General features: G+C 41.2%; 3 protein-coding genes across 5 annotated transcripts in view; 1 reads left to right on the top strand and 2 right to left on the bottom strand.

Annotated features, from left to right (window-relative positions):
• LOC120236035 (golgin subfamily A member 6-like protein 22) overlaps positions 1–21,420 on the bottom strand; it is a 36,096-nt gene extending 14,676 nt beyond the window's left edge. Inside the window, exons 1-5 of the mRNA XM_039238626.1 lie at positions 20,430–21,420; positions 14,267–14,342; positions 7,909–8,102; positions 4,887–4,976; positions 2,883–3,036 (exon numbers count right to left, since the gene is read on the bottom strand). Of these exons, the coding sequence (XP_039094557.1) occupies positions 2,883–3,036; positions 4,887–4,976; positions 7,909–8,102; positions 14,267–14,342; positions 20,430–20,795 (880 nt within the window). The 5' untranslated portion in view covers positions 20,796–21,420. The remainder of the gene's footprint in view (positions 1–2,882; positions 3,037–4,886; positions 4,977–7,908; positions 8,103–14,266; positions 14,343–20,429) is intronic.
• A 2,302-nt stretch (positions 21,421–23,722) lies between these two features.
• Positions 23,723–27,129, bottom strand: PPCS (phosphopantothenoylcysteine synthetase). Of its 3 annotated transcripts, none has more exons than XM_039238731.1 (3): positions 26,537–27,129; positions 26,264–26,367; positions 23,723–24,565 (listed from the first exon to the last, which is right to left on the bottom strand). In XM_039238731.1, exons 1-3 carry the CDS (start codon positions 27,042–27,044, stop codon positions 24,242–24,244), a joined length of 936 nt encoding a protein of 311 aa, XP_039094662.1. In that variant the 5' UTR covers positions 27,045–27,129; the 3' UTR covers positions 23,723–24,241. The 3 variants fall into 3 exon arrangements, with proteins under 3 accessions (XP_039094662.1, XP_039094663.1, XP_039094665.1); XM_039238732.1 differs by having other exon boundaries at positions 26,515–26,778; XM_039238734.1 differs by lacking the exons at positions 26,264–26,367; positions 26,537–27,129 and adding an exon at positions 26,045–26,248.
• Positions 27,130–27,506: 377 nt separating this feature from the next.
• ZMYND12 (zinc finger MYND-type containing 12) lies at positions 27,507–50,991 on the top strand. The gene is made up of 8 exons (XM_039238724.1): positions 27,507–27,719; positions 38,176–38,317; positions 39,552–39,723; positions 44,469–44,638; positions 46,960–47,082; positions 47,315–47,426; positions 48,784–48,929; positions 50,550–50,991. The coding sequence occupies exons 1-8, from the start codon at positions 27,610–27,612 to the stop codon at positions 50,673–50,675; spliced, it is 1,101 nt and encodes a 366-aa protein (XP_039094655.1). The 5' UTR covers positions 27,507–27,609; the 3' UTR covers positions 50,676–50,991.
• Positions 50,992–51,460: the final 469 nt, after the last annotated feature.

The raw sequence follows: 51,460 nt of genomic DNA, 5'->3' as shown, positions 1-51,460 counted from the left end.
TTTTTTTTTTTTTAATGTTTTATTTATTTCTAGGAGAGAGAGAGGGAGACAGCATGAGCAGGGGAGGGTCAGAGAGAGAGGGAGTCACAGACTGAAATAGGCTCCAGGCTCCGAGCTGGCAGTCAGCACAGAGCCCAACGCAGGGCCCGAACCCATGAACCGCGAGATCATGACCTAAGCGAAAGTCGGACGCTTAACCAACTAAGCCACCCAGGCGCCCCATAAATACATTCTGACTTTTAAACCGATGACTCAAGAAGTTATACCTAGGGCACACATTGGCACTGCATATATTTTATTTTAATTTATTTGAGACTACATATGTTTTTAAAGGACTTGCTAATTCAGCTTCCCAATGGTCCCCCAGTATATTTACTGGGGCAACAGCTTTCAGTTAATAGTTTAGGATCTACCAGACCAACCAACTGCTGATGGAACAGGGTGCCCTGTGATTGAGTTCTGTTGTGTCCAAATGTGACTAAAAGGAATGAGTGTCCTGCTTTTCTTTTCTCCTTATGTATTGCAAGCAGCAAAGACTGCTTCTCATCATGCTCATATAGCTGGATTTCTTTTCAAAAAAAAAATTTTTTTAAATTAGGTTCTAACTTGCATACAGTAAAACTCACCCTTGTAGGTATATGGCCGGTGAATTTTGACAAATACGTATAATGGTGTATACCCTATTAGGATACAGAAAAATTCCATATTCCAAAACTTTCTTTGTGTTCATTGTTTAAAACACATTCTTTTTTTTTAAATCAACATACAAATATTAGTTTAATTTTTATACTCTAACACCAAATTATCTGAAAAGAGTATCAAGAAATTATCTCATTTACAATAGCTTCAAAAAGAATAAATTGCTTAAGGAGTAAACCTAAAAAAGGAGGTAAAAGACCTGTACAACACAAACTTTAAAACACTGAGGAAGGAAATGTTTAAAAGACACAAGCAAATAGAGAGATAACTGGTGTTCATGGATTGGACGAATTAACATTGTTAAAATGTCCATACTACCCAAAGCAATCCACTGACTCAGTGAAATCCCAATCACTTTCCCAAAGATACTTTAAAACACATTCTTAACAAAATCTCAACCCTCCTGATATTGTTTTTAAACCCATGATCAATTTGGCAGAATAATTACTGTTTTATACATTTAACCCTCTAAAGATATGATCCTAACAAAACCTACATATTGCATTTGAAAATCAGCCTAATTCCTTAACCATTAAATTATAAATGTAGGAAGGGGAGAGTTTTAAAAGTTTAAACTTTATACTAAAATAAATTATTGATAAAGCAAAGATTAAAATATAAGAAGTGAAACTGTAAAAGCACAATAAAACATCATAGAGATGAACAGTTTCAATACTATTATAGTGATACAGAAAAGACTTTATGCATGAAAACCCAGAAGCCATACAGAGTAACTCTGCTAAACTTGACTTGATACATATTAGCATTTCTATATGGCAAAAACTCCAATGTAACATTTATCACCAATACAAGTCTCATATCCAGAATATATAATTAACCAACAAATTTTTTATTAAGTAATCTCAAGGCCTAATGTGGGGCTTGAACCGAGATCAAGAGTTGCATGCTCTACCAACTGAGTGACCCAACCAGGTATCCCAAGGATATATAAAGAATTTTTACAAATTAGGGGTGTCTGCATGGCTCAGTCAGTGGAGCATCCAACTCTTGATTTTGGCTCAGGTCACAATCTCACGGTTCCTGAGATAGAGCCTGCTTGGGATCTTGCTCTCTTTTTCTCTGCCCTCCCCTCCACTTGATCTTGATCTCTCTCTCCCCCGCCTCTCTAGCCATCCCCCATTTGCACTCTCTTTCTCTCAGATATAAGTAAACTTAAAAAAAAAAGAAAAAAATGAAATTTTACAAATTAATAAAAGATACCACCCAATATAAAAATACACATGAGACTTGAGCAGGTACTTCACAAAATAGGATATTCAAATGAGCAACAACAATAACAACAAATTATGAGAAGGTTTTCAACTTCATTAGCAATTAGGGAAATGCAAATTAAAGCCATAACTAAATACCACTACACACTTACCAGAAAAGGCAAAGTTAGTAAGACTAACAATATCAAGTACTCACAGTCTCATATACAACTGAGGAGAGCTTAAATTAATACAACTATTTGGAAGACAGTATGGCAGTTATCTACCAAAGTAGAATTTACACATAACCCTTTAATCCAATAAATAGGAATGTCACAAACAGAAATGTGTTGGTAAGTCCAAGAATATTCATAGCAGCATTATTCGTAATAGGTCACAACTGGAAGCAATGCAAATATCCATCAACAGTAGAATGGCTGGATAAAGTAAACTGTAGTATGTTTATTCAGTGGAATATTACACGACCAGCGTAAGTGAACAAACTATGGCTACATGCAACAATATGACGGAATCTCACAAACAAGATTGAACAAGTAAAACAAACTCAGTTTAAGAATGCATACTGCCTGCAATCAAGACTCAGAAATAATGTTAAAAGTTACTTCTGGGTAAGATGTAGACCTAGAGGGAAGAAACAAAGGGGGCTTTGGGAATTTGTAGCACAGTATGGTGTGAACTTGGGACTTAAGCGTTTTGGTAGGTATGTTGCACTTAATGCTTCAGTAAAAATTTCTGGACACTGTACAAAAAGAGGCTGTTTATCAAACTTAGATTTTTTTTCTTTAATGTACTCAAGTTCTATCCTGAGAAAACATCAATTATAATACATATAATATGTAATACTATATACAGCATAATATATAATACATAATAATCTATAATACATAATATATAATATATAATATATAATTAAAACATAGTCAGAAATGTTCCTCTGTAACCACAGCTTACCTAATTTACTCTGTTCTTTCTCTTTTGCCAGTAGTTCATCAGTGAGCCTTCGGATCTCTTCCTGGGCCATCCCTAACCTCTCTGCTACAGGCTCTGCATTTGTCTCTAGGCAGTTTTGTGATGTTTCATCTTTTTCCAGGTCTTCATTATGGGACTGAAATAAAACTATTGTTAGTTATAAAACAAAAATTAAATGTACTCTTATAACACTGCACTATCACTACAAGCACTTGAAAGCTAATAAAGAGAAGCAGCAAACAGTATTTCATTTATATGTATTTCTTTCATTAAGTTAAACCATATAAAATTGGTGATATTAGATCTTTTCCCCATAAACGTACAACTTCATATAGTTCAACCTAATCTAAGAGATTATCATTTAAATTATATAATCTATATAGAATTATATATACTTAAATATATCATTCAAATGATTAAATTATAAAAAATAGAAATTTTATCATAAAAGTATCATCTGGCAAAAAGAGAGAAAATCATCCTTAGGTATATAGTCCATTACATACAGTTTACAAAAAGCTTTCATGTAAAGTATTTCATTTCATTTCAAGATAAGCACACACTCGAATCATGTTTACAGCTCCTTTTCTGGAATTATTTTCAAAACATTTTAAAAACTAAGAATTTCAGTCTCAATTATATCTTGCATTTTATTTTTAAGTTTATTTTTATTTATTTTAAGGGAGAAATAGAAAGCAAGCAGGGGAGAGCAGAGAGAGAGGGAGACAGAGTCTCAAGTAGTTTTCATGCTGTCAGCACAGAGCACGATGCAGGGCTCGAACTCACAAACCATGAGATCATGACCTGAGCCAAAATCAAGAGTTTGACACTTAACCAACTGAGGCACCCAGGCACCCTGTAATTATTTTCAAAGCATTTTAAAAGCTAAGAAATTCAGTCTCAATTATATCTTGCTTTTGATCCCCAAAACATGTATTAATTTATATAATCATTATACACATTTTTCTAAAAGATAAGAAGACAACCAAAATACTATCTACATAACGAAACCACTTCTAGTGTATTGGTATATATCCTTGCAATACTTTTTATTTATAGACATTTTTTACATAGTCATAATCCCAATCTATGTACATGTTTCTGTCTGTCTTTTTCATTTAACATTATATGAGAAACATTATCCTACATAACTGCATCAATTTTGTGATGATATTTTTTAAAGACTATATAATATTCCAGAGTGGGTACAACATGATTTATATAATCATTTAAGCATCTGAGAGCTTCCAATTTTTGCTTTTTAAAACAACACTACAGGGTTGGCTTTAGCTCAAGAGGTTACTTCGAATGTGGTTGTCTAAAACAACACTACGAGGCACGCCTGAATGGCTCATTTGGTTGAGCAATGGACTCTTGATTTCAGCTGGGGTGATGATCTCAGGGTAGCACTGAGAGTAGAGTCTGCTTAAGATTCTTTCTCTCCCTTTCCCTCTGCCCCTCTCCTGCTCATGTGTGTGCCTGTGCATGCTCTCTTTCTCTCTCTCTCTCTCAAAAAAGGAAAAAAAAACCTGCTACAACATACACGTTCATCCATATATATTTATCTTGGGTTACTTCCTGTAGTTAAATTCCCAGCAAATACTTTCTTCACTGGATTTAGTGCTTAATAACATTTCCTCAGATCAAAATATTTAATTCCATGAATAGAATTGATTCTACTTAAAATAATGTGCTATAATTACCCAAAAAAGGGCTCCAAACATATTTGGGAAGAAGTATGTATTATCCCAAAGTGATTTTTCAAATGATATAACACATGTTGTTTAAATTTTGATACATTCAATAAAAATCAGTATTAATGTCTTTTTTCCCAAATTTTTGTGATATGTTTATAAAACTTTATACAAAATTTTATAATTCTCACAGCATGAATCTATACATTTTAATATATTCAAACAAAATATCTAGTAAAAGCTAATATATAATTAGCTACTATTATTAAGTAAAGAATTATCTTTTTTTTACCTCTCTCAGATTTTTTTCAGATTGCTGCACATGTTCCTGATATTTCTCCTGTTCTCTCTGTAGAGGCTGGTGGATTTGTTCAAATTTCTCCTACGTAAATAACAAGAGATAAATGAAACTTACATCAATCAGTCTCATAAATAAAAATCTCATTTAAATTTTTTTTAAAAAGCAAAATATAGGAGCAGAGTCCAATCCACTTTATGAGGCTAGACCATGCATTCTCCATGAGACAATACTGTCCCCAAGGGAGTGAAAATTGATCCTGAGGGGGCCAAAAATATCTTGCTCCTTTTATTACAAAGTGAGATGTGCCTTATAATCTTCTTACTCATAAACATAGATATAGAAATCTTAAACAAAATTTTATCAAGTCTAAGCTAGTAATATCTAGAAAGGAGAACATATCATGAACAAGTTGGATTTTCTCCAGGAATGTAAAATAGGTTTAACATTAGAAACATAAATCAACAAAATTCTCACATTAACAGATTAAAGTTCTAAATTAATTCATCACCTCAGTGGCTATAAAAAATCATTTAAGATATTCACCACTGGTTCCTAATAAAAACCCTTTGCAAATTAGGAATAAGAGTATAAATAATAAATAAACAGTACCGTTTGAAACAAAATCTTTAGCAAACATCATACTTAATAGTGAATCACTGAATGCTTTCTCTGATATCAATAACAAGACAATAATACTAGATAATACTAGTAATAATATGAATTTCAAGAAAATATTAAAGAATCTAGCCAGTATAAGGCAAGAAAAAGAAAAGGAATAAGGACTGAAAAAGAAGAAACAGAAGTATCATTATTCTTAGATAATATGCTTGTACAGGTAGAAAATATTTTAAATCTTTAATTGTTAAAATGAACTAGAGGGGAGCCTGGCTGGCTCAGTCGGTGGAGCATGTGACTCTTGATCTCAGGGTTGTGAGTTCAAGCCCCACGTTGGGTGTAGAGCCTTTGTAAGAAAATAAATAAATAAGGGGCACCTGGATGGCTCAGTCAGTTAAGTGTCCAACTCTTGATTTCAGCTCAGGTCATCTTCTCTCAGTTCGTGAGTTCGAGCCCCATGTTGGGCTCTGGGCTGGTGGCACAGAGCCTTCTTGGGATTCTCTCTTTCCCACTCTCTCTCTGCCCCTCCCCTGCTCAGTCTCTCTGTCTTTCTCCCTCAAAATAAATAACATTTTAAAAAATAAATAAAAATAAAGAGATAAAGTATTTTATAAATAAATAAGTAAATGAATAGAAATTTTAGCAATCCTAGGTATAGGTCAATATGTAAAATAATTATACTTCTAAGTACCAGCAATAGATAATTAGAAAATTAAATTCTTTTTTAAAAAGATAGCATTTACTATTAATAGTATCCAAAAATATGAAGTACCTAGGAATAAATGTAACAAAAAGAGTACAAGACTTTGTGGGGAAAATCATAAAGGTTTACTGATATACTTTTATTTTATTTTATTTTATTTTTATTTTTTTATTTTTTATTTTTTTTTTTTACAAATAGTTTATTTTCAAATTAGTTTCTACATAACACTCAGTGCTCATCCCCACTGATATACTTTTAAAGATACATGGAGATATATTCCATGATCACAGATCACATTAATATTTTAAGATAGTAAATTCTTCTTAAACTGATTTATAGATTCAATACAACCAAAAACCAAAATCCCAGATTTTGTAATAACATGAATCAGATTGTTACTTTCCTCTTAAAACTATTTAGTGACTCTCCAGACCTTCTATAACAAAATGCATCATCTATGCAGTCAAAATGTTTTTATGCCTCGGGGTGCCTGGCTGACTCAGTGGGTGTAGCTTGCGATTCTTCATCTTGGGGTTGTGAGTTTGAGCCCTGCGTTGGATGTAGAGATCATGTAAAAATAAAATCTTTTAAAAAACGTTTTTATGCCTGTAGTATAGTCCAGGAACATTGCTGGGTGCTGCGTCCAAACTCTAGCTTAGCATATGAGTCTCACCATGATGTGGTTCCTTAAAATATATCCAGCCACATCTCTCAGCATTCACTCACGTGAACCAGTACTGTTTTCTCTGCCAACAATGCCTTTCCCAGCTTCTTCATCTAGCTAACACCTACTCAGCTTTCAAAGTGCTACTCAATATCTCCTCTGGAAGGCTTTTCTGGTCCCCTGACACAACACATCTGACTCAGCCCTTCCTCTGATGTTCCCTAGCTTTTTGTGCCTTTATCATGGGACTTTCCACACTGAACTATAACCACTGTGTTTTTTTTTTTTCTTTCCTCCATTAGCTCGTAAGTTCCTTGGAAGTCCAAATCATGTCTGACTTGACTTTGTTTCTACATCCACTGGCACAGAGCCTGGCATATGGAACACTCTCAGTAAATAATGATAATGCTAATTAATCCTCTGGGTTCTTTTCAGATGGCATAAATCTTTTACTTTTTACTATATATTTCTGTGGAGAAAAAAAAAACCTACAATAATGCTAACTAATGTCTAAGATACCATTCTAGAGCCTTATATATGTTATTTCATTTTTATGATCACCTTGTGGAGTAGTTGAGTTGATCTCAGATTTTATAGATGAGAAAATCAAGGTTCACAAAAGGTAACTCACTTAGCAAGGTCTTACTGCAAACAAGTGGCAGGGGAAATCCATCCAAATCTAAAACCTATATTCTTTTTTTGTTTTAAAGTTTATTTATTTTGAGAGAGAGTGCACGTGAGTAGGGGAGGGGCAGGGAGGAGAGGAGAAAGAATCCCAAGCAGGCTCTGCGATACCATCTCTGAGCCCAAAGTGGGGCTCAGTCTCAGGGGGAGGCATGAGACCATGACCTGTGCCAAAATCAAGAGTTGGACGCTTAACTGACTGAACCACCCAGGAACCCCTAAAATATATATTCTTAAGCATTATTAAAACTGGCTGCCTGACAATTTAATGAATGAATGATCGAAAAAACCAAATACTAAAAGACTGGCCTGCCTCTTACTCAATTACCTAGTTAATTTCAGAATACCTGGGGAAGTTCTTTCAGTAGGTTACTGGTCATACACCTTTGTGACTCTGGCTTTGGGCCCCGGGCTTCCAGTTTCCGCAAGAGTGTACCTCTTTCTACCAGTAAGTATGCAATCTGTTCACTGGGGCTGCTCAGAGCTATTTCAGATGAGCCCTCTTGATACAACATTTCTTCAGCCTCTTTTATTTGCACTTCTGTTAGGAAGAAATAACAAAAACAAAACTGTTAAAAGAAATGAAGGCAAATAATTGCTGTTTTATGATATTAAATGTGTTCTTAATTACACAGCAAATTAATTTTAAAAATCAGCTATACTGTTACTACGACTCTCTTCCTATCTGTTTAGGGTGTTTGCAAACTTTCAGAAATAAAAATTAAATTAAAAAAATAGTGGGAAAAGGTTCTCAAAAATGGTAGATATTGTTACTATTGGATAACTTTAAAATTCGCTGTTGTTTTATTGAGTGCTTACTATGTGGCAGGTATCGTACTAAACATTTAAGATAAATTTATCTCATCTAATCCTGGCAACAACCCACTGAGGTAGGAAACGTGAATATCCCATTTATGAGACAAGGATGCAGGCACCGACAAGCCAATTAACTTGCATAACATTACTCAACAAGTCCTCCCAAAATTCTTGGTGATTTCGACATTTAGATAGATTATTCTAGTGCCCTGGCTTCTCAGTCTGTTTACCAACTAACTTCCAAAGAAAAAGTCCTTTACCCCCATCTCATTCTCTACTCCCATAGTAATTCTCTAGACCTTGTCAATAGCAGCAACTCTCTAGTCTCAATTTCAAGCATTCCATTCTCCAATCACCCTTTCCTATGTACTTCTAGTAGCTAGATGTCAACAAGTTTTTGGCCATATGGCAACTATAATCCACTGACTTGAAACACTTTTCAATGTTCCTTACCCCATCCTGGTTCTCACTTACTTTCTTACCTAGCTTAGATTCATCCAATCAATTCGTCATTATAACTTCCCCCTTGAAGCATTCACAACTCCTATGCCCCTCTTTCTTTCCATTATATTTGGGTGACAGAGCTCCAGCCTGTTTAAGTCCAACCCCTCAGCTCTACTGCACCTCATTCCAGAAGCTGAATGTGCTGGAGAAAACTTCACAGGCAGTGCTGATTGGTTTCACTTTAAATTCACATCTACTCACATGAAGTAGGTCCTTACTGTCCAGCAATCCTCCCACAATTCCCTGGAATTCTCTCTCATTTTCTCATATTTTCTAGAGCTCTAGACCATTATTTCATTCCTCTCTCTCCTCAAGTCTCCAACAGCTCCTTCCCTGCCCTCACTCTCAGCTGAATACCCTGCTTCTTATTTCACTGAGAAAAAAGCACACTCCAAAGACAGCTTTTACAATCTTATAAAGACTCCAAAATCTTCTAAATCTTATGAATCTCTTGTGCAGTTTAACAAACTATCCTTGCTCCTAAGGCCAGACTCTCCCCTTGTGCACTGGATCCCATTTCCACTTCCCTCAAAGACAACAAGCTTGCAGTTGACTCCTCTCTTGTCCCATCATGCTTTTTTCCCAACTTGGCATTGCAATTATCTTAAAGACATGCTATCTATCTCCCACTAAAAACATCAACGGAAACAACAAGAAATCTTCCATCCATCTCATATCCCCCTCCAGCTGCTACACCATTTCCTCACTCTCCTGTACAGCACAGCTTCAAGAAGGGGTCAGACATTGCCATGTCCCCTCTTGCTCTCCTACCACTCTTTCCTGAGTTCACTCCAAGCAGGCTTTCACATCCACCACTCACAGAAGCAGCTCTCGTCAGAGTCCCTGATGACCTCCACGTGACCAAATCCAAGAGTGAATGATCTGTCTTCGTTCCACATAGCCTATCGGTGACAGCTGACCCATTGTTCACATCTTTTTCTTTTTTTTGTTTTATTTATTTCTAAGAGAGAGAGAGACAGCGTGAGCAGGGGAGGGCCAGAGAGAGAGGGAGGTACAGAAGCTCAAACAGTCTCCAGGCTCTGAGCTAGCTGTCAGCACAGAGCCCGACATGGGGCTGGAACCCACGAACCGTGAGATCATGACCTGAGCTGCAGTCGGACGCCCAACCAACTGAGCCACCCAGGTGCCCTTTACATCTTTTTCTTAAAACACTTTCGTTATTTCTCTCTGAGACCCCACACTCTGCTGGTTCTCCTCCCACCTTGCAGGCCACTCCTTCTCAGACTCCTTGGCTAATTTCTCACCTTTCTAGTTTCTAAAAATAGGAATGCCCTAGGGCCCAGCCCTGAATTTTCTTTTACTCACTCCTCAGGTAATCCCTACAGTCCCAAGGCTTTAGATGTTGGCTATATACTGATGAATCACCATATTCATAGCTGCAGCTTGCAGTGCCTCCCAAACATACACAGTTGTCTACTTGACATTCCCACTTGGATGTCTAATACATGCATCAAAATGTACATGTCCAAAAGCAAGCTCTTTACGGTCTTCTGCAACCCATCTGAGTAGTTGGAACTCTAATATTCCAACTGCCCAGGCCAGAAAGCTTTGGGTCACCAGTCATTTCTCCCCTGTTTTCCCCACCCACCATTACGTCATTATCAAGTCATATTAGCTCTACCTTCAAAAGATAACCTTCAATTATATAAGCTTTTCTGGAGTGATTACGTTTTATGTTCCTAAAACAAACTTGTATTTTGCAAAGTGCTCGCTAAAAATAATGAGCTTCTTGAAGAAACCAGATTGGTACAGACCATTCCAAATCTTTGTCATTGTGTAACTGGAGTGCTATAAAAAACACTAACAATCCTTATAATTATACTGGTACATTTTAAAAGTTACATCAAATTCCTAAGAAATACAGAAATACTATAGTAAATATAGGACTTCATTTTCTTTTAAAAAATCAAGCTTGCTGTATGTAAAGGCAAGATAAAAGAGTTGAGTCTGTGGAGTTATGGAAAAAAAGGCAAAATGCACAAAGATTAGGGATATCTTTTACAATAAGTACGTTCAAGGAGAAAGATGTGGCTAAACTGAATCCAGAAGAAAGTGGGACAAATAAGTTTCATGTATAAACTCCAAGGCTTGCTGGTAAGTCCAAATCATTAACACACTGGGGAAGATTGTATATGAACTTCTGTATTAAAATGACATAATTCCACTATTTACCAATCCTTCAAAAGCCAATTTATGTTGGCAGCAGGACATACAGTATCTTCCATGTCTCACAGAATGGCAGATTAGAGCCCTGAACAAGACTCCTGCTGAGAATAACTAAAAATGCCAGAAGAAAACTTGAAACTCTTAAAATGCAACCACCCTACAAACAAAAATAGAACACAAACTATTCAGCCAGAAGAAGGAAACTCAGTAGATTCCATGGAAAACAAGAAAGGAAAATAAAGGAAACAAGAGTGTAGTACATATGAAACATGTCCTGTGATTAACTCAACTTTTCCATCTGAGATTCAAAATAAAGAAAAAACTTCCATCAGCCAGGCCTCATGAAAGGAAGTTCTAGAACGAAAAAAAAAAAAAAAACCCAATGGAATATCTGAGCTGCAAGAAAAAATGCTGAGCACAGAAAATAATAAATGTGTGGTAAATATAATCACTGACCACATCTAATAATAATATCTAATTTGTGAGGCTAAACAAAATAGAATATTCTAAAGGGTTCCTATCTGTATCCTCTCCTAAAGCTTTGTAGTACTTAAATATTTCCTGAGTCCATAATATGCTAGGTGCTTTACAAGGCCGGTGTTGTGGTGAAATAGAAACCATCAAGACCGGGGCATGATCTCTGCCCCAGAGGAACTGACCCGGGTCACTGTGACACAGTGTAGTAACTGCTCTAATAGACACTGAAGGAAATGACTGTCCTGTACCCTCTCACACACATATCAGGATGTTTCACAACAGGTAATTTAAAAAGACCAGACAGCAAATGCACTCAGATCATTATAAGTACTCTTCTTGGAGTAGAGGATATATAGTAATTTTGCCCCTTCCTGCTCCTTTCATACATTTTCTAATTTTCTATAATTGACACATATTACTTTTAGAATTAGAAAAAAAAATTAACTTTACATTTTTACAAAAGGAAAAATTACCCTGTTTCAGTGGGAGCGCTTTGACCTCATGTCTAAGCTGTTGGTTTTCCTTTTCACAACCGTGAGAAAATGCTTCTCTTTCCTCAGTTAAGCTATCGACATGGTTGGCATACTTTTCCATCTAAAAAGAAAATAACACATTTTCTTACTCTTAGTTCATGGATCATATAGTAACCCGTTCCAGGTCTATGGAGGGAAAGAGTCATGAAGAGGTCACCATACTATCATGTCTCTAATCTAAGAAATAGGCTGAAAACTCAGCTTTCCTTAAGTGTGGGTCTCCTTCCCGAAACTTCCTTCCAGCTGTTTTATGTTATCAGCCACTGTTTCCCATAGATATGACGACATATCACCACAAATTTCTGGAACAGTCACAATCTCAAAATTTTTTTCCATTAACATATCAGGTTTTGAATCAAGTGTCCTTATCTATGGTTTAGGAAATATAGTCATGATGCCCAAAAACAGAGAAAAGTCTCCACAATCACTGTTTATACTCCTATGCTAATGATGATGATTAAGGAGTCTGAAATGTTAACAGAAGATTGTATTGAAATAAATTATTGAGTATTCCAAAGAAGTAGCCTCTGGTTAATATGGCAGCTTCACAAAAGGTATTTTTATGTGGCTCATAATAATAGATTAAAAGCTAACTTGATGCTCCAGGTACTGTGTTAAGGACATCAAATATTTACTTTTCACCACAATGTTGGAGACTGTTACTGTCCCCCTTCGTAGGGGACGAAGCAGGCGGCTGGAGGCCCACGGGCTTGCTGTGTCCTGCAGGGCTGAATAAGGGGAGGAGATAGACTTCACACTCAGCAGGCCAGACCCAGAGACGAAGCTCTTACCTACTGTGCCAAATTGCTTAGAGATAGACTATCAGAGTAACTGAATTTCATTTTACTGAATTGTAAGGCCAACTCCTCACAATACAAACAAACAAACGCTGAGTGGTATATTAGGGGTACACAGCACTGCTACCCAACTTTATAACTTCTTGCGGATCTTCAATGTCTTTCTCTTCAAAATGGCAGGAACAATAATACTTATTTCTAATAATAACACCTATAATTTACTGAATACTTGCTAGGTGTCATGTGCATGTGTGTGAAATGTTTTATGTGCCTTAACCTGTGTAAAGCTCACAAATCTCTTTGAAGAAGCTATTATCATCCCCATCTCACAGATGAGGAATTTCAAGTTCAAAGAAGTGAAGTTACACAGAAAGTAAAGTTACACACGGTTACACAGAAAGACAGTACTACTGGCAATGTTTCACCCCCACGTGCCTAATGTTAGAGTTCATGGTCTATTATGCTGTCCGGCTTTTGTTCTAAAGGAGCTGCATTCTTCTTTAAGGGTTTGGAAATAAATTGTCCTCTAAGAGTTAAATTTAAAAATCAGTAAGCTGCATACCTGAGCTCAGATGTTGAAACACAGCAGAGTGATTTCCAAACAATCTGAATTTCTTAACTTGTTTAAAGAAAGAATACTTCAGAAAGTAGGTTGATCAGTATTGGAAACATCAAAAAGAGTGATAAGAAAGACAAAAGATGTCATTATCTACACATCTAAGGGTGGGGACCCTGGTTCTAGTCTATAACAGGTCCAGAATTAAGGGCAGGTATAGATAGACCTCTTGTGGAAATCAGGCTCTGTTAGCCAGTGCTATAAAAATTTAGAATCATTTGTTCAGCAAGTAAATATGTGGTTTGGCTTCCCATGCAGTGTACCTGTAGCGAAAGAATTCATCAGCCCCAGGACATGTGTGTCTGGTTCCTGCGGCGATTATATTTCTTACTGTCAATCGGTAACCTGGTATCTATTTTTATCGGTAACCTGGTATCTATTTTTCCATAAACTTATTTGTGAGTGTGGTTAATTCAAGATCACCTTTGAGAAACAGATCCTCTCGCAGAGCACGGACGAATCTGGTTTCTAAGCCTATAAGCAAGAAAATCGGGCTAGAGGGTGGGTTATTGAAACAAAGATCATGAAAGCCACCTTGAGCAGAACTCAATGTGACCTAGATGTTCAACCATGCATCTCTGGGTAACATCCTGTACAGGTACTCTACTGGAAACCAATGCAGACTGCTGGCATAGTTCATGAAAAAAATATACACTTGTGAGTGCTTTGCAAACTACACAGTACTATTCAAATGTTGGTTTTTAATGTGTCAGTTTAATGAAGGACAATGAACAAAACCACAGGTATCTTAAAACTTTATGTTATTGGCTCTTACTTCTTTCACTGCTTCCATGTTGCTTCACTGTAAGCTCTTCTAAATTTCTGGTATCAGTGCTCAGCCTGTCTTCATTCTGGAAGAAGCAAAATAGAGTGGTTCTTCTGTAGTAACGTGGGATCCAATCCCTTCTTTGTCGAGATGGTGAAGTACCTATTCTAACTGAATTTGCAGCTTGATAGAAGAGATAAGCATATGTGTATGCATGTACACAAACAACACACACAAACATGCAACTGAGCATGCAATAAATATGATATGTACATACACCCAGAGTTAGGCTCTGTACAAAGTATAGTTTAGCTCTGTTAATTAATGGGTATGTTACCCAGTTATGATGAACACTTACATGAAATAGCTAACAACACATAGAAAATTAAAGTTTCAAACAGCTTTAGAGTATCTTCTAAAATAAGAAATGATGACATGATATATATATATATATATATATGCATATATATATATACATACAATGCAAATGTGTGTTTTAAAAAATACATGCTTTTCTGTACACCCAGTTCTGAAATTTACAATTTAGTAATCTGAAAATCGCCCAAAGGCCCCTTGCAAAGTTATAAATCCCAAAGAAGCCTTTTCGCCTTCAGTTGAATTTGAGAGCTACAGGGACTCCTCTGGAAGCTAGACAGCACACTGATCCTGTACTATCAAGGAATGACTGTGCTCACAGAACATGGCTTATCATTTCTGGTGACTTCTAAATCATTCAGCTCTCTTCCAAAACTTCTCCATATAAGCCTGCCATCCATATTATCTTTAGCTTTTTCAGTTAAAAGTAGTCATGCTACAAAACAGTTTACCCTATAATGGTGGGTGAAAGATAGATTGCTGATTGCTGGAGTTGTTTGTATTTGTGTTACTAGAACCTCTAGCTGTGAACAGGACTAGCTGTTATAATCAAGCACAACTTTTAACCAAGTTAATTTGACCCAAATTGCAGTGATATGCATTATTATTATTGTATAGCTGTCTACAGAAATTATACTCAGTTGTGCTTTTTATAACAGCAAAATCATATTTTATTTTTCTCCTTTCTGGCTAATTTTTTCAGAGTCCTATCATTTTCACATCAACAGTTTTAGTGGACGATATATAGAATTCTAATTATCATCTGAATCTCACACAGGAAGAGAAAAGGACCCAGGTCTGAATGTTTGTACCCCATGTGTCCTCCTCACAGACTGGCAGCTAAAGATCTTGTGCTCTTCCCCATCCTACTCTCATCGTCTGGTCCCCACTCACATCTCATATTCTCCTCCCTTTTTAAGGCTAAATATCCTGATGCATGTGTACATGCATGTGCATGCACACGTGTGTGTGTGTGTGTGTATCATGTTTTGTTTATTCATTTATCTGTAATGGACATTTGGGCTATTTCCACCTTTCAACTGGTATGAAGTAACAGTTTTGTGAACACGGGTGTACAGATATCTGTTTAAGTCCCTGCTTTCAATTGTTTTGGGTATACACCTAGATGTAGAATTGCTGTCACATAATTCTGTTTAGCTTTTTGAGGAGCTCCTGTACTGTTTTCCAAAGCAGCTGCACCATTTTATGTTCCCACCAAACAACACAGAAGGGTTCCAATTTCCCCACATCTTTGACAACATTTGTTATATTTGTTTTATATATACAGTGCTATATATCATAGCCATACTAATGGGTGTGAGGTGGTTGCACTCTTAAACTATACTTAATTCTACAATGACAGTGAGACTTTGGTCCCTGGACCATTACATCTCTCAAACTACCAGATACTTTTGATTTCCCCCCTCAAGTCTGGACCCAATAGTTGATCTTCAATCTCTCATCAATGTCCCCACTTCTCTTGCTCCTTGTCCCACCTTCCCTGAAAATCCTAGCCCTGGAAAAGTTCGACCATTTGCCTTTTCTACATCTATTTTAGTTTGCTGAGAGCTGGTAGAGAAAAATAAAATGAGCAACCTGGCTAGAGCCACTACAAATTCACGGTCTGCAGCCTGAGACAAGCTTCTCTACTGTGAGATCATTCAATGCATTCTTTACCAGATTCTGCTGCCATTTCACCCAGCAGTTATTCAGAACTTTCATCTCTCCCATCAAACTCCAAGTCTTACCTCTCCTCTCTTATGACCTTGTCTCCCACAGCACTAGCAAAAACTAAGGTCATCATATAACTTTGTCAGCTTCTTTCCCTACAGCAAAGTGGGTTTGTGTGCCATCTCTAAGAAGTGCCCTGAAAGTGCCCCCTTCCTCACTCCCTCCTCCATCCCACTGGCTGGAATGCACAAGAGATAGCTGAAGCCTGAGCAGCCATCCTGGACACCAGGGGGTAGAAGCCACGTGCCACAGATAATACACTATCATGAGAAGAGATATCTGTGAATCTCTGACAATTTCAAGATGTCTGGACTCCTTTCTTCCTGACTCTTATTTGGCAGAAATAAATTTCTATCTTTCTCAAGCCATTTATACTTTGAGCTTTCTGACCCTCACGGCCAGCCAATCCCAATTCCTACAGGAAGGTTACATGAAGAATAAGATACAAGGGCAGATGCTGGAAAATAAATATAACTAGGTAGGAGCTGGATATGGAACTGTGCACCCCATCCGGAACTAGACGAGAGCTAGTCTAGCCTGACCCATGAGGTCTTTCAGCTGAATCTGCCCCCATTTGCCAGCTTTTCTATGTGGATGGACTTTTGCTGTCTGTGCATCAGCTAGGCTAGCAACAGCCATTCACACGTGAAGCCTTTCTAACTTTTCAGATTAAGTAATTTCTGTTCTTTATCTTTTAGTTCAAATTCATGAAAGAGGGATGATTATTATCTGCTCACCCAATGAGCTGTGCCCCCCCTCTCCAAAGTTAGTTGTATACTCCTCATTCAGTCCATTGTGACTGGAATGGGTTGGAAGTAGGGGGGTATAAATATGGCCACCAAGGTCTACTCTTTAAAAAAATTTTTAAAATATTCGTTTTTTTCTGAGAGAGAGAGAGAGCGAGCGAGAGAGAGAGAGAGCAGGGGAGGGGCAGAGAGGGAGACACAGAATCTGAAGCAGGCTCTAAGCTCTGAGCTGTCAGCACAGGGCTGACACAGGACTTGAACTCACGGACCACTCAGTGTACGACCTGAGCTGAAGTTGGACGCTTAACCAACTCAGCCATCCAGGTGCCCCCAACCAAAGTCTACTCTTTAAGCAAGGTTTGAGGGAGAAGTGCAAACTCCAAAGAAGAGGGTGTAGGCTAGGAAGGCAATCTAAAATGAGTCTAGTATTTAAGACCAACACATATCCAATTGTCTGATGAACAACCCAGTTTGAACAATCCACTCATCTTTCCTTTCCACCTGCTCCTCCTTCTGTGTTCTATGGCTAATAAAATCACCATCGATACAGTTTCCTAAGCCAGCAACCTGGGAGTCATCTGTGGCCCTACCTTCTTATTTGTCCCACTGTCATTAACAACCAGTCCCTGAATGTGTAGATTCTCTTTCTTATCTAAGGGTCCCCCACCTTAGTTTAGGCTCTCCTCAATTATTGTCCAGTTTAGTATAATTGCATCCTTAGCTGATGTCCCTGCTGCCAGGCTGCCCCCATCCAAAGCCCTCAGACTAACCGTTCTGAATACAAATCACTTGCTGCTTATCATTCCCATTGCTCTCTCGGGAAGAGTTCAACTCCTTAGCTTGGCACCAGAGATTCTTCACAACCTGGTTCCTGCCTGTCTCTATACTATAGCCTTGTCTTCAGCCACACCTTGACATTAGCCTTCCATGCAGTATACTCACTGATCCCCATCATGCTGCTTATATTTCCATGACTTTGAACACTTGGGTCCCTCTGCCTGTTCTGCTATGTCATCCCAGAATGCACATTTTTCCAGGGGATTTGCTGGGACTCAATGAATCAGTAACTTTAAAAATCTAAAAAAGCAGACCTTAAAGTAATAGAAATCCATTATTTGAATTATAAATGCTCTGACATCTAAACTGTGTCTAAAATTACCCACATATCAAAGCACACACAACTATTCTCAACATAGTAGATACTGAATAAATGCTCACTGAGTATCTTAAAAAGTTTTGGGGGCCCCCAAAAAACATCCAGATGTAAACAATGAGTTGGTAAAGCTGTCAAAGCAAACTGAGACAGAGAAAAAGGATTTTTCGATGGAAAAAGGGCAGGGAGAATGGGTGTAGAGTCAGTGCTTCTTGTTCTTATTTCCCCTACCGGTGCCCTCAAACTACAGTGAAGGGGCCAGGACCATAGCTTGTGCTAGAGCACATCTTTTGGCTCTGAGTGAAGGATGAGTTTGGGATCTCATGGTCTTAGAGTGACATTAGGAAACAAACATAAGTAGCATGGCCACAAAAATGGGAATATCAGATAGGCTATTTGCCCTAACCCTTCTTTCTTCCTTCTACACAAATACAATTTAAAAATTATAGACATCTTGGGATGCCTGGGTGGCTCAGTCAGTTGAGTGTCCAATTCTTGATTTCAGCTCAGGTCAGGATCTCATGGTTTGTGGCATCAAGCCCCACACTGGGCTCCATGCTGGGCATGCAGCCTGCTTGGGATTCTCTCTCTCTCTCTCTCTCTCTCTCTCTCTCTCTCTCTCTCCCTCTCTCTCTCTCTCTCTCTCTCTCTCTCTCAATCTCTCTCTCTCTCCCTCTGCCCCTCCCCTGCTTGTGCTGGCACGTGCATGCCCCCTCTCCATTCTCTCAAACTGAAAACAATGTAGCAATCTTTAAATGCTTAAAATATAAAATTAAGAGAAAAAGGAAGGCAAAATGCACACTATCATTACAGCTATGTAAAAATGCACTCACACACACACACACACAAGCAAGGATTGACCCAGAACAGAAAAATGAACTCCATACGTTAGGATAGGGTTTCTCAGCCTCAGCATTATTGACATTTGAGCTGGATAATTCTTTGTTGTGGGAGGATGTTCTGTGCATAGAGGGATATAAAGTAGCATTCCTGGGCTCTGCTAACTGGATGCCAGTAACATGTCCCCAGCTGTGACAACTAAATATGTCTCCATCCATTGTCACATGTCCCTTGGGGAGCAAAATCACCCCCCTGGGCTTAGAACTACTGTGCTAGGGTGAAAGGAACGTTTTTAACAAGTTACTATTTGGATGCCTGGCTGGCTCAGTCAGTAGAACATGGGACTCTGGGTCTTGGGGTTGTGGGGTTGTGAGTTTCGAGCCCCGTTCTTTGGGTATAGATTGCTTAAAAATAAAATCTTAAAATGTTGCCATAATGATGTTTGGGCAGTAAATACCTATTGGAGGGGAAAGGTAAGCCCCTTATGATATAGCATCTAATACCCTTCCCCCCCCAAAATTAGAATTTATCCATTAAATTTGAAAAATTGAAAAAGTTTCAGAACTTCTTCTTCTCACCACCCCTCCACTCCCAATCTATTATAGAAGAGAAAACTGAATTTCTCAGTGTTTGGAGACTTGACTTGGCTGTAAGTATGAGATATCATAAGTAAGAGCTGTAACTGACCTGAGAAATAAAAATATCAAAATCATTGTAGCTCCCAACATACCCTCTAAAAGTGTATACTTTGCATATATGCAAAATGGTTTACATTTAAATCCGAATACTGTAAAAGAAATATTAAGGCTCAACAAGAAACACATACTTTAAGACAATTTAAATAAAGGTTTCCAACTAAAGGACATTGCACTGGCTCTAAATGAAACTTGCTCTATTTTTAAGGTGCTATGTTCCAGGCTTTTTAGGACCATTAAGAGTGCTCCTTTGCCAAAAATATTTATTTTCAATCACTCCTCATGGTTTCTGTTTCTTGGCTCACATAGCAAAGAACATTTTCTGATTAAGAAACTGACATGAAGAGAAGGCACAAGAACTGTTTCAAGCACTCCTCTCCAGAAAATTCTATCGTATCAGGGCATTGAGTTCATACATGCTTATGAAAGTTGAAATCCTGTTACATGATCATTCTAAATAATCTTTTCACATGCACGAGTGCATCATGTACACCTAACATAGTATTCATTTGAGCCAGGAACACTCTTCTTTCTTTAAGTAAGTCTGAGACCGGCCTAAAAATGCATTTTGATTTTTCCCCCTCCATTTTCAAAACACACTAGGCTTGTAGAAATTTACTGTTTGTATTTACCAATGTGCACTTCTCCATGCTAGTCTCTAGTTTACCCAAGACAGGAAGCTTGCCAGAGTGCAGAGAAACAGAGAAAATCTTCCAGATGATCCCAGAGCTGGAGAATGCGGAATAGTTAGCTACCCAAAGCACTGTAGTAGGAAAACAGAGGGAGGTGGTCTGTAGATGGCAGAGGTGGAGATGAACGGACATTCGGTGACGTGCAGCGTGGACAAGAAAGGGTGGAAATGGCGTGGAATGAGCAGGAGCAGAAAACTGGCACTCAAGGTGATGAGAGAAATGGATGAGGTTGTAGCTGGAAAGGCAGAAGGGAACTGACTTGATGACATCTGATGCTGAAGATACAAAAGGCCTCCAGAGCTTCATCGGGAATTAAGGTTCTGCATGATGAACATAAGGCGGAAAGGCAGAAAACGGCAGTTCTTTGTTCACGAACCTACGAACAAGGCAAGCGGTGGCTCCGAGGACTTCGTCCGGGCCAGGCCTTCAGGCGGAGTCACTCCAGCCCGCGACTACAGAGGCAGAGCCCGGACACAGTCTCTCCTCCTGTTTCGGGCCATACTGGGGAGACGAGCGGGAAAGACGCGGAATGCTGAAAAGGGACGCAGGATGGGCGCTTTCCTCCTCGGGGCTGAGATGGGAACCGGGGGAACCTCAGGAACTAGGTCGGAAACTGTCTTTTGGAGAGTGCCGCGAGGGTCCCGGGTCACACGGCTCCACCCGCGCCGCCGCGGCGCCGCCGCCAGCTGCAGGTGCCTTCTCAGGCCCGAGCGTCCTAGCAACCGCACTGGCCGCAGAGACGCCAAGGCATCCTTCCGGCCGGAACCATAGAAACGACGCGCACCATTGGCTCGGGGGCCGCTCTTCCTGTGGAGATAGTGCACACCATTGGATTTTGGGTCGCGGGGCGGGGTTTTACGGGAGGAATGAAGGTACGGCTCATGTCATTGGCTTTGCAGTAACCATGGTAACAACTTGCGCACACTTGCTACTTTGGTGATACATTTTGTTAGCTGGCGTTTATAACTAGGAAATAAAATACGGTTTTATTTTTCTAGAAGTAACTTCATTCTTAAAGTGGAGAGGGTCAGGAGTTCTGAGTTTTAAGCTTAGATCTGTCACTACCTGGGGGCGCCTAAGACAAATCACATTTTTGGACCCGTCTTTATTATTGTAAAAATGAATAAACAGGACTTGACTAGAATTGTCCCTGAGACAGAGCCCTTTAGAAGTTCTAAGCATTAAAAAAAGGAGGAGGAAGAAGGCCTAAGCACTGAAAATTCAGTTTGGGTGAATCCAAGTCATGCAAAATAAAAATTTCTAAATGACAATTTGACAGAGGCTTGGTTTATATCATCTTCATGTAAATGCTCTTATTGCAAGATTCTAGCTCATCAAAGCTTGATTTGTCTCATGTTTTAGGAGCCCTTGCTTTGCTGATATCCTCAACAGGTACTTACATTTCAGTCTTACTGTAGTTCCATATAGAATCCTTTCCAAAGCTTGGCCAGTTGTCTGGACAGATCTTATCCCTTATTTTCTGTGATTCAACCATTTCCTCGTGGAAGAGCCCTGCAAGTGTTTTTACTCTGATCTAAAATGCTCACCATCACTTCCGGCCCACTTAACTCCTACTTATCAGTTCAAGTGTCACTTCCTTCAAACAATCCTTGGTTCTCCAATCTAGATCAAGTGCCTTCTCATTCACTCTCATTGACTCGTGTTCCTTTTCATTATTTCTTTCCTTGCACACTCCTGTTTGCTGTTAAAGAAACAAACAAAAAACCTCTTGGAATTTTAACATGTGTGAATACCGTTTAAGTGCTCTAAATGAAAATTAAGCTGAATTGGAAAACACTTTAAATAATTCCATGTAGGGAAGTGGTGTTTATTTAAGCATAACAAAACAAGACAGGAAATGGTTCTCAAGGGAAGCAATAATTATGGTAGAAACAAACGTTACAATCACTTCTAGTTTTCACTGCATTTGCCCTTATTGGACACTCCAACATCATAATGACAGTCATCGTCCGCATAAAGCTATAGATGCAGGGAAGAAAGTCAATCTTTTGCTTCCTATCCCTTCAGCACTGCAGCCACTGCTGACAATGTTGTCTTTGAGGTTTTGCTAATTGGAGCTTAAGTTAATTTAAAATTTTTGTTCAAAGGGGCCGCTGCTTACAGAATAGTCTTGATTGCTGCAGTTCTTTTTCCTCTGCTCAAAAAGTCACATTTCCTGACTTAATGATTTATTTCAATGCATTTTGGCACCTCTACTCAAATCTTTTCTACTAAAACTTATTGTACCCCTATCATTTGACACAACTCTATGAAATACCACTAATTACATATATTGTTAAAAGTTTATTTTGAGAGAGACAGAGTCAACGCGAGTGGCGGATGGGGAGAGAGAGACAGAGAATCCCAAGCAGGCTCTGTGCTGCCAGTGCAGAGCCCGATTCTGGGCTTGAACTCACAAAACTACGAGATCGTGACCTGAGCCGAAACCAAGAGGTAGATGCTTAACCGACTGAGCCACCCAGAAGCCCCACTAATAGCATTTTAAGTCAAATATGTATAGTTCCTATTTCCACCTAGTTACTAACGGCAGTTTTTCCATATGTACTCTGGACCATCCTACAGATCATTTAGGGGATTTTCCAGAACCACATTTCTCGTACACTCCCAACACAAAACTCAGGACAGTTGAGAGGGGCTTTGAAAATTTAAGAATTCACGGATCAAGCAAGGCCACCACAATACCACTGCCACCACCAGAAAACACACTAGAAAATTTAAGGCTGGGCAAAAAATCTACATGCCAAGCACCAGACTAATGCTTTCTCTTCACAGTTCTATTTAATCCTCACCACAAAAGGCATTTTTTACCAGAGAGATTTATTATCTCTATTTTATGAGGAGCCTGAGAGTGAGTTAAGGGTCAACATTTACAAAGGTCACAGGTGACACAGCGGGAGCCATCTTTAGGTGAAGTTGATTCCAAAGCCCTTACTCCTTACCACATTGTAAAGCTTCCCTCAAGGCAGAAATCACTAAGAAGCCCCTGCCTGGCCCTGAGTAGAAGCCAAAGTAAATTTCCCCCAAGAGCAGTTCTAAAATATTTGAAAGGTAAACTGTTAGCTCAGATAGAGAGTCAATCTAGGAAAAGGAGCAAAAAGTAAATGTAGTGGGAAGCGCATCATTCTATTGGCAATCAATCTTAAGGGAAGTGTCCTTCTCTCCTACTCCCATCTTTGATAAATTTCCCAAAAAACAACACCATTTCCATTGTGTGGGCTTTTGGGTACATACTTTATTGCACTTTATTATTCATACATCCATTTCCCAGAGACATATTTATTCATCTTTTTAATCTTCATAATCCTCAGGACCTACCACACAGTAGGCATCAAGAAATACTTGATCTTCAAGGCATGGCCGTTCATGCATCCCTAATCCTTCTTATACTATGAAGGCTGATATTCAGGCCTCACATGTATATTCTGAGGCATAATTCCCAATAAGCTCTTTTTTTAAAGGTGAGCAACAGCTCGTGTTCATTTCCAAAATCCAGACGATAATCAAGTGAGTGTATCAGGTGGCTTGGTCATAACTACTTTGCTCTTGTTTTCATTTTTACGGAGTATGAAATGACCTTTAAAAGACAAATACCAAACTATATTCACCTGCATGCCACTCACTTCTTTCTCCCTTCATCTTCTCTGTCTTTATGAAAGCAAAGGGTTTATTTTCACCACTTGGAAGAGCCCTGATCCACTGAACAAGTTTTGATCCTACACAGGCGTTTCACTTCAGTTTCTGTCATGTATAAAAGCCGTGTGTCGAGATTGAAGATCATCCACTATCTTCTCTTCTATATCTACACCTTTTTCTACTTCTTCCTCTGATAGCAGTATCTTGGTTTCTGAGTCTTTGGTTAAAATAATCACAAAGGACCTTCGTGACTCAATGCTATTAGCTATCACCACTTGATGTCGATAAACCTCCAAAGCATTCCGTGCACGATCAAGTATGATGGAAGGGTCAGTCTCCAACTTAAAGGAAATTATAAATGCTCTGGGAGCCCAGTCTTTAACCAAAGGAGAAAGCATTTTTGGCACCATCTTCATTGTTATCTGTATTGGAAAAAAGAAAAGCTTCATAAGCAAACAATGGTCACTATCTACCAAGTCAATCTCATGGGAAACTAAAGAAGCAAGGACTCAGATTTTTGGCTAAGTCAGTTTAAGTGGTATTTCTCATTGTCAAACTTTTCAAAGCATTATACATGCTTAGCTTAAAGCCTTGGCTCTAGAGGGTTCATAAAGATACCTAATTCCAAGGCTTCATACAAATTTTGGGAAAAGCCGTGAATTAACCTTGCCCTACCACCCGCATCATCATTAACAGCATTATATTTTCTTCAACATTCCCCTTCTCTTAAACCAAACACTCAAACAAACAAATGCAAATAATCTGTTCATGCAAATCTATACCACAAACGTAACTTTGGCAGAAATTTAATTAATGTTTGGTTTTTAAACCTCTGCCTAAAATATTTCTTGCACTGGTAGAATGGCTATTTGATTCCATTTAAACACTGTCATTCATAATACACCTTAGCGCTGAAGAAACTGATTTTCTTTATTTTCGCTTGATCAAAACTGCTACTATGCCATTCTCGATCCCTTCTAAGAATGTTGCACTGGTTTGTGTACTTTCAAGAGAGAACTAAAAAATACAGGATAAACCAAAGTTCCCAGAATTTTAAAAGTGTGAAGTTACCAGGATAATTATCAGGATTTCCCCCTCAGAACGTTAGCATAGGGATTACACACCCATTCCCCACTTAAATTTTCTCCTTAGCACATTCTCCTAACAGAGTATGCATTTGGCTTATTTACCATCTCCTCTGCAAAGGAGAAGCAACAGCAGGGGCATTGTGTTATTTCTTCACACTTTTTTATCTCCATGTCCTACTAGAGTACTTGGCATATGGAGGGTACTCAATAAATTATTTGTCGAAGAAATGAACAACTGCACAGTCAGCAAGTGCCCCACAGGTAGAGTTTTCCTATTTAAATTCTGCTCCTATCCTAAATGATTAAGAATTCTCTCAGGTTCCAAGAAGTCTGATCATATCCACATCTGAACTATAGCACTAAACCCCCCCATACCCCCTCCTCAAACTACAGCAATCATGGTTATCTAACCTACACCCACCACTCTCTCTAATTCACCTTTCCTACTGATGCCAGAATGTCTGTTTCAAACAAAAATTTTTTTATCTCATTCTCCTACTTGTTTTCCTTAGCTTTCTACAGGATAAAGTCCAAGTTCTTTAAGAGGGAATACAAAATCTTCTGCGAAGTAAGCGGTCTTCAGTCTGCCCGCCTGCCCAGTTCCCTGCTCTCCAGCCTTACCAAAGAATTTCAGGTCACAGCACACTGCTCATTTCCAAACTTCAATTTCTACTCAATCTGTAATGACCTTCCCTACTTTGGTATACGGTTTACTCATCTTTAAAACCCAGTTTATGTCATCTCCTCCTGGAAGCCTTCCTTGACTTCCCCAAGATTCACTCACCCCATGCTCTGACTTCACTTTGTACGTACCTCTACTAGAGCATTTATCACTCTGTACTGTAATTATGTCTGTGTCCAGCTCCCTCACTAGATTGTGAGGTTCTTGAGGGAGGGCGGTGTCTTATTCATCTCTGTATCCCTAGTGCCTAGCACATACGGAATGCAGAAAGGCCATCTCCAGATCAAGAGGGAATTAACCCAAGATTGATTATAGGGGGATCAGATCTCTGGAAGAGAAGCGCCTGTCACCTGCAGTGGGCCCCCAGATGACTGGATCTTGTGTTCAGGCATTTCTGAGACAGGAACATAGAAATCTGACACGGCCGCAGCCAGGTAAAACATCGCAGAAGAGCCTGCAGAGAGAAGCACAGGGTGTAATAAATCGGAGTGGGATATGGGATCAGGTCCTTTTCAACTCAGGCTCCCTGGCTGTGAGACCGCGGATAATGAAAAGGTGAGGGGGAAAGTGTCTGGGGAGAAAGGCTCTGCCTGCAGGGAACCTTGGACTCCTAGAGCACGCACCCAGCGGATTGAGCGCCTGGGCCGCAGCCTGCAGCAGATGCAAATAGTCCGCCAAAGTGGAGAACTCCACGGCCAGGAAGGTGCCGCCAGCCGCAGCCTCCTGGTAGCTCCGCAGAGCGGCGGCGAAGCCCGGAAGTGCATTCTCCTCGGCCTCCAGGCTCAGCAAGCCCGAAGGGGTTGAGCCGCTGGGCCGCAACGCCGACAGCCAGGTCTGGGGCGGGAAGCGGTGGGCAAAAGGGAAGGCGGAGCGAGCGCGGTAGAGGAACAGGACCCCGTAGCCCGCGGCCAGGAAGGCCTCGGCCGAGGTGGCACCGCGCCGCCCGCTGCTGAAGTTGTCCAGGAAGCGCACCGGCCGGGCTTCCAGGGGGACCTTGGTGCCGCCGGACGTGATCAACACCACCCGCCGGCCCTGCGCGCCCAGGCTGGCGGCGAAACGAGCCATAACCTCGGCGTAGCGCGCAGTTCCCGCAGGCTTGGGGAACTCGGCGACTAGGTCCATTTCCGCCATCAGTCCCTGGGCGCGCTGCGCACTGGCTCACGCTCCACGGCCGCCGGCGCCGCGCCCTAGCCCGGCTCCAGGTCCCCGCGCAGCCGCAATAGCGAGGGGGCGGACCTTTACCTTACGCCGCACGCCGGCGCCAGACTTCTCCACGTCCGGGGAGGCGTGCCCGTTTTGACCCACAGGCGGCATAGGTGACCCTGAGCTGGCGGGACTTGTGGGCCGGGCAGGCGTCTGGAAGGGCCACATCCCTTCATGTTGATTTCCTCCTCCGGTAGAGAGCTGGCCGTTTTTGCCTCTAACCGGCCACCGTATAGGCCCTTCTGGACTTTGATTCCACTGGAGTCAGACTGCCCGGCCATTTAACCTTCGGGACTTATGGAGGGGAATTTTTAATTTTTTAAATAGTAATAACCTCACGGAGACACTCTAGATGTCCGTGGAGCTGCGCCTCTCCCCCCGGCGCTTGAATTCCTGGGAACGAGGCTGCCCGGTGGTGGTCACGTGACGTCGGCATCCTGCGCGTCCTCTCCAGGCAACCGTCCTGGGGACCGACGACGCTGCTGGCTGCAACATGAACATCATCTACCCGCTGGCGGTGCCCAAGGGGCGCCGGCTGTGCTGCGAGGTGTGCGAAGCTCCGGCCGAGCGCGTGTGCACGGCCTGCACGGTCACGTATTACTGGTAGGCCCTGAAATGTGTCACCTGGGCCCCTCAATTCCCTCCCTCTCTCCCCATCACAGGTCTGGGTGCCCTGCGTAAGCCGTAGCACCAGCTCTGCCAGGGAGAACTCAAGGCAGCTTCAAAACAGGTCCCTTAAACTTCTGTGTGTGCCCCTTCTCCCGCTCATTCGTCACCAGATGTTTTGTTGACTGCCTACTGTGCACTATGCACTGTTCTAGGAGCGGGAGTTACTAGGGGAAACTTGGTGGACTGTGTGTCCCTCAAAGATCTAACATACCAAAGCGGAAAATAGATAAACTAACAAAAAGAAAACAAGATTATTTTCAGAGAGTCATAAATGCCATAAAAACAAAGGAAATGTTATGGGAGGTTGGGCAGACAGCCTCCCGAGGAGATGCTGGGGGAAGAGTAAGGCCCTGAGGGCGTAAAGACTGGGGTGCCTGAGGAACAGAAAGAAGGCCAGTTTGTCTGGTGCACAGCTAAGACGGTGAGAGAGGGTGGGGAGGGTAATAGAAAATGCGATGAGATTTCATTCATTCAGTATAACTTCCCCAGATCTTTGCTTCCAATTAGACCTGTTTTGGACCTGAGATAAAACTGCTAGGCTGCTGATGGCCATAAACGTAGTCCAGAGCAGACTAAGTTGGTTTAAAAAGTCATTATAATAGTCCCTGCATGACAAGTACTGTCACCAAGGTGTGCTGTTTTCCTGGGACCTCTAAAGATGCATGGTGGCCAGGGCAGTATCTGAATAAATAATGTTTGAGATGATTCTTGAAAGGTCAGTAGGAAATTGCTAGGTGAGTGGACAGTGAAGACAGAGGACAGGGTACTCCTGGCATTTGGGTCTCTTTGGGGAAAGGCCAAAGGAAGAGTTTGTTCAGAGCCGGGGACAGAAGATAGTAGTGGAGGAAGCAGTCGCTGATTTTCAGACTGCAGACTGGACCCATTAGCAGGTCATGGATATATCAAAACCAGCATTTTAAGGAAAATGTACTTTTTTAAGGAAAAGAGTAGAATAACAAAGGAAGTATCAGAGCAATCCTACTTGAATTGTTTCCTGAAACTTTTTAGCATTTTATGTGGATACATGTGTTTGTAATGGTAAAATGTATTTCATACTAAAAATTTTTAAAAACTACTGTGATAGGTAGGAGTAGGAGTTTAAGCCAAGAAGACACAGGTTACGACCACATGGTGACATGAAATTGGGAAGTTTGGAATTTATCCTCTGGAAAGTCATGGCTGGTTTTGACGGGTTCTCCCTTGTGTTCAGGAAGGATGACAGGTAGCAGTGTGGAAGATAAATTGGAAGGTAGGCCCTAGAGGCTCCATCACTGATTAAGAAGTTGTTGCAGTTAGGGTGCCTGGGTGGCTCAGTCAGTTAAGGATCTTGTGGTCCGGGAGTTTGAGCCCCGCTCCGTCTCTGTGCTGACAGCTCAGAGACTGAAGCCTGCTTTGGATTCTGTGTCGTCCTCTCTCTGCCCCTCCCTTGATTGTGCTTTGTCTCTCTCTGTCTCTCAAAAATGAATAAATGTTTAAAAAAAAATTTTTTTTAAAGTTGTTGCAGTGGTAGTGGTGGAGAGTGAATATACCTCTCTCAGACTGAATTAGGTGTCCTTTCTCAGTGGTCTCACAGCACTCTATATGTTCCCTGTCCTAAAACTTATGACACAGATTGAAATCAGTTGTTTAATAGTCCATATTCCTCACTAGGTCTGTATATCCCATGAGGAAAGGGAATAGCATCTGTGTTTTTCTTGGAGTGTCTTCATTGCCTTTAGAACACAATTCAGGATTTGCAGCACCCTGGTCACTTCTCTACCTTAATTTCCCACTACACTCACCCTCTCTTCTTCTTGATGTAGTTACCAAGGTTTTCTTTCAGATCTAATTTGCCGAGCCCTTTCCTGCGTCAGTGTCTTTGCCTGGGCTGTTCTCTCTACTAGGAACTTCCTCTTCAACCACAAGTCTTCCCAGCTCCGTTTCAGCCTTCAGTTCTCAGGAATGTTATTTTCCTCAAAGAGGTCTTTCTGGAAGTACTCCTCTCTTAGTTTTCTCTCTCACCTTTTTCTTCATTTTTCCTTTACTTTGACATTTTGTGTTTACTTGTTTAGTATCTGTGTCTTTTACTAATCCTACTGGCCGCACATACCACACATTCAGTGATCATTTGTTGAATAAGTGAGCTTCTCAATGGATAGTAAACCTATTAACACAGAAGGAGGTGGCGGTGGGTGACAGATTGGGTAGGGGCCCCACAGTTTGAGGGCTTTCAGGTCCCTTGGGAGAGATGGCTAGTAAACAACTTCAAGTACAGGTCTGGCGCTCAGGGGAGAGAGGAGAGCCCTTTGCCTGATATGAGCATCTACCTCTCTCCCTCTTGCCTTCATCCCTACTGCCAGAAGTAATTCTGTAATTCTGTAATTCTCACTTTGTAGTCACTTTCTACTCTCAGATGACTCTTACTTCCCTTCTTCGTTTTATTTTTTATTTTTTTAATGTTGATTTATTTTTGAGAGAGACAGTGTGAGTGGGGGAGGCGCAGAGAGAGAGGGAGACACAGGATCTAAAGCAAGCAGGCTCTGAGCTGTCAGCACAGGGCTTGACACGGGACTCGAACTCACAAACTGTGAGATCATGACGTGAGCCAAAGTCAGATGCTTAACTGACTGAGCCACCCAGGCGCCCTCCCTTCTTCATTTTAGTTGTTAGCAAATGTGCTGTCTCAATTTTATTATGTTATATTAATGCAGGATATTATGTTGAATATGTGTAGAAGGACTGTCATTCATATGCTATCTTTTGATCTGTGTGAGACCCATCTGTGTATACCTTACAGTCTCTTGCACAGTGTTGTGAAACAGTCGAAACTAAAAATGTGATGAATGCATGAATAAATTATTATCTCCTATGCCCTGTCCACCATTAGTTCCTTTCTCCTCTTTCACTGCCTTTAGTTCTCTTTAAGGTCTTCTCTCCCCTCCACCTCTTTTCTTCAGATTTCTCTATGCTTGTGTCCTGGGGATTTTAAGATATTTTTATAAAATAAAACTGAGGTCATTGTTCTGCATCTCAGAAATGGAGTCTTTATTACTCCTTCCTCACAGGGTTTTGTGGTTGAGTATAAAGCATGTAGCATCATGCCTGAAACCAAACTGGCACTCAGTAAGTATTCTTTTTCTTCATTCCAAATTTAAGGCACAGAATTGGAAGCGGGCTCCAGGCTCTGAGCTGTCAGCACAGAGTCCGATTGCAGGGTTTGAACTAATGAACCGTAAGATCATGATCTGAGCCGGTCAGATGCTCAACTGACTGAGCCACCCAGGTGCCCCAAAAGAGTTTTTTTCTAATTATAAATGTAACTCATGTCACTATAGAGAATTTGAAAATATAAAAAATAAAGAAGAAAAATAATCCGTAATCTCACAATGTAGAGATTAATAATCTGATATTTTGGTCAATTTCTTTATATTAGTTTCCCATAAATACAGCTGTTTTATACACTTTGTGTAATCTTGCATATATTGTTCTATATTGGATTATTAGAATGTAGCCAGGGAACAGAACCTTTGTAAGAAAAGGCAATTTTATTAAAATATACACTGAAACATTACAGAAAGTTAAGAGGCTTTAGTATTGTAGGTTAGCAAATCGTAGCACATAGATAAGAGTGATTTGCAGTAAGTTTTATTTAACATGTGGGGCACAAATGAAAATGTTTCACTGGTCAGGAAAAGAAAACAGTGAAGTGTTTGGTATTCAATAGTAGGAGACAGTAGGATCTGTTGTAAACTGCAGAATGAGTGTCCTGCCTAATGTCATCCAAATTTAAACATGATATTTTAAAAAACATGATAATGGTCGGGGTGCCTGCGTGGCTTTGTTGGTTAAGCGTTCAACTCTTAGTTTTGGCTCAGGTCATGATCTCATGGTTTGGTGAGTTCTAGCCCCACATTGGGCTCTGCACTGACAGCACAGAGCCTGCTTGGGATTCTCCCTCTCCCTCGCTTGCTGCCCCTCCCCACTCATACTGTCTCTGTCTCTCTTAAAATAAATAAATAAACTTAAAAAAAATTAAACAAACTTACTAAAAAACAAACAAATCAAAACATGATAGTGCCAAACAAAAAATGTCTGGCTCACAGACTACTTGATTGAAAACATATTTTTCTCCTCTTTCTTTATGCATGACTCTGTGCTGGGTTTTAGGGGTCAGACAGATGAATAAGAAAAAGAGCTCATGAATATATAAATAATGCTCATTTATTTGGAAATATTGAGCATAGATATGTCAAATGCTCTCAGTGGAACAAAAATTCAGGCAGTTAAGTAAATATTGCCATTATTCACACAATTATTTAAAAAAACCCTATTTAATAAATACCTTATGGAACTCAACTTTTTCTATATCCTGGCTGTTAAGTGCTTTAATTGATTTATTTACAATAATTCTTTATAAAAAAATTTTAAATGCTTTATATAATTTCTTTGATAGCAGTTATAGTTTAAAGAGAAAATACTTTATTGCATTTCTTTCGTCCCAGAAGGAAAGAGGGAGAGCTTCAACAAGGCTATATGTTGTCTGTGACTGCTTTTGTGCTACAACAAGAGTTGAATTTTTACAACAGAGACCATACAGCTCTCAAAAGCCCAAAATATTTACTATATGGCCCTTTACAGAAAAACTTTGCTGACCCTGTGCTAGGTTATTGTTACCAGTTTTGGAATATGTATAAGTGGAATCAGTTAACTTAGTTACTGAGTAAAAATATTTAATAGGCAATAGAAATGCAAAAATTCATGATTTATGTATCTAACAATGGAGTCTCAAAATGCATAAAGTAGAGAAGGGACAAAGAAATAATAGTTGGACACTTCAGTATTCCACTGTCAATAATGAATGGGAGATAAGCAAGGATGTACAAGGCTTGAACAACACTATAAGCCAACTAGACCTAACAGACATCTGTATACATATGGAATGCTTATGGAATATTCTCCAGGATAGACCATGTACTAGACCATAAAGCAAGTCTTAATAAATTTATAAGTGTTGAAATTATAGAAGGTATGTTCTGTAATCACAGTGGAATAACATCAGTAATCAATAACAGAAGGAAATTGGGAATTTATGAATATAGGGAAATAACACAGTCTTAACCTGTGAGTCAAAGAAGAAATCACAAGGGAAATTAGGAAATGCTTTGAGATGAAATGAGAACAGAAATACAAATACTAAAATTTATGGGATGCAGTGAAAGCAGTACTCAGAGGGAAATTTCTAGCCATAAACACATACATTATAAAAGAAGTAATATCTCAAATCAATAACCTACCCTTCCACGTTAAGAAACTATAGAAAGAAAAGGAAACTCAACCCAAAGCTAGCAGGAGGAAAATATTAAAGATTAGAGCAGAGATAAGTGAAATAGAGAATAGAAAAGCAATAGAGAGAATCCACAAAACGAAATATTGGTTTTTTAAAAAGATTAACAAAATTGACAGACCTTTATTTAGAGTGACCAAGAAGAGAACACCCAAATTACTAAAGTCAGAAATGAAAGTGGGGACATTGCTAGCATCTTTGCAGAAATCAAAGAGATTATAAGAGAATACGATGTACAAATGTATGCCAACAAATCAGAAAACCTAGATGAAATATATTCCTAATAAGACACAAACTAGCAAACTGATTCAAGAGAAAAAGAATATCTGAGTAGATCTATTAACTAAAAAGATTTAGCTAGCCATCAAAAACTTCCTGCAAAGAAAAGCCAGATGACTTCACTAGTGAATTCTATCAAATACTTAAAGAAAAATTAACACCAATTAGTTCTTCAAGATTCTTCAAAACCTTCAAATTCTTCAAAAACTCTTCCAAAAAAATAGATGAGGAAGAAAAAGTCCCCACTTCTTTTTATGAGGACCATATTACCCTAATACCAAAAACCAGACAAAAACATCACAGGAAAATAAAACAACAGATCAACATCCCTCATAAACATGGGTGCAAAAAATCCTCAACAGAATACTAGCAAACCAAATCCAGCAGCATGTAAAAAGGATTATACATCATGAGCAGGTGGCATTACTTCCAGGAATTCAAGGTTGGCTCAACATACTAATATCAATCCATTTAAGACACCATTTTAACAGATTAGAAGACAAAAACCACATGATAATCTGAATAGATACAGAAAAAGCATTTGATAAAATCCAACACCCTTTGTAATAAAAACACAACAAATTAGGAATAGAAAGAAACTTTCATAACTTGGCAAAGGGTATCTGTGAATAAACTTAGAAACACAAAGCTAACATCATATTTATTGATCAAAGACTGAAAACTTTCCCCCCTAAAATCAGGAATGAGTCAAGAATGTTAGCTTTATAATTTCTATGCAACATTGTTCTAGAAGTTCTAGTTGGGGCAGTTAGGCAAGACAATGAAATAAGAGGCATCCAACTTGGAAAAGAAGGAGTAAAAATACTTCTTTTTGGTTATGACATGGTCTTATATAGAGAAATCCCTAAAGAATCTAAAAGAAAAAAGGCTTATTAGAACTAATACATGAATTCAGCGAGGTTACAGGATACAAGATCAATGTGCAAAAATCAGTTGTATTTCTGTATGCTAGCAATGAACAATCTGAAAATTAAGAAAGCCATTCTATTTGCAATAGCATCAAAAAAAAAAAAAGAAAGAAAGAAAGAAAGAAAGAAAAATTTAACCCAACAATGACAAGACTGTATTACACTGAGAACTAAATAACATTTTTGAAAGAAACGAAAGGCCTACATAAATGGAGAGACAATCCATATTCATAGTTTAGAAGACTTAATATTATTAAATGGTAACACTTCAAACTGATCTACAGATTTAGTGCAATCCCTGTCAAAATTCCAACTGTCATTTTTGCATAAATGGACACATTGATCCTAAAATTTATATGAAAATGTAAAGTACCCAGAATAGCTAAAAAGTCTTTAAAAAAGAACAAAGGGAGAGGACTCATACTTTTCCATTTCAGAATTTCCTGAAAAGCTACAGTAATGGTACTGACCGTGTGGTACTGACATAAGGACAGACATACAGATCAATGGACTAGAATTGAGAGTTCTGAAATAAACACATACATTTATGGGCAATTGATTTTCAACACAGGTGCCAAGACCATTCAGCTGGGGAAAGAATAGTCCCTTCCAGATGGTGCTGGGATAGCTGCATAGCCACATGCAAGAATGAATTTGGACTCCTACCTTACACTATACATGAAAAGAGCTAAATGCAAGAGCCAAAAACAAAACTCTCAGAAGAAAGCATGGTTGTAAATCTGTGATTCGGGATTAGGCAACCATTTAGATAGGACACCAAAAACCACAAAGATCCAAAGAAAAAATAGATTTAAGACTTCATCACAATTTAAAACTTCTGTGCATCAGGGGTACCTGGGTGGCTCAGTCAGTTAAGTGCCTGACTCTTGATTTCGGCTTAGGTCATCATCTCATGGTTCGTGAGTTCAAGTCCCACGTGGGGCCCTGCACTGGCAGTGTGGAGCTACTTGGGAGTCTGTCTGTCTGTCTGTCTGTCTCTCTCTCTCTCCCCCCCTCTCCCTGTCTGTTCCTCCCTTGCTCTCTCTCTCTCTCAAAATAAATTTAAGAATAAAATTTTGAAACTTCTGTGCATCAGATAAGCAAAATAAGTCAGAGAAAGATAATACTATTTAACTGATATGTGGAATTTAAGAAACAAGCAAATGAACATAGAGGAAGGGAAGGAAAAATAAAATAAGATGAAAACAGAGAGGGATACAAACCATAAGAGACTCTAAACGATAGAGAACAAATTCAGGGTTGCTGGAGGGGAGGGGGATGGGGGATGAGTTAAATGGGTGACGGATATTAAAGAGGGCACTTGTGATCAGCACTGGGTGTTGTATGTAAGTAATCAGTCACTGAATTCTACTTCTGAAACCAACTTTACCCTATATCTTAACTAACTTGAATTTAAATAAAGTCTTGAAAGAGGAAAAAAAGAATTAGAGGTTTGTTATAAAGAAAAGGCAGATTTTTTACAAATAAAGTAAGTACCCCCAAGACAAACTGTGTCAGAGAACATTATCAAGAAAGTGAAAAGACAACCCACAAATGGGAGAAAATATTTACAAATCCTATATCTAATAAGGATCTTCTGTCTAGAATATGTAAAGGACTCTTAAAACTCAAGAATAAAAAGATAAAAGACCCAGTTAAAAAATGAGAAGATTTGAATACACAATTCTCCAAAGAAGATACACAAATGGCCAATAAGCACATGAAATGATGCTGAACATCATTAGTTGGTAAGGAAATGCAAAATAAAATGACAATGAGATATTACTTCACACACACTAAAATAGCTTTTTTTTTTTTTTTTAAATTTTTTTAATGTTTTATTTATTTCCAGGAGAGAGAGAGACAGCGTGAGCAGGGGAGGGTCAGAGAGAGAGGGAGTCACAGACTGAAACAGGCTCCAGGCTCCGAGCTGGCAGTCAGCACAGAGCCCGACGCGGGGCTCGAACCCATGAACCACGAGATCATGACCTAAGCGAAAGTCGGACGCTCAACCGACTAAGCCACCCAGGCGCCCCTAAAATAGCTTTAATAAAAAAAAGAATAAAAAAAGAATAACAAGTGTTGTCAAAGATACAGAAAAAGTGAGCTCCTCATATACTGCTGGTGGGCTATAAAAGGGTACAGCCTCTGTGGAAAATGGTTTGGCAGTCCTCAAAAAGTTAAAGATAGAGTACTATATGACCCAGCACATTCCATTCTTAGGTATGTGATCAAGAGAACTGAAAACATATGTTCACACAGAAACTTGTACACAAGTAGTCATAGAAGCATTATTCATAATAGCCAAAAAGTAGAAACCACTCAAATGTCCACCAACTGATGAATGGATCACCATTAAAAGTGATACAGCCGTGCAGCGGAATATCATGCAGTCGTACAAAGGAATAAAATATTGAGCAATGCTATGAATGGATGAACTCTGCAAACATCATGCTAAGTGTAAGAAACCACACCCGAAAGGTCACATATTATCTGTTTCCTTTATGTGTAATGTCCCGAAGAGGCAAATACATAGAGAAGGTAGATTAGTGGTTTCTGGGCATCAGCGAGTGGAGAGAAAAATGAGGGGACCAGCTATAGAGCAAATGGAATTTTTGTTTTTGAGAGATGGAATTGTCCTGGCATTAGATAGGGTGATGGTTTTACACCCTTGTGTCCTTAACTAAAAACCACTGAATTTAAAGTGTACTTAAAAATGGAAAAACAAGGAGCTCCTGGATGGCTCAGTTGGTTAAGCTTCAGCTCAGGTCATGATCTCACTGTTCATGAGTTCAAGCCCTGTGTTGGGCTCCGTGCTGACAGCTCAGAACCTGGAGCCTGCTTTGGATTCTGTGTCTCCCTCACTCTCTGTCCCACCCCTGCTCACACTCTGTCTCTGTCTCCCTCAAAAAAATAAACATTTAAAAATGGAAAAGAAATGTAAAAAAAAAAAATAATTGGAGGAAGGGTCAGAATCAGGTAATAGGTTTGGGAATCATTCATAGAACTAAGGAATGGGAATGGATTCTCTGTAGGGCTGCTGTCCTGTCCAGTTAAGTGTTTGAAAATACCAAATCTGTATGTAAAACTCAGAAAAGCTTTATACCAGCCTGTCACAGTGCTTCCCTCTGGAGAGCTAAGAAACACCTGGCTCTGGAGTAGAGGCTCAGAGTAACTACTCAAGCTCTCCACACCTATGCTTCCTTACTTTGAAATAACAGCTTTGGTTTTGTCCTCAAAAAGTTAAATAGTTACTAGAAAAAACATTTGCTGCACCTGAGTCCACTGGGACTCAGGGCCATTCCCAGTGTGTTTGAGTCAATGTGCACACCCCGCGCTCCCCCCCCCCCCCCCCCCCCCCCCCCCCCCCGCCCCGGAACAGAAAACACGGCAAGGAGAGCTCTCCAGAGCCAAGTGGCACAGAGGCACCCATGGTTGGAAAGTGTCTTCTAGAGCCTCAACAGATGGAAATTCCTTTCTCTTTCCCGAGAAAAAGACCCTCTCATCTGTCAGCTTTGGTGTGCAGATCTTCTGAAAATGGCCTCAGAACAATGCAGAGGCAAAGTCGTCTTTGTTGTTACTAACCAAGCAGAAAAGCTGAACAGCCACAGCGTCACCATGTGACTTCGGAATGTGACCCTGTGCCCGAAGAAACAGCAGCCTCCCTCCCCAACTGGTTTTTACCCCATCAAATAACCACGTGACAGAAAAGGGATTTGTGTCAGAAATGGCGTTGGGTTTCCTGCCTGGTGGTATGTGTTGGGCTTACTTTTCTGGTGTTTAGGGCTGGGCCAGTAGCGGGGCCAGGAGAGTCCTTAGGTCAGGCCCGAGGTAATGAAGTCCATGCTTTCATTGGCAGTAGTGTGGTTCATCAAAGAGCTGACTGGGACAGCATCCACGAGAAGATCTGTCAGCTCCTGATCCCGCTGCGTACTACCATGCCCTTCTACAATTCCGAGGAAGAGCGGCAGCACGGCCTGCAGCAGCTTCGCCAGCGGCAGGTGAGTCCCACGGGGCTGCTGCGGGGGTAGCTCATGGGTGCTACCCTAGGAGAAAGAGTGACCCTCTTTGAGGACGGAGACTTTGTTTTGTTTCTCTGTGCCCTCAGTACAGTTGTCCCCCGGGTATTTACTGAATCTCAGAAGTCCAAGATCAAGGATAGGTATCAGCAGGCTTAATTTCTTCTGTGTACATGCATCCCTGGTGTTTCCAAATGTCTTAAAATTTTTTTTAAATTTTTTTTATTTCTGAGAGAGAGAGAGAGACAGCGTGAGCAGGGGAGGGTCAGAGAGAGAGGGAGACACAGAATCTGAAACAGGCTCCAGGCTCTGAGCTGGCTGTCAGCACAGAGCTGGACGCGGGGCTTGAACCCACAAACCGTGAGTTCATGACCTGAGCCGAAGTCGGCCGCCCAACCGACTGAGCCATCCAGGCGCTCCTCAAAACGTCTTCTTTAAAGGACACCAGTCAAATTGGATTAGTGGCCATCCTAATGACCTCTCAAACACTCCGTCTCCAAATGGAGTGACATTCTTGGGTTCTAGGGGTTAGAGCTTGAGTTTGGGTGGAGAGGGGAACAAAATTCACCCTTAACACCCATATATGCCAAGTATGTTGACAAGAGTGCAGGTATAGAGGAGGAGGTAAAAATGATGTATGAATACAGTAGGGAATACGTAAAGGAGATTTAAAAACTTTTATTATGGCATTGATAGCATCTCACTTACTCTAAAAAAAATAGTGTTTTATAACCCGTAAATCTCAAAACTCCAGATTCATCAATTTTAGTATTGTGGCACTTTGAGAATGGCCTTGGGACAATGCAGAGTTTAAGTTATTTCTGATATTTGCTAAGCAGGATAACTCCAGAAGGAAAGAGGAACTGTTTCTGTCAAAATTAACTGGAACAGGGAGTCAAAGTTTTAGAATGTCTGAAGACATGACAGTTTTGCTAAACCACAATCTTATGATGAATATAAGAATAATAATTATTGAATAGTTTTATATTAAACCCTCATTTATGCCGATCAGTGAGCTACGGTGAGAAGACACTTGTTCATGGCCCTTGAAGAACTTACAATCTGGGTTTACCTTTTTTCTATCACTTAATTTGGGTCTCATGGCCACCTTAATACAAGCAGGTTAGCTAGGAGCCCTGGACCAGTTCATTGGGTGTTGGCCTTGCTCCGGGTGTACCTATGCCCACCCTTGATGGTCTAGTTTTTTCTTCCACAGAAACACTTGATTGAATTTTGCTACACCGTAGCCCAGAAATACCTCTTTGAAGGAAGACACGAAGCCGCTGTTCCAGCAGCTTTGCATTCACTTCGCTTCCGCATGAACGTGTACGGCCTGAGCTCCGTAGAGCTTGTGCCTGCTTACCTGCTGCTGGCCGAGGCGAGCCTGGGTAAGGGAAATGACCTGAGATCCCCCGGGCCCCTGAAGGAGCACTACACTGGGTCACATCAGTGGCCAAAGAGTGCAGCCTTGGAAGTGGTACAAGAGCAGTGTTGTACAAGAGCAGTGTTGCTGTCAAGTTTGCTACAAGTTAGGTGGGGAAGCAGATGTCATCAACTTTGGGCTACTACTGATGGAAGCCCACGATCAAGCTGGCCTACACAGAAGAAGGACATTTATGAGGACTCTGGAGTGTCCCAGGGGGATTGAGGCTTCGTGAGGCACTAGAATCAGAATACTGTAACCAACTAAGGCTGGTGCTCTGCTTCTTTCTTGGGCCATGTCTCTTGTCTCTGCTTCTCTCTTTGCGTCCGCTTTATTTTCCATCTCTGCAAACTTTTCTGCCCCGTGCCTACCACAGAAGACAGCTACCCCAGAATAGCAGATGTAGCTGAATTTACATGGAATCCACGTGTCCTGCAGGTTCAAGGAGGGTCATCGAAACTAATTAGCATCTGATTTCCATTGTTCAATTCCTAGAAGAGAGGGTTGTGTTGACTCAGCTTGAATGTGGTATTTACCTTTATCTGCCTTTGTGTCAAGGTCACATGGTGACAGGAGTATAGGAACCTGCTCCCGTGGATGGAGAGGTGGTTCTGAGAGCGGGAAGCACAGACTTGGAAGATCTCCGTCCCACGCGGTGGTTGCTACAAGAAGAGAATTAGCATCTTGGAGGGGAATTAACCTTTATGAGCATCTGCAGCGTTTTAGGGACTGTCCACCACTTTATACATCTTAATAGCCACTATTTAAAAAAACAAACAAACAAACTTTTAGGGGCACCTGGGTGACTCAGTCGGTTAAGCGTCCAACTTTGGCTCAGGTCATGATCTCACAGCTTGTGAGTTCAAGCGCCACCGTCGGGCTGTGTGCTGACAGATCAGAGCCTGGAGCCTGCTTCAGATTCTGTGTCTCCATCTCTCTCTCTGCCCCTCCCTCTCTCTCTCTGTCTGTCTGTCTCTCTCAAAAATAAACATTAAAACAAACTTTTAAAATGAAAGGCTGTTGGAAATACAGTACGATGAACTTTTTCCCCTGAGCTGCGTGAGGGTTAGTTGCTGGCTGGGTCCATTTCCTGCAAAGATGTCCTCCTTCATAACATAGTGTCACCATCATCTACTGTCATCTTCTAAGCAGATCCCATCCAAGTGTCTCCAACTGTCCCAATAACGTCTTTATAGCAGAAGGATACAGTTCAAAATCATCCTTTTCATTTTGTTGCCATGTGTTTTTAGTCTCCCTCATTCTGGAATAGCTTCGTCAGTCTTTCTTTGACTTTTATGGCTCTGACACTTTTAAGAGTAAAGGCCAAGTATTCTATAAAATGTCACTCAATTTGGGTCTTTCTGATGTTTCCTCACGACTGGACTCAGGTGATGTATCTTTGGCAGGAATATCACAGAGGTGGTGCTGTGTTCTTCTCACCTCATCCTGCAAGTTGGCACATGTTTTCAATTGCTCCATTACTGATGATACCCATTTAAGTTACTTTACTAAGGTGGTGTTTGACAGGCTTATTCTTTGTATACTCTTCCCTCTTTTGCAATTAGTAAGTATCTTATGGGGAGGTATTCTGAAACTATATAAATGTCCTGTTCCATCAAACTTTCTCTATATTCATTTATTTATTTATATTAGTATGGACTCTTCGTTCTCTAGTCTATTCAATGGATTAATATTCTATTACTATCATTAATTTGGTGCTTAGATTATTCTAAGTGGTGGCCCATTCAAACTGGCTTCTATGTCTCCTTGACACAACCCCATTGTTCTTTATCACTTTCCTGCTTTTTGGAACATACCTCCAAGGAGCCTTGTGGATTTTTTTGGTTGTTGTTTGGTTTGTTTGTTTGTTTTTGTTTTTTTTAATGAAAATGGAATTCAGAAGCCAAGCGTTGTATAGCAGATATTTGCATTGCTGTCGGGGTAGGGTTGTTCCTAGGCCTTCTCAGTGGATAGAATTAGGGAATATGTATGAATATAATAATGCCTACACATTTTACATCTAAATTCATCATCTCTTGATAGATAGATAGATAGATAGATAGATAGATAGATAGATGAGTATGAGTCCATGCCAGTACTTCTAAGTTAAGTCCAGCACCACCACAGGGTTCAATCTAATTTCCTCCCATTCCATATCTGTAGTTCTCTGACAATGAGAATGCTGGCTTCCTTTTTCATTAACATATTTATATATTTCATCAGTTCCCCTGAATGAACCAACCTCCCATCTCCAGCCCTACTCTTTCCCCTTGCAGATGTCCTTCTCTCCTTCCATGGGCTCTTGACTCCTCATTCAGGGCTGCTACTTCTGCATTGATCCCCTCCTCACCAGTTTGGGCTCTTATTCCCCAAAACCAGGCCACATAACTGCAAGAATGCCCCTCCTTACTCTGCTTGGGTCTGGCTCCCCATTCCATACTGCCCCTCCACCTAAACTACTGGGAAGAGCACTGGACAAGGAAATACAGCCCAGGTTCTGTGTATTTCTGACACTGACTAGCTGCAGGATTTTGGGAAAGTCTCCCTAGCCTAAGTCTCATTATTTCTCATCTGGACTATTGCTGACTAGCTGGCATCTGACCTCCCTCCAGTTTGGCCTCCACACAAAATATGATCAGACCACTCCACTAGATAAAGACCAGATTCTCCAAGCAGCCCTATGAGCTGCTTTGTTCTAATATGCTGTCACCTTTATGAATTCTGTCACCTCATCTCGCATCTTCTCCCTCCCTTTTAGTTATGCTGTCCTCTCTTCTTGTTCGGGAAGGCTCTTCTGTAGCCACTGTCCCCTCCACCTAATTCCTATTCATCCTTCAGGTCTAGGCTTGAGTTACTATCCCCTTGGGGCACCTGGGTGGCTCATGGGGTTAATCATCCAACTCTTGATTTCAGCTCAGGTCACGATCCCAGTGTAATCGGATTGAGTCCCGCATTGGGTTCTACGCTGAACATGCAACCTGCTTGGGATTCTCTCTCTCTCTCCCTCTGCCTCTCTCCCCTGCTTGGCCTCTCTTTCTCTGTCTCAAAACAAAAGAATTAGAAAACTACTTTGAGGAATTACCGCCCCCTTGTCTGGAAGCCTCACCCAAGCCCCCAGACTGGACCAGGTTTCTTTTTATATGTCCCCTTAAAAACCTCTTCCTCTTCTGGGTGTACATATCTGTTGATGAGATTATTTAATTACAGTTCTCTTTCCCTCTAGACTATAAACTGAGGGAGAACCAGAACTGTCCCTATTCTCACTCATCAGAGTGTCTTCACACCCAGAGCAGCACTTAGCACAGAGGAGGTGCTGAAACTCGCCCCCTCCCGCAGAACCTGGCATCGAGTGGGCCCTGTGAAAGCATCTGTGCCCTTCACAGAATTGTTTTGAGGAATAAATGAGTTTGTGTGTAATGGACGTGAGAGTGCTTTGCAAGCTGGAATGTTCTGTCTAAATGGAAGCTCTCATTAATACCTCCCCCAGTCATTGACTGAAAACTATGCCAGCCTTTTTGTCAGTCTAAATAAATCACATTCTTTTTTTTTTTTTTTTTAATAACAGGGGAGGGGCAGCTGTCAGCCCAGCCTAAGCCTATCTTCTCACCCTGCACATGAGTGTCACTACTCCTTAAGTGGCTATTCCTTCTCTTTCTATTCCATATGCTACTGACATGACCCTTTAGGATAGTCTCCCTTCCTTTAGCAACTTTGTGTATCTGGTACCTCCACTCCATCCCTACGCCTGTCCAGGCAAACACTGTGTCAAAGAGAACATGCCTGAACTTACCCATTCAGCAGCCACAGTCTCCCTTCTGACCTGCTTAGAGCGGTGCATTCCTCCTACCCCACTATCCCTGCTCTCTGGATTTGGGGCCTCAAATATTTTTCTCCCAGGATGCCTTTTCCTTTGAGATGCTTGTTATTTGCTGGTGCAGCTTAACTGCAGGGCCTTCCTTCAGCATGGCCTTCTTGAATGAAAACTGGACAGTGAAAATGAAATGTCCAATATATGTCAGTGCCTTCTACCAATTCTCCCCAATCTAAATAATCTTTGCTAAGAACCATTTGCCTCTTCAAATTTGAGAGGACCGTGGTCTCCAGCTCTTATTTCACAGAGCAAATCCAGGTGGAAGATGTGACTTGCCACGCACGTCTGCACGAGCCAGGATCATGGGCATTGGCCTCTTGCTTCTAATCTAGGATTTTCCTGTTCCTTTACTTTTGTCACCAAGCCTTGCAGAATCTTCCTCCATAGTGGTAGTCACACTCCGTTCTCCATCCCCATAGTCCTTGGCCATCACTTTCTGACTCTATGGATTTGCCTGTTCTGGGCATTTCATATCAATGGAATCCTGCAATATGTGGCCTTTTATATCTGGCTTCCTTGACTTAATGCAATGTTTTCAAGGTTTATCCATGTTATAGCCTGGATCAACACTTCATTCCTTTCTGTGGCTGAATAATCTTCTACCCATGGATATGGATAGCCCACATTTTGTATATCTACTCATCAGTTGATGAGCATTTAAGTTGTTTCTAGTTTTTGGCTGTTATGGCTAGGCTGCCATGAACGTTCATATACAAGTTTTGTGTGTGAATAAATGTTTGAGTCAATGAATAAATGAGTGAATGGGTGCTGACTCATATTTCATCATATGTTCTCTGGCCAGGGTATGAATTCTAACTTTCTCTACTTCGTTTGGGCAGGTCTGGGCCAGATTGTCCAAGCTGAGGAATACCTATCCCAAGCCCAGTGGACAGTCCTCAAATCAACGGAATGCTGTCATTCCATCCAGTCTTTGCTGCATCGGAACCTCGGACTTCTCTACATAGCTAAGGAAAACTATGAGGAAGCCCGTTACCATCTGGCCAATGATGTAAACAAGCTAAATTACGACACCTGAATGTTTCTGAGAACAGCTATGCTGCATTTTGTTTGTTCTTTTTCAAACTGAGCACGTCTCTAAAGTGTTCTGTTTACAACTGACTGGCGAGGTATTAGCGAGAATGCGGTTGTAACAAACTGAGTCAAGCCTTTCCACCTCCTGGCTGTGCAACGTTGGGCCAAATCACATCACTTCTGCAAGCCTGAATGCTCTGAGGATAATAAAGGGAGGTAGAACAGCACACTGGTTAAGAGAAGGGCTTTACTTCTACTCCTGGTCATGGTCTTGGACCAATTATTTAAACTCTTTCATCAGCTATAAGACAGAAATCATCAAGTAGCCTATGCCTCATTGGGTCATTGAAAAGATTAATAACAAGACAATATCTATGCAGCATTTTGGCTGTTATTTTTACATGTAACATCAATGTTTCTACTTCAGAGCTGTTGGCATATGAAAGTTCCTTATAAACTATACTTTAAACTATAAAACTAGGTACAAATGTTAGATAAGATGGTGATGAGGGCAATGACTGAGCTATTCTTCCAAAATTCATGATGTTTCTATTAGGATTTCAGTAGTGGACAATATTACCAGACAGAAAAGTTCCTGAGCCTGAAATCTGGACGAGGTTAGGGTCAGGATGCAGTCTCCATGCACGCTGGTTCTCTCTTCAGCCTCTCCATTGGGCAGCCCTTCCTCTGACTGCCTGCCACTGCACAGTGTCGCTAAATCCACCGGAAACATTCTTGTGCTGGTTTGTCTCCATACCCCCTCATTCCAAATCCATTCTCTGCTCTACTGTGCCCTGGGAGGCTGACCTCTGTGGACTGCATGGCCGGACTCTATTGCTTTCCTGCTTCTGTTGGATTTAGAGAGTGAGAGGCATGACAGGGGAGTGGATGTTGGGAGGAGATAGAGATTGGGTTTCTACTCTCTCTGTTGCCTTCCTGCTGCACCCCAGTTGGCACGGGCAGGGCTCCTCCATGGCCACAGTTCCAGCAGGGGGCCTTCTCCCATAGGTCTAGCTCTTGTGGGGCCCTGGTGACCCTGCTTTCTCCCTCGCTTTGCCAGGAGTCTGGACAGTAATAGTTTCTTGCTGCTGAGAGTCCCTAGGGCTTTACTAGCTCTTGTTAGTTCTTTGATCTCTATATGTCTCTTTAAAGAATCCTTTCATTAAATTGTCTTCAGGAAATGCTTTGAGGGTGCCATCTATTTCCACCTAGGAGACTAACTAGGAGACTTCTTCCTCTGCCTTTTCTCTCTATACTCTCACTCTACCACAAATTAAACAGACCCACAGATTCTGTCTTGAGCTGGGCCACACAGTTAAGAAGTAGATCAAACTCAGATTCATCTGCCTACCTTTCAAAACAACAACAACAACAACAATAACCAGAGCTTTGTTGATACGTATCATAGACTTGACCCACTTTAAGTATACAACTCAGTGATTTTTAGTAAACTCACAGAGTTGTGCAGCCATCAGCACAGTCCAGTCCACATTCCCATCACCCCTGAGATCCCGCATATCCATTTACAGTTTATTTCTCATTCTGACCCCCAGCCCCAGACAACCACTTTGTCTCCCTAGATTTGCCTTTTTCTGGACATTTACTATAAGCAGAATGCTATGTGGTTTTTCCATCTGACTTCTGTCACTTAGCGGAATTATGTTGAGGTCCATCCATGTTGTTGTGTCGATACCTCATTCCTTTTACTGCTGAGTAGTGTTCATCTTCTGGATATACAATTTTTGTCCAGCCACTTATCACTTGATGAACATTGGGGTTGTCTCCGCTGTTATGAGTAACGTTGCTGTGAATGTTTGTGTACAAGTCTTCGTGTGGACACAAGTTTTCATTTCTCTTGGGTGCGCGTCTAAGAATGAAATCGCTGGGTCATATAATAACTTCACTGTTGAACGTTTTGAGAGCTTGCAAACCATTTTTCACAGAGGCTGCGTTGTTTTCTATTCCCACCAGCAGTGGATGAGGGTTCCATTTTCTCCATGTCCTTGCCAACGCTGATTTTCTGCCCTTTCGATGAGAGCCATTCTAGTGTGTGTGAAGTGGTATCTCACTGCAGTTTTTGCGTTTCTGTAATGACTGATAATGTTGAGTATCACTTCGTGTGTTATTAGTCTTTGGCATATCTTCTTGGAGACATGTTTATTCAGATCCTTTGCCCACTTTTTAATTTTATTTGGACTGTTGTAAAAGTTCATTACAAATTCTAGGTGTATAAGTTCTTTAAATCAGATACATGGTTTACAAAGAGAACTGAAGCACCCCTTCTTCCTCCTGCTATAGATTTATTTTGCCAGTTGTGCATTTGGAACAGAGGATATCAGGACCTCAGGAGGCTACTTCCACTTGGCTAATATCTTCTATGCCCTTAAACAGTTGAACGTGGCAGACACGTTGTACACCAAGGTGAGCTGGGGAATATGGGAGTGGAGCCTTGATACTGTGGCCTTCTAAGTTACAACTGTGTCAGACCATTCATGAGAAATTTGAGGCAGAGAGAGATGAAGTGATTTGCCCAAGATCACATGGTCTGATCCATGATATATTCCCACTTTTCTTTCTTTCTGTTTCTCCACTGGCAAACTAGGCGAGGCTCAGGTCTGGCCTGATGCTCTGATTATGTCTGTTTTCCCAACAGATCTCTGAGATCTGGAGTAAATACTTGAACACTCGCTACCAGGTGCTCTCAGAGGCTCGCAACAAACAGATAGACTTACTGGGCAAACGATTTGAGACCGATACTGGCTTGGGTAAGTGGCAGCTCTCCCTGGGAAACAGAGCAGTGACTTCACCCCACCTAATCCACAGGCCTTGTCCCCAAGAGGGAGCGCCACTGTCCCTGTCACTAGCACACCAGTGCCTTCTTCTGTATTTTGCTGATGCGGACACTGAGATAGGGGAATCAAAGAGATTTCACCAGTGTTGGGAAGAACTCAGAGCCCTGGTACCACACACAAGCCTTTCTGGGGGTTCATAAGGGACAGATGTGGAGAGAAAAAGACCTACCAGAGCTCCCTGTGATTTCTGCAGAACCTCCCTTTCTTACATGTTATCCCTCAGGGCACATAAGGCAAGGTAAACTCTCTCATGCTGCTCATTTGTTCTGGGGACTTCACCTCTTCCTTTACTGGGCAGTGAGCTCCTCAGCGGCAGGGCTGGGTCTCATTATTTCTCCGTCCCCAGGCTCTACAATGAGTGAGTGCTGAGTGGCACTGTATGACATCGTTCCCTCTGAGGTAATAAAAAGGGACAGAGGATCTAGTTTCTGCTCAAAAGAGACAGCGTAGTTGATGAGACAGAACCTACGGGAAATAAAAGGAAATTTCTACAAGTACAAATTTTATTACAAGATGAGTTCTAGAATGAAGAGGTGAGGACAGTTGGATGGTGTTGAATAGGAAAGACTTCTTGGAGGAATGGTTTTGAACTAAGATTTTTAAAAATCAATAACTTTATTCAGTTTTCTCTCATTATAAAAGTGGTGTATGTGAAAACAGAAAACTTGGGAATCATAGAAATCCAGGCAACCGCAGGGTTATGGTTTTTGCCCTTTCTGTCTTCCTCTCTAAGCTTAGTATGTAAAAAGTGTTGAGGAGTACGTGGCCCCAGATGACTCATAATAAGTCAATAAATGGTCGCTAAAGTAGGACTAACGCCACTAGGAGGAAGAGTAAACCAACTTACATGGGGAAGCAGAAAGGCTGTGGCTGAAGCACCCTTGGGTTTGGGAGAGGATTAAGCTGCTGGCTGCTGGAAGTCCCAGCTCCCTCCTCTTGCTCTCAGGCGGGAGCTAAGGGGGACCCAAGGAATCCCACTGGGACAGCCTCTGCATTTGGAGCCTAAGAAATCAAGAGTTTAGGACCCTGAAAGAGAGAAACCACAGTTCCCTCGAGACCGGGAGCTGCTTGGGGTGAGCAGGCTTTATGGAGCTGCCTGAAACTGCCTGGCTTCTTGCTGGCACGCGGCCACAGACCTCCAGGGGAAGACCCCGCTGTGCCTTGTGCCCAAGGCCAGCGCCCTGTCAGCCCTGTGCTCACCCGTGAGGGGAGACTCAGCAGCTCCCCACAGCCTGTTTCTTCTTTCCAGCCTCCTCCCTTTCTGTTGCAGATGAAGCGCAAGAAGCAGAAGCCATTCAGATCCTGACTTCAATCTGGAACATTCGAGAATCTACATCCAACAAAGCCCCCGAAAAAGCTATCTTCATTCTAAATACCCTCGTCATGCTTTACTACCTAATGATGAACTCTGCAAAGGCAAGTGTCTCCAGAAAAGCGCCATGTCTAAAACGGAGGTCAAAGTCCCTCTGGTTGAATTCAGCTGTGTTTTGCGCAGCTGCACGGCCTTCTGTCCTCTGAGTAAGGCCTCACTTTGGAACAGTTCAAATGCTCGTGGCGTTTCTCATTTGTTGAGTCCAACCTGCATAATGGAAACTGCGCTGTCTTCTTCCCTAGGGACATGCCTGTCACTAGCCTAAGTACTTCTCACGAACTAACACAGTGAATTGTCAGGCCGACTTTATGAAGTAGGTATTTTATTATTCCCACTTTACAGATAAGGAAACTGAAGCACTGAGAGGGTCCATTATTTGTCCAACTTCTTTGGGGGGAGGGGAAGTCACGATACACAAGGCAACACTTAATGTGGAATAAAATTCAGATCGTGAATAGCGCTGCCAAGGAAAAGAAAGCAGGCAAGGAGACAGGGAGGGCTGGCTGGAGGACGCCTTTCTGTGTGGGTGTCACGGAAAATTTAGGATTCCCTTCCCCCGCTCTCCCTTCCTCCCGACCTTTCTTCAGCAAACTTTACTAAGCACCTTCTGCACACCAGGAGCTAGAGTAGTGGGTTCTACTCCAGTGTGATGGTGAAGACCAGGGCACTGTGGGAACACAAGGGAGGGACACTAACCCTACCTGGGATGGAGTAAGAGTGCTTAGGGAACAGGGAAGCATTTCCATTGAATTTCCAAGCTTACACTACAAACACCTCTTTTCTACAGTCCCGGGTCCAGTTTTCTCCTGTGTACGCAAGGGAGTCCTTACCCCAAGGCATGTGAAGGGTGTTAGATCTGCGAGAGGGCCTTAGAGAATAGGGACACATACGTCTACTCCAGAGTGCCACCTCACTTCCTTTAGGTCTTTCCTCATTGTCTTCAACGAAGCTTTCCCTGCCCCGCCTACTTAAAGCTGCAAAAGCCTGCTACGCGGCTGGTGCTTCCAAGCCCCGTTTGCCACTTTATCCTTTTCCTTAACACATCTCACGTTGAAGATACGATGGTGTTTTACTTGTTTGTGGTGTTTGTGGCCTCTCTTCCCCCACTGTGTTGTAAGTTTCCCGAGGGCAGGAATTTCCACCTGCGACCATAGTACCCGGAACATAGTAGCCATCCAATAAATACTGGAAGGGAAGGAGAAAGTGGTGGAAGGAGGGAGGGGAGAAGAACCAACCGAATCTGTCCCAGGATGTCCTGTGAGGCCTCTGTCCAAGTAAAACTCTGGACCACAAGGCCCCTGGATGGCAAGTTGCTTGTGGCCCCCATCACCCCTGTGCCTCCCGGTGTTGTTGGTTCAGAGGGTCCTGATTCAGATCCTGTGGAGATCTCGCTTCATTAAGAAGGTGTACTTTGTACTTAGTGTGTCAAGGCAGGCAGGTTTCTCTGGTCCCCCATGCCCACATGTGTGGCTAGCTGTAAGGACCGGTGGGTATTCACGAGTTTCCAACAAGTGGAAACTCCGAAAGTGGAAACTTTTCACACCAGTGGCTGGTGTGAGAGCTGAGGGGTCCTTTCCCATGTTTCTGGGTTGAGCACAGATGGGGCTTCCCAGTGTAAAGCTTTCCCACAATGACTCCCTTTTGTAACTGTAATTCTGTCCCAGGCACAAGAATATGCCAAGAGGGCCTCCAGTCTAGCTGAAGAACACCATCTCAGTGTCCATGAACAAAGTACCATTCAAGAGTTACTAAGTCTTATCTCAGCTGAAGGAGCTCATCCTGTTACTTAGTGACCCATGAATGCTGTGTCAGCCGCTACTCAAGGGGCTGTTGACTTTGTAATGCGTTCCAGCTTACACAAGTGCTTTGAGGTACTGTGACTCGCCGAAGGCTCCCCTTTCCCCCGGGACTGCACACACAGCCGTGTTTTTATTTTTAACATAGCACGTGTGAGGGACTATAGAGCTTTAGACATAAAAATCAGTAAAACCGATCTTCATTATGACCTTTGCCCTTGGCCTCTGGTGACTTTGTATGACTGAGTTATGCACTGTCAGCTTATTAATATGGTACTTTTAATTGAAGCACAAAGAGTTTATCATTTACCAGAAGTCTCCCAGGGACACATGTTTCATAGATCTTTGCCAAGGAAGCATGTAGGGGATAGAGTTATACTGAGGCAAACTTTTCCTGTCCTCCTGGCATTAAGGTAGTGTTATTCTGAGGTAGATTGTGACTTAAATGTCCATTATAGGTCTTAGAACAATCACTGAGAAAATTACTCTGAAGGGTAGCTACAAATCAACAAAGAAATTAAAACAGTACACTAGAAAATATCCACTTAGTGAAAAGAAGGCAGAAAAGGAGGAATAGCAGAAGAACAAGATACGAAACGTATCAAATACAAGTAGCAAAATGTGACACCCATCCGAGGTGTTTGCAGGGCACCCAGCCTGGATTAGCTGAGATACCATTCCAGGCTGGGGCCTTTCTTTTCTTCAACAATGACTGAAGCAGACGTGAGCCATCTATACTGATGCAAAGGATAGAGTGCAGGCCTCCGTGGCAGACATAC

The sequence above is a fragment of the Hyaena hyaena genome, unplaced genomic scaffold, assembly GCF_003009895.1.
Source record: "Hyaena hyaena isolate Hyena2069 unplaced genomic scaffold, ASM300989v1 scaffold_144, whole genome shotgun sequence".
Lineage (NCBI taxonomy): Eukaryota > Metazoa > Chordata > Mammalia > Carnivora > Hyaenidae > Hyaena > Hyaena hyaena.
The sequence above is the reverse complement of the archived record's forward strand: the minus strand, read 5'-3'. Positions and strand labels throughout refer to the sequence as shown.

Bases quoted from the DNA above. Each gene is read 5' to 3' on its own strand.
- PPCS (XM_039238731.1), bottom strand. From the start codon at position 27,044: ATGGCGGAAATGGACCTAGTCGCCGAGTTCCCCAAGCCTGCGGGAACT. The intron at 26,368-26,536 runs GTGCGTGCTCTA...TTCTCTCTGCAG, and splicing joins CCAGGCGCTCAATCCGCTGG to GCTCTTCTGCGATGTTTTAC. The intron at 24,566-26,263 runs GTGACAGGCGCT...TTTCCAATACAG, and splicing joins CATCTGGGGGCCCACTGCAG to ATAACAATGAAGATGGTGCC.
- ZMYND12 (XM_039238724.1), top strand. From the start codon at position 27,610: ATGAACATCATCTACCCGCTGGCGGTGCCCAAGGGGCGCCGGCTGTGC. The intron at 44,639-46,959 runs GTAAACAAGCTA...CTCCTGCTATAG, and splicing joins GTTACCATCTGGCCAATGAT to ATTTATTTTGCCAGTTGTGC. The intron at 47,427-48,783 runs GTAAGTGGCAGC...TTTCTGTTGCAG, and splicing joins TGAGACCGATACTGGCTTGG to ATGAAGCGCAAGAAGCAGAA.